This window comes from Oncorhynchus gorbuscha, linkage group LG02, assembly GCF_021184085.1.
Source record: "Oncorhynchus gorbuscha isolate QuinsamMale2020 ecotype Even-year linkage group LG02, OgorEven_v1.0, whole genome shotgun sequence".
Classification (NCBI taxonomy): Eukaryota; Metazoa; Chordata; class Actinopteri; order Salmoniformes; family Salmonidae; genus Oncorhynchus; species Oncorhynchus gorbuscha.
The window spans coordinates 63,811,898-63,883,367 of record NC_060174.1 but is presented as its reverse complement, the minus strand read 5'-3'; the positions used below and the strand labels follow the sequence as shown (position 1 = coordinate 63,883,367).

Sequence of the window (71,470 nt, the reverse complement as noted above, 5' to 3'; positions counted from 1 at the left end):
AGTCCGTCTGATCAGAGGCAGTAGGGATGACCAGGGATGTTCTCTTGAGAAGTGCATGAATTGGACCATTTTCCTGTCCTGCTAAGCATTCGAAAATTATTTTCTTTAGGAATGTAGTGAAATAAAAGTTGTCAGAAATGTAAATAGTAAAGTAAAGTGCTGATACCCCAAAAAACAACATAAGTAGAACTTGAAAGTAGTTTTACAACACTGTTTAAAAAGGCAGTAAATGAGGCTGAATGAACTGTTTCGTTGCCAGACATGGCTCCGCTGATAGCCAGGTGTAGCAGTGCTAAGGTGTTGGGACTGCTGTTGGGACTCTACTGTTGGGACACCTTTATGTGGGCCCTAACAGTTTGTGGGCACCATTATAGTGCAATTAATGTATTGTTTAGTGCTGTGTCGCGGCTTTACTGGCATGCATTGAAAAAACATTTTATGAGTTTGCCCCACCAAGATTTACATGCTAAAGTCGCCATTGCAAATGGGACTGTAGATTTGCTTCATCCGGAGATGTTTCTTAAGGATGCGGGCTATGGTTGATAAACTCACTCTGATGTTATGTAAAATGGCAGGATTTTCAATAATCTGTTGTTGGATTTTCTGCAGTTTAATGGCATTATTTTCAACAACCATTTGCACAAACCTCCTGTTTGTCTGTAAATAGACGTGTTCTACCACCCACATGGTGGTTGTCTTTCAGTTCTACAAAAACAAAATAGCATACAGTACAGTAAACACTACAGTCATACAACATAAACATGTTACAAAGTAGTATAGCTACCAATTTCAAACATACAGTAATACATGAAACATTGACTTTGTTTCCCCTTACGGTATGCATTGGAATCTACAGTCTTCACTGTGCTTTATGTTGTACTGCTGTCAAGTACTAGAGAGGTCCAATGTCTGATTTACAAACCTATTCTCATTTTGGTACTACCGGATGATGGATGCTACGGTGAAGCGGCTCAGATTGGGCTGTACTCTCTGCCCAGCCTCTCTCAAGGTCAAACCATGGTTCAGATTGGGCTGTACTCTCTGCCCAGCCTCTCTCAAGGTCAAACCATGGTTCAGATTGGGCTGTACTCTCTGCCCAGCCTCTCTCAAGGTCAAACCATGGTTCAGATTGGGCTGTACTCTCTGCCCAGCCTCTCTCAAGGTCAAACCATGGTTCAGATTGGGCTGTACTCTCTGCCTAGCCTCTCTCAAGGTCAAACCATGGTTCAGATTGGGTTGTACTCTCTGCCCAGCCTCTCTCAAGGTCAAACCATGGTTCAGATTGGGCTGTACTCTCTGCCCAGCCTCTCTCAAGGTCAAACCATGGTTGACCACATGGTCCACCACAGTTGCCCGAATTTCATCAGAGATCACTGTCTTTGTTCTAGGTCTTCCTCCACCCTCCACCTCTATATGCAAGGTTTGCTTCCATTGTTTTCCAAACACAGGAGTGGCCATTTTATCCATACCAAAGGTCTGACTGCAGAGTGAACATTTACACAATTAGTGTTTGCACATGTGAAGAGTGAAAGGGATACATTGAGTTTAGCTCGTTGAACAGTGTTGCTTTTCATTTGCACAAGAGATTTTAGTTGTGAAGATTGTGCCAAAGGTAGAGAATTGTGTGTTGTGTTTTGCCAAATGTTTGTTATAGAATTGCAATCTGATTGTAAAGCAAAACATGTGCCAGTAGTATTGCAGATTTGGTGTCTGGTTCTGCTAAATGAGATACAGGTGTGGGTCATTGTGCCTCATGGGCCAGTTTGAGTGTGTAAACAATTGGGGGAAGAAGAAAAAATATTAGTTAGGCCTATATTATAATGTTGTAAGTAATAGTTGTTAGTGTTTGTAGCATCAGTTAACTGTTTTCAAGCAGTCGGTTTGGAAGTTGTTTATAACAGGTTGTGGCTCTTGTTCCTGTAGTTTTGAATGTCCTATAGGGGGAACATACAGTGAAATGAAATTAACGCATGCACTGATTAGAGATCTGCGTAATGTAGTGATGTTTTAGACATAGCTATTGGGACGTGCTTTATCAGCGTGGGTCGATTAGGGTTGCGGTTACAGAACCTCCGTCACCCGGCCCCCTATTTCCCTCTCCACCGTTTCCCTCTCCCCCATTTAGCGCGTCTGCGACCACCCAAATCAACCAACCAGATTTGCGCAGTCCGCGGGTTTGGGGCTTCGACTGAGAATGGGGAGGAGCGTCAGAGGAATCAGTCAAGGTAGCAGCAGGCATCGTCTCTGTCCCATTGTCATGCTAATCCGAGGTAGAGGAGTGTTGTCCATCACTGGCGCTCAACAGTTTGAATGAGACAGCACACAAAGGTCAGTTGTCGTCTTCTGAACAAAGAAATCTCAGAAGTTATCAAAAGTTTGGAGAAACCTATCGGTTGCTGCAAGAGGCAGAGTAGATGCGCATCTGTTTCACCCAGCGCCGCGTTCTCTCTTATCTTTCAGGATAATAACCCTTCTTTTTCTTTTCTTTTTTTTTACCAGTCGTTCGGTTCATTTTTCTCCAACTCCGGTTTGTTTCATTGTTCAAATATAGGCATGGTTCCGTTGGGTTACTTGTTTCTATGAAAGAGTTGCCCGCAAAATAGGCTATATTCTTGTTTTATTTTTTTAGAATAAATGTATGGATGTTTTCCAGCTGAATTGCTCGGAAAATCAGATTGCGCTTTCCTTAAGTACTTTTCTTATGGTGGCATCGTTTCCCCGAAGTGGTTTGATAGCCTACTCCTTCGGATTTTTTGTATTTATTGGAGGCTAATAGGCTTACTTAATTAGAAGAACATGCCTATCATTTGATCACTTGTGTTTACCGTTTTCTGATATGATTGGGAGATGCATGCAGAGTTTAAAGAGAAGTCGAGCTGGCTGCGCATTGGACCGCTAATTTTGACACCTCTGCTGCGGAGTAACCATGTCATTATGTGGCTAATCAACTAGACAAAAAGGTGTGCTATTCTCAGAAGGGGCTAAGAATCTGCGAGAGGGTGATTCCATAAGCCTTGGGTGTTTGGTCATATGAGGTACAGTACCATAACACCATCCTCTGTAGTATACATATTTTAATAGAGGACTAAGTAGTTACACAAATGTTTTTTTCTTTTAGAAAAACGTGTTAGAGGTCTTATCAGTTAGTAATATACAGTGGTGTAAAGTACTTAAGTTTTTCAAAAACTTTCAAGTACTACTTAAGTATTTTTGGGGATATCTGTACTTTACTTTACTATTTATATTTTTGACAAGTTGTATTTTTACTTCACTACATTTCAAAAGAAAATAATGCACTTTTTACTCCATACATTTTACTTGACACCAAAAGTACTCGTTACATTGTGAATGCTTAGCGGGACAGGAAAATGGACCAATTCACACACTTATCAAGACAACACATTGTACATTGTCATCCCTTCTGCCTCTAATCTGGTGGACTCACTAAACACACATGCATCTTTTGTAAATGATGTCTGAGTGTTGGAGTGTGCCCATGGCTATCCTTATATTTAAAAACAAGACAATTAAGCCTTCTGCTTTGCTTAAAAGAAGGAATTTGAAATGGTATACTTTTACTTTTGATACTTAAGTATATTTAGAACTGAATACTTTTACTCAAGTAGTATTTTACTTTTACTTGAGTAACTTTCTATGATGGTATCTATATTTTTACTCAAGTATGACAATTGGGTACTTTTCCACAACTGGTAATATACAGCCCACTATATTATTACACAGAGTAACCCTAGTTGCAGTGTAAGGCTAGTCGTATAACACACGCACACACACACACACAAACATTGAGTAGAACCCACATGTGTAGGAGGCATCCTACGTGAAATGAGATTCCCTGAAGAAAGAAATCCTCTCCTGTCTGAAATCCTCTCCTGTCAGTTTTTGCTCTGCTCTGCCTTGCTGCCCTGTTGTCTGGTGTTTGTTTAAAGCTCCCTTCTCCTCGTATGAGGGAAAGATGTTTTAGGTGGCCAGATCAGGGCGAACTCATGATGATGGATTGTGAGTTGTAGCTGATTTGTATAAAAGGATCCACAACTTACTGAAGAACGTCCTCCAGCTAGCCAGCCATCAATCAGCCTGGCGGAGCAGGAAACCTTGGATTATCAGACCCAAAGACTTGTGTGTGCATACAACTGTGTGTGTTTGGGGGAGGGGGGTTGTACATCTCTGTCAGAGCCCCAGTCTCAGAGAGTAAATACAGCTGAAATCATCGTTTGTACCAGACCACTCCGTTCAATGACATTAGATAAAGGGGTCAACAGCATATTGATTCGGGGACAAAGAGCAGCCTTCTCAGCCATCCATTGTTTGCCCACAAAAGTGAGGTGAACTTTGTTTCCATCTCAGATCTCATTAATACTGGAGCCTGAATTCTTTCCCTGGGATCTGTTTTCCTAGCAAGGCTGTCTCGACTCACGTGATCAGAGAGGGAGATCTGACACACTGGTCTGGGCAGGAGGCTGTTGTAAATGCAGTATTCACACAGAGTTTATTTCTGGCTGAGTTTGATTGGTTTTCTCAGATGTTTTATTTTCCCGGGGGGTTGAGACCTCGCGTTGTTTGGATAAGAAAATCCAGCAGTTGTATTGAAAGAGGAGGGGGGTGGCGGCGCTCGCGGGGTGGGCTCTGTGTGGCTGTCCAAGTGGGTGTTTGAGTGAGAAAGACACAGGGAAGAACCAACCAGTAAAAAAGCACAGCCCCCTTTATCAACGCATCGTGCTGACATTATCAAAACAGCTTTTCCAGACTCTGAAGTCTGGAGGACTTTGAATTAGGCGTCAGCCAGACTACTGTCCTACTCTGTAAGGTTTTCTCATTTAGCTGCTCAGCTCCAGACTGTGTCGGAGAGCAGAGGGTATTTTGTAGTGTGCTCTATATACGGACTGGTCTGAGGTGTCGTGACAGTATCTTATACTGCTCTCTGCATTAAACAACGTGTTTTTATTTGGATGTTGATGTAATCAGCAGAAACTCAGTATAGCTCTGCTCCAAGAAGCATTCTCTTGTGTCCATTATGCTGTGTGTGTGTGTGTGTGTATATTCACGGGTAGAGGAGTTGATTTGAGTTTGACAATTATTTTAATGGGAAGCTCTGAGAAGGAGTCCATTTTTACATAACCATGTCGTCATTACTGTGTGTGTGCATGGCAGTGGTCAATATATTCTACAAAGTACTCTCCTGAATCTGTGTGTATTTGTGAGAGAGTGCAGTTCTGTGTTTGTTGTTTTCCCAGGGTACACTCTGTCTAGGTGAATCCTACTTCTTCCACCCAGAGGAGGCCAGTCGATTGAAGAGCATGCTGCCCCAAAAGAGTCCTGTCACCACAATGGTCTACGGCTCAGGTAGGTCTCTCTCTCTCTCTCGAAGACAACACACAACCATTTCTCCTTTCCTTTCCTTATGCTAGCCTCTTACACCCATTTCTCTACTTCCCCCATACCTACTGCAATTCTCCCCTGTTTATCCCCTTTGTCCCCTTGCATGAGGAACCTCCAGATGTGTCTGTGTGATTGATTGTGTGTTTATGGAAGTGGTTCTCAGTCCAGAATGTGCTTGTTCTGTCTTTCTGACGGTCTCTCTGACACTGTAGTTATACTCTTCAGCTCAATGATTATGTACACAGCCAAAGTACTTTGGTCAAACTGCCCATGTAAGGTATAAATAAATGGACGACCACCACATCCTCCGCTATGCAGTGTGAGTTTATCCGCTGAGAAAAACAAATGGCAGCATGTAAGCACAGATAAACAAAGTCTGAGGCCAGCCAGCCCAGTTGACCTTCGATCATGCAGGGCCCGGGTTCTGTGGGAGGAAGGGTTGTGCCGACAGAGGTGCTCAGGGTCCAGGCTGTCCCTCAGTGCCAGAAAGTATAACGTCTTTCTCTGCCAACATTTTTCAATTTTTAGAAGAAGTTTTCTTTAACCACAGACTCTGTTTGTGTTGGGCCCAGAACTGTCTGAGAGGAGTTCTGGTTTTTCCCTCCTTAGTCAGCACATTGCAGGGGCTGATCACTGTTTGGCTATTAGATCCCACTCAGTCAGATTGCCTCAATCTCGCTCAGCTCAGGTGTTAGGCTTGAAGTAGGGTGATTTATAAGGGTGCTCCAAGACCGGATCATATATCCACATTAACGAGAGTTCTATTCATCTGATGTTTCCGCAGACTGTGTGAAGACTGAACACAGCAATGGCGGCTCAGTGGGTGGCACTGTGATGAGAGGCTCCCGTTCGAAGGCGGAGCTGCAGGACTTGATGGAGACTCTGCAGCGCAGGAAGAGTGCTCTGGAGGCTAGCCTCAGGGCCAGCGCAGAATCTACCCGCACCTACCTTAGCCTGCCTCCTCCCAGCCCTGTGTCTCCCACAGCCCACGGGAGCGCCATGCGCCCCCTCTCCTCCAGGGGCCTCCCCTACATGACCAGCAGCAGCATGCCCCCCTCTCCTCGCCAGGGCGAGCGTCCTCTCAGCCCCAACCCGCCATACACACGCTCACGCCACCAATCACAGGACAGCCTGCTTCTCTCTAACTCCTCTGATGGTCGCCGCCCCCCTGTAGCCAGTTCTCTGCTGTCCATGTGGAATGGTTCCTCTTCCTATGGGGAGCCTGCCCCCCGTCCACCTCGGGGCCACAGCGGGGCGGCCAGCATGCCCTCCAGCCCTCGTCTTGGCCGCAGGCTATACGCCCAGGGCCGGAACGTGGACAATGCTATGGACCCTGCACCACGTCAGAGGAAGTACTCTACAGGGTCACTCAATGGCCTGGGCTCTACCCACAGTCGCTCTCTACCCCGCCTCCACCGGTCGGCTGACTCCCCGGCTTTGTCCCTGCCACCACGCCGATCCATGGGCTCCCACCGAGGGGAGAAGGTTTCTGTGTCCTTCTCCTCTAAGTCGAGGCGCAACCTGTTTTCTCTGGAGCGGCCGCCAGACGTGACTGTGCCAGCCACAGCCAGTGTACCGGGTACTCCCCGCCGGGCTAGCCTGGCCTCTCTGGGCTGTGAGCTGGAGGGAGGGGGCCTGCAGGGCTCCTCACCCTGCCTGGACCTGGGCCTGGGGGAGAGGAGGCTGTCCTTTGGGAAGGGAGGACTGGGGCCGGGATCGAGGAGGGGCAGCATCAGCTCTCTGAATGGGAAGGAGGAGCTGAGAGACTACCACATGCACCAGAGAGACGAGAGGCTCAGAGAACAGGAGGTGCAGAGACTGGTGAGAGAAACAATTATTTTACTCCTATTCATTATTATTCTGCCATGATAATATCCTGCTTTTATTATTCACTCTAGAGTTTAATCTAGAAGGTTCTGATTGTGTGGCTGAGACACCTGGTTTCATTCTGCCAGTTCATCTGGTCCCCAGTCTCTTCACTTGGGACTGTTATGAAAACATGAAAGTGTTTATGGGGCTTTGATTTCAGGTTCTGTCACTTGAGAAGACTAATTGGATTTTCTGACTAGTTCTCACCATGTTTCACAAGCTCGCTGTTTAATTGACTGAACACACACTCACTCCTGCTGTAAAGAGATGGAAGCCATTCAGACTGGTACGCCATAAAACCAGTTGGTCAGACTGGTTAAAACTCCTTTGAACGTTGCTTTCCTCTGAAAATCACTGGATACAATTTTGCACGTCCAGAATCCCTTTAAAAATGTGGTTTCTCTGGATTTATTGTGTTTTTATGAGCTGTTTTTATAGGTTGTTTGATCGTGCTTATGGGTGATCACATTGTGTTGACGAAAGACTGTAAATAGACGAAACCACCCATCTACGAAATAATTGGATCCCAGTATCACAATCTGAGTGGTATATTGGCTGTATACGTGACTGTGTTGGCCACTGGTTTCTCCCCGTCTGTGTGTAGGAGCGCCAGCGGCTGGAGACCATCCTAAGCCTGTGTACTGAGCTGGGCCGTGTGGAGCGGGACCAGAGAGGCTTGGCCGTCTCCGACCTGCAGAAGATCAACAAGGAGCTGGAGAAGTTGCAGGTGTCTGATGATGAGTCGGTGTTCTCCGACTCCCCTGGCAGCGTCAGCGGCACTGCCCCGGAGAACGGCTTTAGCACCAGAGCCGAGGGATACCAGTTGGCAGAGGAGCGGCAGGTCCGCGAGCGCCATCACAGCGGGCACAGGGATGCCAGGGCCCAGTCACCTGCTCTCAGCCTGCGCAGCAGTGCCCCCTCACCCTCCCCTCACCATAGAGCCAAGGTAAGGCCTGGTGGACATGCCTTACATTGTCCTGAGACTGGAGGTCTTTCCTTTCTAACCCTTTCAACACTCAAACACGCACTTCAATATAAACATGTGGGGCACACAATATAAAGTGTATAGACAAAGTGTGTGTGTGTGTGGGGTGGGGGGGTATAAAAAGAAACAAGGAATTCTGGGTATGGGAGTGATTTCAAAGCATCTGCAATGACACAGTAGTTCCTGACATAGCTGCATGTGTTCACCTATGACAGAGTGAATGTAAATACACGCGTACGTTTTTAGTTATTTTAAAGTACACTACATCACAAAAAGTACGTGGACTCCTGCTCGTCGAACATCTCATTCCAAAATAATGGGCATTAATATGGAGTTGGTCCCCTTTTGCTGCCAGAACAGCCTCCACTCTTCTGGGAAGATGTTGGAACATTGCTGGGGGTCTTGCTTCCATTCAGCCCTAATAGCATTAGTGAGGTCGGGCACTGACGTTGGGCGATTAGCCCTGGTTCGTAGTTGGCGTTCCAATTCATCCCAAAGGTGTTTGATGGGATTGAGGTCAAGGCTCTGTGCAGGCCAGTCAAGTACTTCCACACCGATCTCGACAAACCATTTACGCATGGACCTTGTTTGTACACTGGGGCATTGACACGCAAACTGTTGCAACAAAGTTAGATTTTTATTTATTGAACCTTTTTCACTAGGCAAGTCAGTAAAGAACAAATTCTTATTTACAATGACTGCTTGCCCCGGGCAAACTTTAACGACACTGGGCCAATTGTGCACCGCCCTATGGGACACCCAATAACAACCTGTTGTGATACAGCCTGGAATCAAACCAGGGTCTGTAGTGACGCCTCTAGCACGGAGATGCAGTGCCTTAGACGACTGTGCCTATCGGGAGCCCAGAATGTTGAAAGCACAGAATCATCTAGATTGTCATTGTATGCTATAGCGTTAAGATTTCCCTTCACTTGAACATAGGGGCTTGCACGAACCCTCAAAAACGGCCCCGGACCATTATTCCTCCTCCACCAAACATTAGTCAGCATTATGCATTAGGGCAGATAGCTTTTCCTGGCATCCGCCAAACTCAGATCCATCTGTCGGACTACCAGATGGTGAAGTGTGATTCATCACTCCAGAGAACGCGTTACCACTGCTCCCGAGTCCGAAGGCGAGCTTTACACCATGCTGCTTGTTTGCGGCTGCTCAGCCATGGAAACCCATTTAATGAGGCTCCCGACGAACAGTTATTGTGCTGACGCTGCTTCCAGAGGCAGTTTGGATCTCGGTAGTGAGTGTTGCTACGCGCTTCAGCACTCAGCAGTCCCGCTCTGTGAGGATTTGTGGCATACCACTTTGCGGCTGAGCCGTTGTTGGTCCTAGACATTTCCACTTTACAATAACAGCACTTACCGTTGAACGGGACAGCTCTAGCAGGGCAGGAATTTGACAAACTGACTTACTGGAGAGCTCAGTGACTTTCCAGCAAGGCTATTCTATTGCCAATGTTTGTCTATGGAGATCACATGGCTATGTGTTCGATTTTATACACCTGTCCGCAACGGGTGTGGCTGAAATAGCTGAATCCACTCATTTGAAGGGGTGTCCACATACTTATATATATATATATATATATGTGTACATTGAGTTCATTGTATGTATATACAGTGGGACAAAAAAGTATTTAGTCAGCCACCAACTGTGCAAGTTCTCCCACTTAAGATAAGAGGTCTGTAATTTTCATCATAGGTACACTTCAATTATAACAGACAAAATGAGAAAGAAAAAAACAGAAAATCACATTGTATAATTTCTAATGAATTTATTTGCAAATTATGGTGGAAAATAAGTATTTGGTCACCTACAAATAAGCAAGATTTCTGGTTCTCACAGACCTGTAACTTCTTCTTTAAGAGGCCCCTCTGTCCTCTACTCGTTACCTGTATTAATGGCACCTGTTTGAACTTGTTATCAGTATAAAAGACACCTGTATACAACCTCAAACAGTCACACTCCAAACTCCACTATGACCAAAACCAAAGAGCTTTCAAAGGACACCAGAAACAAAATTGTAGACCTGCAGTAGGCTGGGAAGACTGAATCTGCAATAGGTAAGCAGCTTGGTTTGAAGAAATCAACTGTGGGAGCAATTATTAGGAAATGGAAGACATACAAGATTATTGATAATCTCCCTCAATCTGGGGCTCCACGCAAGATCTCACCCCGTGGGGTCAAAATGATCACAAGAACGGTGAGCAAAAATCCCAGAACCACACGGGGGGACCTAGTGAATGACCTGCAGAGAGCTGGGACCAAAGTAACAAAGCCTACCATCAGTAACACACTACGCCGCCAGGGACTCAAATCCTGCATTGCCAGGCGTGTCCCTCTGCTTAAGACAGTACATGTCCAGGCCCGTCTGAAGTTTGCAAGAGAGCATTTGGAATGATCCAGAAGAAGATTGGGAGAATGTCATATGGTCAGATGAAACCAAAATATATTTTTTGGTAAAAACTCAACTCGTCGTGTTTGGAGGACAAATGCTGAGTTGCATCCAAAGAACACCATACCTACTGTGAAGCATGGGGGTGGAAACATCATGCTTTGGGGCTGTTTTTCTGCAAAGGGACCAGGATGACTGATCCGTGTAAAGGAAAGAATGAATGGGGCCATGTATCGTGAGATTTTGAGTGAAAACCTCCTTCCATCAGCAAGAGCATTGAAGATGAAACGTGGCTGGGTCTTTCAGCATGACAATGATCCCAAACACACCACCCGGGCAACGAAGGAGTGGCTTCGTAAGTAGCATTTCAAGGTTCTGGAGTGGCCTAGCCAGTCTCCAGATCTCAACCCCATAGAAAATCTTTGAAGGGAGTTGAAAGTCTGTGTTGCCCAGCAACAGCCCCGAAACATCACTGCTCTAAAGGAGATCTGCATGGAGGAATGGGCCAAAATACCAGCAACAGTGTGTGAAAACCTTGTGAAGATTTACAGAAAACGTTTGACCTCTGTCATTGCCAACAAATGGTATATAACAAAGTATTGAGAAACTTTTGTTGTTGACCAAATACCTTTTTCAACCATAATTTGCAAATAAATTCATTCAAAATCCTACAGTGTGATTTTCTGGATTTTTGTTTTCTCATTTTGTCTGTCATAGTTGAAGTATACCTATGATGAAAATTACAGGCCTCATCTTTTTAAGTGGTCATGTGTGCATACATTCTACGTATTGGTGGTCCCGGGGCTCGAACCCACTAATCTGGCGTTACAAGCGCCATGCTCTACCAACTGAGCTACAGAAGGACCAGTCAGCCACCAACTTGCACAATTGGTGGCTGACTAAATACTTTTTTCCCCCACTGTATGTATATTTTTAAAAACATTTGTAATTTTTTTTTTTACTCAAACCACCTGTGGGCCGAACCGGCCTGCAGGCTGTATGTTTGACACCCCAGCATTAGAGGGTATGTGAGCACACAAGGTAGTGGAAACTATGTAGCCCTGCGGGGGTTGAGGTATGCAGCAGTGTTACTGAAGATATAAGGAGTCCTCCTGAAATATTCTATACTTTCCCCGTAGGCCTGTATTTAAACAAAGTACACCTCAAGTGTTTCCTCCGTCTTTCACCAGGAGCTTATTCGGACTCTGCCCCTAACTCCAGTCCCAGTTTGAGTCCCAGTGCAACTATTAGTTATATTATCGCTGTAAAACTGTGGCATTTTTCCACTCTAGAGCAGTAACGACTTAATGCTGTGTTTGGTTTTAATGGATTTCTCTAGGGAATAGTTCAGTTACAGCCCTAAGTCAGTTACAGCCCTATCTGAAAGGAGGGGGAGCAGGAAATGACTTTAACCCCAGTGGAATAACTGTGTATGTGTGTGCGCGCACATATGGTGTGTGAAAAGTATTTGTCCAGATGTTTTCTTCATATCACAGTACTTCCAATACCCAGTACCTGCTTTGTAGCTGATATTAATATTTATACCATTTCAATAGAAAATCAAACTACCTTTTTTTAATTGGGGGAAAAAATATTTTGAGGGCCTACTTTATTCCCTGACTACCAGATTAGCATTATATTTCATTGCATGTAGAGAATACATTTCTGACTATTTGTTATGGCTGAGGCAGAGACCCATTAAAGACACAAGTTATTGAACCTCCCAATCCACTCTTCTTCCGACTCACATTCCTAAGCCCTGGCAGTGGAACAGTGGAACAGTTAGTCAAATACCGTCTCTGAAACAGCCCATAAATCGTAGGACTGCGGTCTGCCTGCCACATGAGGTTCAGACCGCTATAGACCAGCACTACTTTAGGCTCCTATGTGGAGTAGGAATCAGATATTATAGAGGCTGTGATGGGTCAGAAACAGCATGTGGCTGAATGTGTGTGGATTAGACCTGGGGCTGATGAGGAGTGGGTGTTTTGATTCTGTCTGGTGGCAGCAGGCCTCTCTGACTGGTTGAAGAGATGACTAAGGCTTGTACAGTAGAGACCTTCTGATGTAGCAGAGTATGAGTGACCCAGTCCCTGTTCTGCTGAAGGACTTGGGTTTCCTCTGCATTACAGACACGAGGTAGGGTGGATTAATGCTCCTGCCATCACTCACAGCATTCTGCAGCAGCTCCATCTCACCGACGTACTATGGCAACAAATGAGAAGGAATTACAGGATGTGAAGAAAACATAAAAACACATTTCTTTCCCCCATACCCCAGTGTACAACAGTGGATATCTTTAAACAAGAGGCATGACCCTGGCGTGGGCTTTCATAATAATTTAGACATGATATCATCACAGTGTTGACGGTAACACACATTGTGAGTAGATGCAGTAGTTTGTGGACTAATGCTGGTTCCCGTAATATCACCAGCAGCAGGCTGCGGAGGATGTGCATCTGAAACAGGAAGTGAGCCGTATTGAGGAGGAGAGGATCCAGGTGCTGAACAACGTAGAGGAGGTGGAGCAGAAGATCAAAGACCTGGACAACCAGATGGAGGAGTCCATCAGAGAGGTATGCAGCGCACGCCATGGGATTGTGAACGGAGCTGCACGCATGCTGGGTGTTTTGATGTTTGTGTCAGTGGGAGTTAATGTTGATGTGTGTGTGTGTTTATGAGTTGGAATTCTTTGTGGAGTTAGGAAATGAATGTTTACAGTTGTGGCTGGGTAATGATACTAGTGGGGGTTAGCGCTGGTATCTGGCTTTTGGGAGTGAATGATCTAGAGTTATGGATCATTGTAATTTAAAGCTGCGTCGGTCAGTGGGATAATGTTACCTGTGTGTGGTGTGTGCAGATGGAGGTGGAGCAGGCTCTGCTGGAGGGTGAGCAGGTCTCTGAGATGGCCCTGCTACAGAGGGAGAAGGAGGTACTGGACCAACTCAATGAGAAGATTGGCAGCACTGACAAGACTGCCCTCGCAGAGAAGTCCCAGGTAAGTGCAGCAGATGTTGTCCAGCCCCGAGTTGGATGCCATTGCTCTCAGACACAGGGAACGTGAGGGGGAGAGACGGACAGAGAGACAGTGTATGTGGGAGTCTGGATGTCAGTGGTACGACTCTTGACTAGGATGAATCTACAGCCCACAGGTCTGAATACAGTAGAGCAGTCCAACCCACAGGTCTGAATACAGTAGAGCAGTCCTTCCTCTTTTTTTCTCCATCCCTCCACTTTGTTTCCTCTCTCCCTTCACTAACACTCTCTTTCCTCTCTGTTGTCCTGTGTATGCGTGCGCACTTGCGAATATGTTTTAGTGTGTGTGTGTATGAATATGTGCGTGCCTTTGTGTCTGTGCGTATGTGCCTATGCATTTGTGGGTGTGTGTGTCCATGACTATGCAGGAGAAAGCCTTGCTCGATGCTGAGAGGGTAAAAGTAGAGAGGCTGTCAGAGCTTGTCTCTGAGCAGAAGACCCAGCTGGACAACTGTCCCGAGGCGCTCAAGGAGCAGCTTCAGCAGCAGCTCTCCAGGGTCAGTAAGACACAGCAACAAACTCCTACCTGGTCCCTCATCCTCCTCAGTTATTATGACTGCCTTTCTCCCTTTTAACATGTTGCTTTCTGCTTCCCTCGCTCCTCCTCCTCGTAATTCACCCTCCTCTTCCATGTGTTTGCTTTTGCGTTCTATTTCTGTGGCGCACCTAGAATCCTCCTCTTTGGCCATCCGCTCTCTTTTCTAGATGCCCTCGTATCCCACCCTGTCTCATTCGGACAGCTCCTTTTCTAGTTCTTGGTTTCACTTGGTCTCTCCCCTATGATTCAGAACGAGATAGCTAAGTAAGGAAAGTGCAGTGACTTGAATGATGTGCTCGGAGAGTAGACATATGTTGTTATCCAGCTAATGCATTTAACTGGCACTGCAGGATACACGGAGTTCATGACTGTGGTCTAGTTGTCTGTAAAATGGAAATGTACACTGCTCAAAAAAAATAAAGGGAACACTAACATAACACATCCTAGCTCTGAATGAATGAAATATTCTTATTAAATACTTTTTTTCTTTACATAGTTGAATGTGCTGACAACAAAACCACACAAATTATCAATGGAAATCAAATTTATCAACCCATGGAGGTCTGGATTTGGAGTCCCACTCAAAATTAAAGTGGAAAACCACACTACAGGCTGATCCAACTTTGATGTAATTTCCTTAAAACAAGTCAAAATGAGGCTCAGTAGTGTGTGTGGCCTCCATGTGCCTGTATGACCTCCCTACAACGCCTGGGCATGCTCCTGATGAGGTGGCGGATGGTCTCCTGAGGGATCTCCTCCCAGACCTGGACTAAAGCATCCGCCAACTCCTGGACAGTTGATGGATGGAGCGAGACACGATGTCCCAGATGTGCTCAATTGGATTCAGGTCTGGGGAAAGGGCGGGCCAGTCCATAGCATCAATGCCTTCCTCTTGCAGGAACTGCTGACACACTCCAGCCACATGAGGTCTAGCATTGACCGTTTGAGCAGACACGTGCACATTTGTGGCCTGCTGGAGGCCATTTTGCAGGGCTCTGGCAGTGCTCCTCCTGCTCCTCCTTGCACAAAGGCGGAGGTAGCGGTCCTGCTGCTGGGTTGTTGCCCTCCTACGGCCTCCTCCACGTCTACTGATGTACTGGCCTTTACTGGCCTGTCTCCTGGTAGCGCCTCCATGCTCTGGACACTATGCTGACAGACACAGCTTACCTTCTTGCCACAGCTCGCATTGATGTACCATCCTGGATGAGCTGCACTACCTGAGCCACTTGTGTGGGTTGTAGACTCTTTCTCATGCTACCACTAGAGTGAAAGCACCGCCAGCATTCAAAAGTGACCAAAACATCAGCCAGGAAGCATAGGAACTGAGAAGTGGTCTGGTCACCACCTGCAGAACCACTCCTTTATTGGGGGTGTCTTGCTAATTGCCTATAATTTCCACCTGTTGTCTATTCCATTTGCACAACAGCATGTGAAATTGATTGTCAATCATTGTTGCTTCCTAAGTGGACAGTTTGATTTCACAGAAGTGTGATTGACTTAGAGTTACATTGTGGTGTTTAAGTGTTCCCTTTATTTTTTTGAGCAGTGTATTTGTATGTCTGTGTTTAAATCCTCCACACACTGACCCACTTAAAGCCAGTGCATTCTCTATCTTATATTGTGTGTGTGTGTGTGTGTGTGTGTGTGTGTGTGTGTGTGTGTGTGTGTGTGTGTGTGTGTGTGTGTGTGTGTGTGTGTGTGTGTGTGTGTGTGTGTGTGTGTGTGTGTGTGTGTGTGTGTGTGTGTGTGTGTGTGTGTGTGTGTGTGTGTGTGCGCTGTCTGTTAGGATGTGGAGGTACTGGAGGCTGAGAGGAAGTGGTTTGAAGACCTGGAGTTCCAGCAGCTGGAGAGAGAGAGTCGTCAGGACGAGGAGAAGGAGGGTCGGAACCATCATTTACTCCGAGAGGTAGCAGATTACCAGCGTAGTACTGTCACACGCAAGGAGAGACTCCTGACCCTGAAGAAGCAGTCCACACAGATAACCCAGCAGTCTCAGCGAGAGAAGGACAGTTTTCTGAAAGAGAAGAACAACCTGCTCCTCATGCTTCAGAGGGTGAGAAGGTTTTTGGTTACTGGTTTTGTTTTGTATCGGACTGACTGCAGCTGTTTCACTGACAGTCTGTGTGTCTCTAGGAGAGGGAGAACCTGGCCTCGCTGGAGAGGAAATATGCTGAAGTGACTGGAGGGCAGGCCTTCCCTAACAACCCTGTTGCCATGAAAGAGGTATATTGTACAATTCATTCACTACTCAAAGTGCATACCTTATGTCTGACCAGCAGAGGGCAGCTGTGTCTGTACTAGGAGCCCTCCAGTGCATGACTGGATTTCCTAACGACAGAGGAAGTTGCCTTATAAAACCACCACTTTCAATGAATGTAAAGCTTTTATCATTTCCATGTTTCTGTTCTGGTCTACAGCACTTCCGCTCTCTGGAGGAGAGGAGGCGGGGCAGTAAGGAGAACTCCCACCTCAGTGACAATCTCCGTAAGAGGAGCCAGCAGCCCCTCAGTCACTACAGCAGCTCCACACTGGGCCGCAGCCTGTCCTCTAAGGTGAGCATGGGGAACCAACCTCCCTATTGCACGTCATAGAAATATTGATAATGCCATTGAATGCCAGAGTCCCCTCATCTGATTACTGGAGCTTTGGGTTAGAGAGACACTTACCAGGTCATGATCTCTCGCTCTCTCTCTCTCTCTCTCTCTCTCTCTCTCTCTCTGTTGTCCGTCTGTCTACTCTGCAGTCCCACGTGCCCCTGTCCCAGAGCTCCAGCTGTGGTAGTGCCATTCCCCGGGGCCTCTCTGTCTCTCCCCGAGATCTGGAATCTCAACGCCTGCTCAAGGGTGAGACAAAACATTGTTTTGTGAACACGATATCTGTGTCTACTCCAAAGTTGAAACTTAATTTGAGGTTTTCTTAGTAAGTAAATAATTCCTCTAATGAAGTACTGTCTAGAAGGAAACTGTTAGTTGAAGGAAAGGAAACTTGTTTTCATCTCTCAAAGCCATCTCTCTGTCTCTCTCTGCCCTTTTCTCTCATCATCCTTGGATTCCCCGCCTCGCTCCCTAACCCTAACCTCTACTGCCTGTTTCTCTCCACGTGCTAGCTACATGCTGCAGGGTTAGACATTTGTAGCTTTCCCTGTCTTGCGTGACCTGGTCCACATTACAGGTCAGTCTGTTAGTTAACACGGATGGCTACATCCTTTCCTCCAGTTTCCATCTGAATCAGTCTGAGCAGTAAACACATGTTCAGGATCCTCTGCTCTGATAATGTTTCCAGCAGGAAGGAACAAGAGACTTTGGAAACAGTTCCGAGAGGGTAGAAATACCACGCCCATTTCAGTGTTATGAGGGAATATACTATTTGTGTACCAGCAATGCCCTTGGACCAACTGCAATCAAGTTCTGACAGTTAACCAGCAAAAAAACTTTTTACGTCTTCCATCTAATCTGATAAAAGGCTTTAGAAAGTGTGTGTCTGTCCGTGTGTCCGTCTGTCTCTCAGCAGGCCACAGCCACCTGTACGCGAGTGAGGACCGACAGAGACTGGTTGACCTGTGTAGCAGGACCGTCTCAGAGTCCAACGTCTTCCTGGACTCCTTCCACTACGCAGACAACGGCCATGCCTTCGACACGCTCAGCGTGGACAGCTCTGACAGCATGGAGACCAGCATCTCTGCCTGCTCCCCAGACAACATCTCCAGGTGAGAGCGAGAGAGCGAACTGTTCACATAGGACCGTGGTTCGCGCAGGACCATCAATGTGACATTAGTTGAAAATGGCATTTATTTATTTATTTTTGTTCTAGAGGAGAGCTGGGTGACATGGCCGTAAGAGACATTTTATGAATTCGAGAGATGTGACTCGGCATCATTCCATATGTATGGTTATTTCCTAATTCTGTGGGGGGGGGTTGCTGAGGCGGGTGCAGTGAATTGGCCCAATCATCTGTGCTCTCAGTGAATTGGCCCAATCACCTGTTAGAGCATTGTGGGAACCCAAAACATCAGTACTGTGTCACTGGGATAGTGCCAGGATGCTGAATCTAATGTGAGTAAAGGGCTTTCTCAGGTTGTCTGTTGTAGAGAGGAGGCCGTGTTTGTTCAAACCTAAAGTACTGTGTTGCATCCTTTTTGGGCGAAAAATTGTGTTTGCGACTTGTGTGGTATTGTTTAATGGCAGTTCTTGTCGGAAGGGAATGAGTTAGATGAAATCAGTTCAACTCTCTGACAAAAGTTGATTATGCTCATTGGGTTACGCTTGACAACAGACACGTGGTTCTGCAGAGTGTTTGGGATCTTCCATTTGATGTCACGCTCTTCCAAGCGAAACTACGCGACTCATTCTAACTCTTCAGGATATCTTGTTACACTGGTAAATCTATGTTTATCTCTTTCGCTGCAGATGTTGTTTGGGTGTATCGTGATAGTCCTGTACAATCTGTATGTTATACGTTTTTTATCGGTGTGGAGGCTGAACAACGTGACTTCACCCAGACGTTGTCCAGCTGTCTCACAGCCAGTTTAACAGGCAGAAGTGTGCTTTCTGCATGTTACTAATCCTGTACACTACACCACAGCTCTGAGAGTTACCACTGGTTTCGTGTGTGAATGTGGTCTTGGTCAGCCCATACATTATTTACAGGACAGAAAGACGAGAGAGAATGTAGTGTCTATACTTTGTACTTGATGGGATTTTATGACTGATGCAGAGGTGCAGTATTAACTTTATAGTAAAGGCCCTAGCCTGGAATTTCACTCACACTTAAACAGTTCCAGGATGGACAGTGCTTTCCTGGTGAGAGTGTGTCCTCTTCCTTGATGTGCATTTCTGGTTCTCTTTTTCCCCCCCCACAGTGCCAGCACATGCAACGTAGCGAAGATTGAAGAGATGGAACGTTTGTTACGAGAGGCCCAGGCTGATAAGAATCGTCTCCTTGAGCACAGGGTAATGAAGCCTTCATAAGCAACCGTGTGTGTGTGTGTGTGTGTGTGTGTGTGTGTGTGTGTGTGTGTGTGTGTGTGTGTGTGTGTGTGTGTGTGTGTGTGTGTGTGTGTGTGTGTGTGTGTGTGTGTGCTGTAACTATCGTTGTGTGTAGGAGCGTGAGATGGAGGTGCGCAGGCAGGCCCTGGAGGAGGAGCGGCGGAGGAGGGAGGACCTGGAGAAGAGACTGCAGGAGGAGACCAGCAGGAGGCAGAAGATGATCGAGAGGGAGGTGAAGCTACGCGAGAAACAGCGGGCACAGGTGGGAGATATAGAATCAGATGGGCCAAGAATATCAATAACTTCAGATGCATGGTAATATAAGGCGAGGCACCATAGGCTGCAATGCCATTTTTCAATCTACTTATCAATTTAGAGATTTTTTTTTGTATTTTGGTCCCTTAAAGATGCATTCCGGGATCTTAAGCACAACAAATTTGTAGCATATTGCATGAATTGGATTCGTAGCATATCACACAAATTGCGAAATTCATATCATACAAATTGCAAAATTCGTAACATGAAACATGAAAATCGTTGAATTTGAATCATACTCAACTGAACATAAATCCATAATTTCGAAGCTCACTACATTAAATCATACATAATTTAAAAGGCCATTTCATAGAGAATGTTACAGACAGGAATATAAGTCACCTTACTTTGAAGAGATCATGGTTGGGTCTAAATAGGCGATTGGTAGGCATCTGCATTCACCAAACTGTGGGGGAACCCCTAGAAGTACTTTGCATAGCCCTTTCAAATGTGTTATTTAAAGAACCACTTTTAATGGATCCTCCAAGAACCTTTTTGAAGAACCTTTTGGGGTAAAAATGTTTAACCACCTCATTTATTATTAATAATATGCATAACAATAACACCCTATTTTAGTAATGTGTTTTATTATGATTTTAGTGGCAAAGCAGAACCAAAAAAAATCACTGAGGTAAACTCCAAGCAGAACCCCAAGTCCAATGGGTATATCCTCTGGCGTGTTCTCCGTATCCACAGCCAGAATGGTTTTGTATGGCAATCGAACACGTTTCCTGTTATATTCATCAGAGGTGTAGGGAGGGTGAAGTCTGTGAATCCCAAACATAGTAATTATACAGATGATTAACAAAAGGTGCACACAACAGTATTCATACCATGGTTTTTGTGGTGAATGTGAATGAACAAAAACTGTTTTTGATCATGGTTTTCATACACATACCTTGTCCATAATGTAGAGGCCTATAGGATATTCATTGACGAAGAATGGAAGGAGGATGGTAAATGTGATCTGCAATACATACCAATTTACATACCTGTTGTATGCCTCCTTGTCTGTATACCTGCAGACAGAGAAAAGTTCAGTCATCTGCACCCAATACAGCTTACAGCTAGCCTTCAACATATTCGTATAGCCTACTCCAACCTCTTTATTGATTGATGTATCCATTGAATTGCGTCCATTTTCTGTTTTTAGAAATATTTGCACAAATATGAAAAGACAGCTGGTATCATCGTAAAACAATATAAATTGAGATCATACAAGGGACAAGTCTTACCTTAAATTGAAGAGATCTTTACATTGTTCAGGTAAGTGTCTCCACCTGCTGTCCTTTCAAATTCAAATCTAAACGTTTCAGTTGGGCAGTTAGGTTCCTGCAAGAACCCCCCCTTGTGGGGTTCAACAAGGGATCCCCATGTTTTGTTTGTGTAGTTATTGGTTTTGTCTACATTCAACTGGTAAGAGATCATTGTGATATGAATGGGGGGAGTATTACCCTGTTAGGTTGTGGTGCCTGGCCTTAAAATAGAGACGATTCAAGACGACTTGAAATAAAAATGTCTAGCAGATCTTCAACTTGATTGCAGCTTTTAACCGTTGGCTCAACACAGACTAGACACCTGTGACCCTTGTCCCCAGGCCCGGCCGATGACACGCTACCTCCCTCAGAGGAAGGATGACTTTGACCTCCATGGTCACATCGAGGCAGCTGGACACAACCCAGACAACTGCTACCACCTGGCCATCACTGATAAAACCTGCAGAGGGTTCCTGGTCAAGATGGGTGGCAAGATCAAGACCTGGAAGAAACGCTGGTTTGTCTTCGACCGGAACCGCAGGACCCTGGTCTACTACGCAGGTGATTTAGAACTTCTATTCTCTCTCTTTCTCCCTCTTCTCTGTCTGTTGCTGCTGTGATTGGTGGATCAATCAGAGCGCTGAAGGAAAAGCAGCGCCGCTATCGTCAGGCTATGCTGCTCTGCTCTGGAAATCTAGGAAGTGCTTTGATTTAATGTCATGCTTTTTTTTCACCGCCCATAAACATAGTCATTCCAACGCTATGTGCTCTGTTCCAGACAAACACGAGGCCAAGATGAAAGGGGTCATCTACTTCCAAGCCATAGAAGAGGTTTACTATGATCATTTAAAGAATGCACACAAGGTAAGGTACAAATTATTTACATGTATCTAGTATCCTTGTTTTCAAGGTAAGAAGCACCATTTTTTTTAAACTAGACTTGACATTGTTTTATTTCTCCCTCTCTTGCACCCTCACAGAGCCCGAACCCATCGCTGACGTTCAGCGTGAAGACCCATGACAGGGTGTACTACATGGTGTCTCCCTCCCCTGAGGCCATGCGCATCTGGATGGACGTCATCGTCACCGGGGCTGAAGGATACATGCATTTCATGGTCTGACAAATCAACAGGAAATATCCTCTCCTCCAGTTCCATCGCTGCCTCAAAGACAAAGCAATGTGACTGGTCAGGATTGAGAATCTGTGACCTGAGCACAATACCCTCCTGTTTTTTTACTTTACAGCCACTTTCAATTCAGTCTCACTTCAGTGAGCCCACCTCTCTCCTCCTCTGGGACTGATGTGATGGTAATCTGATACTTCAGTTTGGCAATGAATTACTTCCTCTGGAGGATTAGGTGTCCAGTGTTGCTTGTTCATTTGGAAAGGACAATCTAGGAAGATTCGAATACTTATCGTTTTGTGTGTGAGAAGCCTTTTGGCACAATCACATGGTTTACCCTCATGATATTTTGAGACCGTTAATGACCCTGAGTCGCTGTCTAGGGTGTTTTATGCAGTCGGATATGCTAACAGTGTACTAGAGGTTACTGTCTTGTCCTTTCCATCATCCAAGTTGAGCCGGCTGTTGATTGGTCAACCAAAGCTCTCCATCTGTTTTCCTTCCAGCTGGACAGTCCCCCCCCCCCCCCCCCATGTGCCAAACCTTCCGGGGGACTGTCTAGCATCTGCACAGACTGAGAGGACAATAGCACCCTCCATTGGAAAACCCAAGGTGATGCACATAACTGATATGAGTCTTTTGTACCTTACTGTTGAGCAGGAACGTGGGGTCGACAGGGGAAATCCTAAAACGCCGGAGACTTGGAAAGTACCTCTCTCATCACTATGTACCAAAGACATACTTATTTGTATGTAAATCATGTAAATGGAACCTAAAGGCTCTGCAAATGAATACTTTCAGGGTGTGGGAGGCGTTGACGATCTGTGTGCATGTATATACATTTAGTGTGTGCCACACAGCTAAATAAGTTGGCAAAAACATTCCAGGGCACTTAAAATACTAGTTCAAAATAAATGTCTTAATCGAACATTGTATATTGTGCCTTTTTATGTAAGTCCATCTTATGACAGGTTGTGTAATATCAGGCTATCAGTGGGCTGGGTGCAGCTCCCTACCCAATGAATGGGCTCATTAATTTTGGGAAAGCTTTGGAAGGCCTTGCATTGCTCCTATTGTAAAGCACCATGTGATGTTGGATGTCATTGATGTCCTTAGCGTTGGCCTGTTTTTAGTTATTACACAGTCGCTGTAAGACCTGTGTAGCGCTATAATAGTTATTGCTTTTAAAATGACTTTTTTTTTGGGGGGGGGGGTCACAAGTAATGGAACATGTATTTATATTGGTTTAATTGTATCTGCTCTTCTTTTTTGTTTGTTGACAAATGTATAAATATATGTTCAACCAAAGAGCAAAGCAATCTCCAGTGTTCTGGAATGATTTATATTGAAGTCAAAATGGAAAAGAAAAATGTGATTCTACTTATTTGACCCAGTTATCTTAGCTGATGTATTTTGAATTACTGTGATCAAACATGTATTATTCTTTTTAAGACCCAATGACACTGAAATGGCTCCCTCGGTCACGGTGAGCTCATAGGTAGCAAGTAGTTGCATGGTCAATGAGGTTACTGGGAGAGTGCAGACGAGACCGAAGGGTGTTGAGGTGACGGTTGATTAGCTCATAGGGAATTTTTCACCGTTGTTCTGAAGGGGACTGACTAGTTCCTTGTGACCAGTTGACATGTCAAGCAGGAACCATCATGCTCGGCCTGTGTGACTACACAGTATGGGCACACTTCCAAGTATTTTCCATATGTGTACCAAGGAAACGATCACTTTTATGCATTTAAAATATATATACATTTGATATTTTTATATGAACAGTGGTAATTCAGATGTTATTTTTAATCCTGCATGTTTTTTTTTTATACAAATGTAAGAATAAATCATATGTTTACTAATTTGTTTCATGTTACTATTTCTATTCCGGTATATTTTATACTTCAATCCGAAATATATATTGTAACCGGGTAAATATTCCACATGTAAGGGCCATATTAATGTTTTGTTGTGTAATGTAGATTATACAGTGTAGCCGGTTAGTTATTCTGGTGATAATATCAAACGCCACAGTCACAGGTGTACCATTGCTTTTACACTAGTTAACTATGCTGTTCAACTCATGCGAACGGGTGACCTAATTTGCACACTCCTACATGGCCAAGAATATCCATCTGGTGCACACTAATTAACCAATTTCTCTCTGCTTCACCACATACAGATAATACATAAGGAATTAGGGAATGATTGGCTGCTATTTGTAATTATTAGTTTTTTTGGGGGGGGGGTTGGGGTGTGTAGTCTGCAGAATGTACCCAGACAGAGACAACACCCATCAGACAAGACTCACTCAGTTTTTCTTCACTGCACAAACTGGATATCCTTTTTTTTTTAAACAGGCATATTTTGATGTGGTTAATTAAAATGTGCAGGTACAGTTATGCAATTCATGAGTGAATTTGAGCTAACTGACACATTTGAAATGATAAACTAGGTGGACTGAGCCCTGAATGCTGTTTGGCTGAAAGCTGTGGAATATCAGACCTTACTCCACAGGTATGACAAAACATGTATTTTTACTGCTCTTATTGCATTGGTAACCATGTTTATAGTAGCAATAAGGCACCTTGGGTGTTTGGTATATTGCCAATATACCACGGCTAAAGGCTGTATACAGACAGGATGCGTTGTGTCGTGCCACACCCCCTCCGGCTTTATTGCTTAAATATACATCCAAGCATTGTAAGATGCATAATATTACAGAAATCATCCTGTCCACGTGTTCATAAATGGGATGAGTGTGCACTTTGGGGCCCTTATTCACTCTCCGAGTCCTTTCATTGGTTGACCTAGTAGGGTTGGCATGGAGACACTGTAAATTAAGCACGCTGAATTAGGTTCTAAAGGAGCACATCCTTTCTCTTGAGGCAGAGGCAGACAAACACACACGGAGACGTTACTCTGAATTACCCAAGTGCATTGTGGGGGTGGTCATTTGTGTCACATATCTGGGGCAGGAGGCGGTTTGGTTTTGCAGAAGCCCATGGCTGCATTGGCTTCAGCTGGTTGAGAATGAAATGATGACCGACGTTTGGAGAAGGCAGCGAGAGTCAGCTTGATGTTCCTGACGGTACAGCCTGATAGAATCTGCATGTCTTCTACCAGGCTAAAACACATTGCTTATCCTCACAGTGTTCAACATGTCAGCAACGTGAGTGATAATCCGTGTTGAACAATAAGCAATAAAGGGTATCATTTAAGAGCATTGTTTAAATGTGCAGTGTGCGCTTGCATAGACATGTGCCGTATTGTATAAGCATAACATGGAGTAGATTGATCTGTTTCCTGTGTAATTCTCTACAGATAATCTCATCTCCAATGTCAGGCTTTACGTCACATACATAATGCAGCTTATCACTGACATTATAAACCATCCCTCACCTTTGGTAATGTCATCCAATCAAATTGTATTTGTCACGTGCGCCGAATACAACAGGTGTAGACCTTACCGTGAAATGCTTACTTACAAGCCCTCAATCAACAATGCAGTTTTAAGAAAAATAAGAGTTGAGAAAATATTTACTGTACAAACTAAAGTTTAAAAAATAAAGAGCAATGATAAAATAACAATAACAAGGCTATATACAGGGGGTACCGGTTCTGAGACATAGTGTAGGGGTACAGGTTAGTCGAGGTAATATGTACATGTAGGTAGGGGTAAGTGACTATGCAGAGATAATAAACAGTGAGTGGCACCAGCATAAACAGGGGGGGTCAATGCAAATTAGTTCAGGTAGCCATTTGATTAGCTATTCAGCAGTCTTATGGCTTGCGGGTAGAAGTTGTTAAGAAGCATTTTGGACCTAGACGCGGCGCTCCGGTAACGCTTGCCGTGTGGTAGCAGAGAGAACAGTCTATGACTAGGGTGTCTGGAGTGTTTGGCAATTTTTAGGGCCTTTCTCTGACACCGCCTGGTATAGAGGTCCTGGGTGGCAGGAAGCTTGGCCCAAGTGATGTACTGGGCCGAACGCACTACCCTCTGTAACGCTTTGCGGCTGGAGGCCGAGCAGTTGCCATACCAGATGGTGATGCAACCAGTCAGGATGCTCTCGATGGTGCAGCTGTAGAACTTTTTGAGGATCTGAGGACCTATGCCAAATCTTTTCAGTCTCCTGAGGGGGAATAGGTGTGTTCGTGCCCTCTATATGACTGTCTTGGTGTGTTTGGACCATGATAGTTTGTTGGTGATATGGACACCAAGGTTACTTGAAGCTCTCAACCTGCTCTGCTACAGCCCCGTCAATGAGAACGGGGACGTACTCTGCCCTCCTTTTCCTGTAGTCCACGATAATCTCCTTTGTCTTGATCACGTTAAGGGAGAGGTTGTTGTTCTCTGACCTCCTCCTTATAGACCGTCTCATCGTTGTTGGTGATCAGTCCTACCATTGTTGTGTCGTCGGCAAACTTAATGATGGTGTTGAAGTCGTGCTTGGCCACGTAATGTCATCCAGCTGTCCTACTGTCATGTATATATACCTGCTGGAGAAACAGACTGGAGAAACACTACTACAGAGACGCAAAATGTACTGCTCAGTGCTCATTATAATCCTAGATTTTTCATGGCCCATATGATCCACATATTCACACTTCTCTCCCTGCAGTGAAATCCATTATTATACCTCAGTAATGCTTCTATTGTCTCTGTGCCTGGCCTCTAACCACCCTGCTCCACATAGCTCTACCACCATTGACTACTCCTTCCTACCCTACACCATCCCTAGTCTATCGCTACCAGTCTGCCACCGTAGAGGTTCCATGTTCCTATCTATTTTCCTGAACGACTTACAGTTAATCACCCCCTAGCCTCCACCATGTCCTCCTGCGTGCCTCATAAATATATAGAGCCTGGGGATATTGTTCTTTTAGCAGGGAGAAATGTTTTCACAGTCCTGATGTCTAATTCAGCATCTGATGCGGCGAAGTCCTCGTGTTTTTCCTGCGCAACGACGACTGCGCCCCTCTGCTCAGGGCCTCTGGCGTCACTTAGTGAACAGAGCTGTGTTTGTGCAGCTTGCGTCGTGCTTCATCTATAAATGTCGATTACTTGCTAAATGGCCAGCCCCCCCATCACCAGCCCACCCCACTTCCCCGTGACTGAGTTGGATCAAATCAGCCCCCAAACCCTCCCCTGTGACTTAGGTTGGCTCCATCACCCTCACTAAGGTCTGCACAGCCTGGCTCCTCTTTTAATCTCACGCCCATGAAAGAGAAGTGCTTATATTATTTAGTATCACAGAGTAATACGCCAGCTATTCTGCAGTGAATCTATTATACCGTAAATCCAATCCAATCCAGTACGTATTGTGGCCCGTTCAACCGTGACGACGTAAACATCACAGCCGAAGATCGTGGTAAAGAACAGTAAGCCCATCCAGAAGTGGTGCCGCTGAAATGGCAACAGCATTACACCCCTAGAGTGGATTTCACACGGAGTACTATAAACACACAGTATCTAAACCAAAACTATTTTATACAATACATATGGGTATACACTGTACAATGCCTGTGGTAGGCTATAAACCATATTCTTAATATGACTGTGAGTTTCTGCATGCTCCTGTAGTGTGTTCTCTCACAGCTCATTAGCCAGGCTCTACTGACATTTGTGCGGTTTTTTTCATTCGGGTCAGTTGGTTTGGAGCATGGTAGAATGTTGCTCTACTGAGGACCATCCCAGTCCCAGCCCATGGTCACCATCACAATGCCTACAGTATATTTTGAGGCACCGGCCCGGGGGGTTGGTTAAATGATGGGAAGACAGCAAAACGCTTCTTTCTCATGCTGTCCTCTCTTCTTCCCTCCCCTCCTCTGTTCTAATGGTGTCAGGGCTTACGTAATGCCACTGCAGTAGAGACTGTTTTCATGTGGAACAGTTTGTCATCACGCCATTGAGCCCTACCCTGACTGCTCATATCGTCTGTCCCACGCACGCGTGCGTGAACGTGCGCGCACTATCTATCCCCACGACCCACATTGACTTCCCCTTCCCTGCGTCCTGTACATCCAAAGAGATATCAATCAAGTAGGTGAACCCGCACACCAAGTGAAGCTACACCATAAGATAGGGCTAGCAAATCCCTCTGTATGTAATGTGAGAGATAGACACTGTGGGTCGAGGAGTGTGTATGCAAATGCCTTATGCCATCTATAGAGATAAAGCTGACACATGTATGTCCATCAGCTGACACTGTGGTGCTGTAATGAGACACACTGCATCACACCCGTACGTGTGTAAGCAAATCCTTATGCCTTCTGCTCAGATAAAGCTGATGCAGACATTGCTGTTGTTATGCGAACACTGAATCGTCGTCTCACATTACTGAAAAGAGCAGGTGCGACGTGGCTGTGTAGCATCACACTCAAAGAGAACTATATGGTTGTTTTCAGGTGACATACAGTGTACTCACATTATTTTATTGATTAAATAAGAAACAGTACAGCATAGGTCATGTATACACACAGATATTGTCCTCATCTGAGCATGACTATGTATTAGTGGGATTAGCAAAGGGATTGCACCCCTCCGAAAACTGACGCTCTCGGGATCCACTCAAACTTGACAGGGTCTGTTATACAGGCTTACCCACTGTTCCAACCTTCCACAGGGGCCACCCTATCCATAATGAACTCCATCCAGAGCACAAGTCTTTCCCAAAGTCCACAGTGTGATTGACAGTGTTACTTATGAGCAGGCAGGCAGGCGCTGTATGATTCCACACAATGTGTCAAAAGAATGAATGAAGGAAAGTAGAGGAAAGGAGTCCGCTGGCTCATGTTGACATGCATTCTGCTACATACATCCAGGGATGTTATAGGATGTTGGTGTGGGTTGTTGCATTTTCTTCAGAGGTCTGGACCCTCTCTTGGCATGACGAAGGGGGGGGGGGGGGACCACAGTATCACTTCTCAAAAGGAATTGCAGGAAAATAAGACAGGGTATTTTAGACAGTTCTACAAAAAAGAGGGAGTAACAAAAGATAAAAAGTATTGTAGAAAAAAGTCGATTTATTTCACTCTGATAGTCTGTAGGAGGGAAAAAAAAGCACCTTAGAAAGATACTCTCTTCCATATGCGGTTGTTTCTGACCTTGATATGCTACCATACCCGTGCATCCTTTAACAATACATCCCAGAATACCCTTTGTTACGACCGTCCTCCTCAATCACCGTTCTACTCCAGGCTTAGACCTGCACCTTGGTTGAATGCATCTGTCATGTTGGCACAATACAAGGGAGTCACAGTCCTTCCTTTGGTTCCCGGGGGAGATGTGTTGTTGCGCTTGTGTGTTGTTGTGCTTGAGCCTCAGCCTCGATGTCTGTGTTGCTCTGGAGCTGATAGTGGTGTGCTACAGCAGAGAGACGAAAACAATGTGGGATAGAGTGCCATTTGAGAGAATCATGAAGATATTTGACTCTCCTTGTAAATATACAGTACAAAAAAAAGGATGCAAAGGGTGTCCATGTGATCATATTAAAAGAGTGATTTTGGAGGAAAGCAGCCATTTCGGTGTTTGTGTTTGAAGCAGTCTCTTATCTTTATTTTCTATTTTGAGCGCTTGCAGCTGTGGTGGCTGTGGGTTTATTGCCGGTCCTGCGGACAGGAACCTTGGACAAAGGTATCTTGGAGCGTGGGGGCTCCTTAGCTCCTTGGGGGACAGTGGTGTTGGACTGGACTCCCAGCTTGACAGGGATCTTGGAGTCACGCGGTATACTGCTGTAGACTGTAGGTTGGCGGAGCTGACGACTCTCCTCTGGGCTATGTTTTACATGACTGGCCTCAACTTCAGCTTCAGCAGAGGAGTTACTAATTGTGTCTTTGCTGACTCCGTGGCGTATGCTGGGGCATGGACTCCCCTCTTCCTGCCCTGGAGTAGGTGGGTCCCAGCTCCCCTCGTCGTCAGTGGACTGGGACTCACGGAGTGGCAGCTTGCCTGCCCTGCCTCCACCGCAGACAGGGATCTTACTGAGCCCCGCTGCCTTCACTGGGGGTATCTTCTTCTCTGTGGGGGGGCCCTGGGGGTCCATGTGTGCCTCATTCTGTGAAGCGAGGCCTTTCTCTTCTCTCTTGGGTGAATTGTTCCAGGCACCCCGCACATCCATGCCGTTTGGACTCGTCATGTCCTCTCCTGTATCTAGAGAGGCCTTGCGCTCACCACCCTTCGCCTGACCAGAGGCAAGGGGTGTACACTGCACAGGGGCAAGGAAGAGAACAGGAGAGGGCATAGAAGGGAATGAGGCAGGGGTAGAGGGAGTCTTAGGCATAGGGACTGTAGTTGGGGTAGGGACAGGCGTAGGAAACGGGGGAGTCTTTGACATAGGGACTGGAGTTGGGGTAGGGACAGGATTAGGATACGGGGGAGTCTTAGACATAGGGACTGGAGTTGGGGTAGGGACAGGGGTAGGAAACGGGGGAGTCTTAGACATGGGGACTGGAGTTGGAGTAGGGACAGGGGTAGGAAACGGGGGAGTCTTAGACATGGGGACTGGAGTTGGGGTAGGGACAGGGGTAGGAAACGGGGGAGTCTTAGACATAGGGACTGGAGTTGGGGTATGGACAGGGGTAGGAAACGGGGGAGTCTTTGACATAGGGACTGGAGTTAGGGTAGGGACAGGGGTAGGAAACAGGGGAGTCTTAGACATGGGGACTGATTTTGGAGTAGGGGCAGAGGGAGCCTTTGAGTCAGCTAGAATTGGAGACAAGGTTTGGACAGGAGCAGGGCTAGTGACTGAGGCTGGCACTGGAACTGGGATATAGGGGATTTTAAATGCTGAGCTCGGGACAGCCGTAGGATAAAAGGATGTTAGGGTGGGACGTGCGTTAGTGGAATCCAGACATGGGACTGAGATCATTTTGGGGGGTGGGGCAGAGGTGAAAGTGGCTGGTGAAAGTGTGGCAGGGTTGGTTACAGAAGCTGGTTTGGCCACTGGGGCTGGGACAGGAGGTGGGGTAACTACTGGGGAAGGTTTGGATACAGGGGCAGGAGGTGGGGTAACTACTGGGGAAGGTTTGGATACAGGGGCAGCAGGTGGGGTAACTACTGGGGAAGGTTTGGATACAGGGGCAGGAGGTGGGGTAACTACCGGGGAAGGTTTGGATACAGGGGCAGCAGGTGGGGTAACTACTGGGGAAGGTTTGGATACAGGGGCAGGAGGTGGGGTAACTACTGGGGAAGGTTTGGATACAGGGGCAGCAGGTGGGGTAACTACTGGGGAAGGTTTGGATACAGGGGCAGGAGGTGGGGTAACTACTGGGGAAGGTTTGGATACAGGGGCAGGAGGTGGGGTAACTACTGGGGAAGGTTTGGATACAGGGGCAGGAGGTGGGGTAACTACTGGGGAAGGTTTGAATACAGGGGCAGGGCTTGGGGTGGATTTTGTTGTTGGTGGAGGGGGGTTTGTTAAAGGGGAAGGGCTTGATTTAGTGGTAGGGCTAGTTATAGTTGTGGAGATAGTTGAGAATTTGGTTGTCACAATGGGGGAAGTTTCAGGTTTGATCGACCAGCTGGTAGGTTCAGGTTTAGTTGTAGGGGTAAAGGTGGGGGTAGGTTTAGTGGTGGGGGAAGGCGAAAGGGTAGGTTTGGTTGTAGGGGTAAATGTGGGGGTAGGTTTAGTGATGGGGGAAGAGGAAGGGGTAGGTTTGGATTTAGATGTAAGTGTTGGGATAGGGGTTGGACTAGATTTAGTAGTAGCAGTAAGAACAGGGGTTGGTGTAGGTGAAGGGGTAGCTTTAGTAGTAGCGGTAGGTTTGGAAATAGGGGTAGGTTTAGAAATAGGGGTAGGTATAGAAATAGGGGTAGGTTTAGAAATAGGGGTAGGTTTAGAAATAGGGGTAGGTTTTGCTGAAAGAGTAGTTGATGAGGATTTCTCTCCAGGCACAGCTCCCTTGGTCCCAGGTCCAGTCCCGACAGTAGGGCAGGCTTTGCCCCACTCCGCCTCCACTTCTGCAGAAATGTCTCCACATCCTGTCAACGAGTCGAAGCTTATCAGAGAGGAGATGTCTGCAAGCAGCGAGCTCAGACGGTCCACAGCAGGATCCAAGGGTGGTGGTTCAGTGGTGGGCAGAGGCGGCAGTACATCCTCATTAGATTCCGTAACGCTGTCTGTAGTCACTGAGGGAGCCGTCGTCTCTGATGAGCTTGAGGCTGAGCTCTCCTTCACTGTGGGGCTCTTCGATGAAACAGGGGACTCTTGTCCAGGCTCAGGGTCTGGGACATCCTGGCTGCGAGGCGCAGGTCTGGGAGTCAAAGTCATGTCTTCCTTGATGATCTCCACGCTGTTTGTACGGGACGACATGAGGAGGGGGCTCGGGGGGGTCTCGGCCTCGTCCCTGGCCTCCTTCTCTCGCTGGTTCCACGCCAGACTGTTGAAGAGACCCTTCAGGCCCCGACGCTGGCGTACCTTTGGCTGGGACTCTGTACGGAACCTCCGGTCTGGTCCTCCTCGACGGCTACGCCGCAACTTCATCAGGAAGCTGAGGGATTTGGCAGAGGTCAGAGAGGAGATGGAGGGACGGCCAGCAGAAGGGATGGCGGGATCTCCAGCATCACCCAGGGGCTCCTCCAGGGCTTCCTCCTCCTCTCTATGACTCACCTCTGGTTCCTCCTCCTTCTCGGTCTCCTTCTCCAGCTCCTGCTCCGCTGCTGCGGACTCCGTTAATCCTTCCACTGTCTTGCTCCTGGCGATAGGTGACTTGTTGTTCCCCTCGCCTTTGCCGCGCATGGAGAAGATGCTGCCTGGCTTTCGCTTCCCAAACAGCTTGAAGGCCTTTCTGATTTTTCCAGCAGGCTGTGGGTCGCACGGAGAGAGTTCGCTACTCTCTGACTGTATATCCATTTTGAATCTCTATACTCTTCTCTGCTGTACTCCGATTTTGTGCCCTATTTTTCTCACCCAGCTATTGCTAACAGAACACGTACCTTTATTCTCTCTTACAATACACCTTCTCCTTTCTGCAGACTGGCTATTCTTCAATTGCTTGCAATATGTTTCTCGCTCCTCTCGCTCTATCCCTCCCTCTGTCTTTCTCTCCCCACCAGGTCTTTCTCCTCTATTTCTCCCTCACACGCCCCTCCCCTCACCCTCTTTTTCTCTGGCTGCTCCTGCAGGTCTCCATGGCAACTGAGGGGCTAAGCAGCTTTCGTCAGCGATGGAGCGGAGCCAGAAGCTGTCATCATCCCACCCCAGACACAGTTCTCGCCTCTTTTACTCTCTGTTTCTCTTTTGCTGATACCCCCTCCTCTCTCCATATCACAGTCTATTTCTGTTTAGAACTCTCTGTCTCGGCCTCATGTCTCTTGTGTTGTTACATATGCACATTTGCCTGTTTTATGTTGATGTGTTTATATGGGTATGGGTTTTGGTATGTGAATGTGCATGTCTTGTGTATGCATTCCTGTCTTGTTAAGCATGCCCATTTGTTTTAAGAGTGCACATCGCATGTGTTTGCCTGTAAATGCCCTGCGTGTGTTGTGACCATGAGAGTAACTACATTACCATCTCCCTCCAACACGAACCCAACCACTGCCATGACCTCCCCAACAGCTTATCAAAATCAACATCAGAGCGAATGACAAACAAGCCTTTGTATTAATGACAGAAATCCAATTGAATGAAACATGGAGCCATTCCTGTCTCGCATATAGTGTTTGTGTAAATGTAGAGAATTAGGATTTGAGGGGAATTTGAGAAATATGAAAGCTCTAACGTACTTATGTTAAATGTTATTGCTAAATAACACAGAGCTCTGTCTGGGCTGAGCATTGATCCCAGAGGGGATCGCTCCTTCTATATCGCCTGAAAGCAGAGATCCCATTTTCTCTCACTCTCACCCACACAAAAAACACACACACACATCTACAAATGGAATTCATTATGCCCTCCACTCAGAGCTGGTTGCCATCTTGTCCAACCCATTTCGACAGTGTGAATCCACTCTCTTCCATCTTTATTATCTTACCTCACTTTTGGATCATTCCTCAATTTCTATTTTTAGATCTGCCCCTCCACTCCTTTCCATCTTTCCAATCTTCTACTTAAAGTCATACTCAACTGGCGGACCGCCATCCGGATCGGGACCCAGAACGGGTTCAATATGGACCCCGGGTCCCGACACACAGGTTTTTAACTTACTGCTGCTGAGAGTTGTAATAGTACAATGGACAAGGTCCAATTTCTAAATTTTGTAGTGCATTGTCAGTTTTCCTCTTCTTATGTCATTCACTGATAGACGGTAGAGAGATATTCTTTTGTCCAAACAATCTAGTTGATCAACTGCAGTCCATCATTACTGTCACGCCTTGGTCATTGTATTTTGTGTTTTCGTTATATTATTTGGTCAGGCCAGGGTGTGACATGGGTTTATGTTATATTGTATTTTCGTATTGGGGTTTGTAGTATTTGGGATTGCGGCTGATTAGGGGTGTTGTATAGGCTTGGCTGCCTGAGGCGGTTCTCAATCAGTCAGGTGATTCTCGTTGTCTCTGATTGGGAACCGTATTTAGGTAGCCTGAGTTTCGCTTTGTATTTAGTGGGTGATTGTTCCTGTCTCTGTGTAGTTTCACCAGATAGGCTGTAATAAGTTTCACGTTCCATTTGTTGTTTTGTATTTTGTAATAGTTATTTCATGTGTCGCTTTTTTCCCATAAAGTCATAAGTAACTACCACGCTGCATTTCGGTCCGACTCTCTTTCTACAAACGAAGATCGCCGTTACAATTACTTTGAGACATGAAGGTTAGTCAATAAGGAACATTTCAAGAACGTTGAAAGTTTCTTCAAGTGCAGTCGCAAAAACCATCAAGCACTATGATGAAACTGTCTCTCATGAGGACCGCCACGGGAAAGGAAGACACAGAGTTACCTCTGCTGATGAGGATTATTTCATTAGAGTTACCAGCTTCAGAAATTGTAGCCCAAATAAATGCTTCACCAGAGTTCAAGTAACAGACATATCTCATCATCAACTGTTCAGAGGAGACTGCTTGAATCAGGCCTTCATGGTCAAACCACTAATAAAGGACACCAATAAGAAGAAGAGACTTACTTGGGCCAAGAAACACAAGCAATGGACATTAGACCGGTGGAAATCTGTCCTTTGGTCTGATGAGTCCAAATGGGGGATTTTTGGTTGCAACCGCCATGTCTTTGTGAGACGCAGAACAGGTGAACAAATTATCTCTGCATGTGTGGTTCCCACTGTGAAGCATGGAGGAGGTGTGATGGTGTGATGGTGCTTTGCTGGTGACACTGTCAGTGATTTATTTAGAATTCCAGGCACACTTAACCAGCATGGCTACCACAGCATTCTGCAGCGATACGCCATCCCAGCTGGTTTATACTTAGTGGGACAATCATTTGTTTTTCAACATGACAATGATCCAATACACCTCCAGGCTGTGTAAGGGCTATTTGACCAAGGAGAGTGATGGAGTGCTGCATCAGAAGACTTGGCTTCCACAATCACCCGACCTCAACCCAATTGAGATGGTTTGGGATGAGTTGGACTGCAGACTGAAGGAAAAGCAGCCAACAAGTGCTCAGCATATGTGGGAACTCCTTCTAGCCTGTTGGAAAAGCATTCCAGGTGAAGCTGGTTGAAAGAATGCCAAGAGTTTGCAAAGCTGTCATCAAGGCAAAGGGTGGCTACTTTGAAGAATCTCAAATATAACATATATTTAGATTTGTTTAACACTTTTTCGGTTACTACATGATTCCATATGTTATTTCATAGTTTTAATGTTTTTATTTATTATTCTACAATGTAGAAAATAGTAAAAATAAAGAAAAACCCTTGAATGAGTAGGTGTGTCCAAACTTTTGACTAGTACTGTAGTTCTCTATTTGGCAGTGGGCTATACTCGGCCTTGTCTCAGGGTAGTAGGTTGGTGGTTGAAGATATCCCTCTAGTGGTGTGGGGGCTGTGCTTTGGAAAAGTGGGTGGGTTTATATCCTGCCTGGTTGGCCCTGTCTGGGGGTATCGTCAGACGCAGCCACAGTGTCTCCCGACCCCTCATGTCTCAGCCTCCAGTAATTTTACTGCAATAGTTTATGTGGGGGGCTAGGGTCCGTCTGATATATCTGGAGTATTTCTCCTGTCTTATCCGGTGTCCTTGTCCCGGACATGCTGTTTCGACTCTCTCTCTCTACCGCACCTGCTGTCTCTAACTCTAAATGATTGGCTATGAAAAGCCAACTGACATTTACTCCTGAGGTGCTGACCTGTTGCACCCTCTACAACCACTGTGATGATTATTATTATTTGACCCTGCTGGTCATCTATGAACGTTTGAACATCTTGGCCATGTACTGTTATAATATCCACCCGGCACAGCCAGAAGAGGACTGGCCATTCCTCAGTACCTGGTTCCTCTCTAGGTTTCTTCCTAGGTTCCTGCCTTTCTAGGGAGTTTTTCCTAGCCACCGTGCTTCTACATCTGCATTGCTTGCTGTTTGGGGTTTTAGACTGTGTTTCTGTAAAGCACTTTGTGACATCGGCTGATGTAAAAAGAGCTTTATAAATACATTTGATTGATTGATTCTCTCTCCTCTTTTCCGCTTGTAACGATTTTCGTTGGTGGAAGAAGAGGAAGACCAAAGTGCAGCGTGGTACATATGCATAATCCTTTAAATCCAGAATGAATATACGAACAAAACGATAAACAAACAGTTCTGACAGGTGCAACAAACACTAACCAGAACATAACTACCCACAAATCACAGTGGGAAAACAGGCTACCTAAGTATGGTTCTCAATCAGAGACAACGATCGACAGCTGCCTCTGATTGGGAACCATACCAGGCCAAACACAGAAATACAAAACCTAGAACAAAAACCTAGAATGCCCACCCCAACTCACGCCCTGACCAAACTAAAACAGAGACATAAAAAAGGAACTAAGGTCAGGTCGTGACACTGCTAACATTGAAATAAAACAAAGTCTGTATTCAGACTTGAAGTACTACTTTTACCAGAACACTTTAGGGTGAATAGCATGACAAAAAAAGAAGCACACAGTCACAGAGCACCAGCCACACACTGATATACAGAGAGATACATACAGTGGGGCAAAAAGGTATTTAGTCAGCCACCAATTGTGCAAGATCTCCCACTTAAAAATATGAGAGAGGCCTGTAATGTTCACCATAGGTACACTTCAACTATGACAGACAAAATGAGAAAAACAATCCAGAAAATCACATTGTAGGATTTTTTATGAATTTATTTGCAAATTATGGTGGAAAATAAGTATTTGGTCACCTACAAACAAGCAAGATTTCTGGCTCTCACAGACCTGTAACTTTTTCTTTAAGAGGCTCCTCTGTCCTCCACTCGTTACCTGTATTAATGGCACCTGTTTGAACTTGTTATCAGTATAAAAGACACCTGTCCACAACCTCAAACAGTCACACTCCAAACTCCACTATGGCCAAGACCAAAGAGCTGTCAAAGGACACCAGAAACAAAATTATAGACCTGCACCAGGCTGGGAAGACTGAATCTGCAATAGGTAAGCAGCTTGGTTTGAAGAAATCAACAGTGGGAGCAATTATTAGGAAATGGAAGACCTACAAGACCACTGATAATCTCCCTCGATCTGGGGCTCCACGCAAGATCTCACCCCGTGGGGTCAAAATTATCACAAGAACGGTGAGCAAAAATCCCAGAACCACACGGGGGGACCTAGTGAATGACCTGCAGAGAGCTGGGACCAAAGTAACAAAGCCTACCATCAGTAACACCCTACGCCGCCAGGGACTCAAATCCTGCAGTGCCAGACGTGTCCCCGTGCTTAAGCCAGTACATGTCCAGGCCCGTCTGAAGTTTGCTAGAGAGCATTTGGATGATCCAGAAGAAGATTGGGAGAATGTCATATGGTCAGATGAAACCAAAATATAAGACTCGTCGTGTTTGTGAAACAAACTCCCTCACGACGCCAGGTGGGGCCAGGACAGTGGAGTCAATCACCACCTTCCGGAGACACCTGAAACCCCACCTCTTTAAGGAATACCAGATAGGAAATTCCCCCCTTTAAGATTTAGAACTATTGTAGTGACTGTTCCACTGGATGTTAAGGTGAATGCACCAAAAACTCTGGATAAGAGCGTCTGCTAAATGACTTAAATGTAAATGTAAAATGTTTGGAGGACAAAGAATGCTGAGTTGCATCCAAAGAACACCATACCTACTGTGAAGCATGGTGGTGGAAACATCATACTTTGGGGCTGTTTTTCTGCAAAGGGACCAGGACGACTGATCCGTGTAAAGGAAAGAATGAATGGGGCCATGTATCATGAGATTTTGAGTGAAAACCTCCTTCCATCAGCAAGGGCATTGAAGATGAAACATGGCTGGGTCTTTCAGCATGACAATGATCCCAAACACACTGCCCATGCAACGAAGGAGTGGCTTCGTAAGAAGCATTTCAAGGTTCTGGAGTGACCTAGCCAGTCTCCAGATCTCATCCCCATAGAAAATCTTTGAAGGGAGTTGAAAGTCCGTGTTGCCCAGCAACAGCCCCAAAACATCACTGCTCTAGAGGAGATCTGCATGGAGGAATGGGCCAAAATACCAGCAACAGTGTGTGAAAACCTTCTGAAGACTTACAGAAAACGTTTGACCTCTGTCATTGCCAACAAATGGTATATAACAAAGTATTGAAATAAACTTTTGTTATTGACCAAATACTTATTTTCCACCTTAATTTGCAAATCAATAAATTAAAAATCCTACAATGTGATTTTCTGGATTTTATTTTCTCATTTTGTCTGTCATAGTTGAAGTGTACCTATGTTATAAATGACAGGCCTCTCTCATATTTTTAAGTGGGAGAACTTGCACAATTGGTGGCTGACTAAATACTTTTTTGCCCCACTGTACATATGATAACATATATTACCCCCAAAGCAGCAGTTACAGTAAATACTCACAAGCTTGTTTCATTTATACGCCGCCACCCAGAGGGCTAAAGCACATAGTCAGTAATCTGAATACAAGGACCACTTGTGTTTGAAATCGTATTTAGAAAATCTAATTATGGGATGACACTAAGCTCTCTCTGTCTCTGCCTCACCCTTCACCCTTTAGAAACATTATCCCAGAGACAAGGGATGTTGGTTGACACTGGCAGGTCACATTATGGCTCTGGGCAACTTCTGGGAAAGGTGTCAAACACATGTCATGTTGAGGTAATTTATCAGGGCCTAACACAGTGCAAAATCTAAATCATGAGTTCTGTCTCACACACTCTTGTTTGTTTGAGAGCATGTCTGCTTGTCGGGTGTGTGTGTGTATTCCTGGGTAGGGGAGTTGATTTGAGTTTTACAATTAATTTAATGGGAAGCTCTGGGAAGGAGTCAATTTTTACATAACCATGTAGTCATTACTGTTTGTGTGTGTGTGTGTGTGTGTGTGTGTGTGTGTGTGTGTGTGTGTGTGTGTGTGTGTGTGTGTGTGTGTGTGTGTGTGTGTGTGTGTGTGTGTGTGTGTGTGTGTGTGTGTGTGTGTGTGTGTGTGTGTGTGTGTGTGTGTATTTCGAATCAGATCTGAGGGGTTAGCATAAAGTGTCTTTGTATCTGCACTTCTTTTTGTACAGGTAGCCTGTTAATCAATTGTGTTGACTTTGTTAATCTGCTATATTCTCATGGTCGCTGGCTGATTTAAATAAGATTTAATTGAGTCATGGAGGCTACTAACTAGTCTGTGGGTGCCTTTGTGTTTTCAATAGCACTACTGCCCTCTGCTGGAGGTAGGAGCATTTGACTTTGACAAATCAGTCAAGAGGGAGTGAAGAGAAAAAGCGGAGGTGAGGGGAGTCAACAACAGCAGATGATTTACGGTTCAGTTGGGTTGAGATTTAGATATGTCATAAGGACAGAGCCACATTTCACCTTCTAGCACTGTGATACTATCTGAGCAGTTGATGGAGCTGATCTGGACTTGGGGCAACTCATCCAATGAATTCATATATCAATAGCTCATCTTAGTCTGAGCAAGGTTGTAGGGTTTGACCATTTGACATCGGGGCAAACATGTGACAAATTCAAATCTTATATAAATAGACCTCAGAATGAATAAACATGTGCATATTCAAAACAGGAAACAGCCCCTGCAGGCCTATCTTGTGTCTTATCACTTATCTCCACTTAAATATCCAGGCTGTATCACAACCGCCCATGGTTGGGAGTCCCACAGGGCGGTGCACAATAGGCCCAGCTACATCCAGGTGTAGGCCGTCATTGTAAATAAGAATTTGTTCTTAACTGACTTGCCTAGATCAATAAAAATAAATAAATATGGCCTGGTTTGTCAACGAGGTCATAAAGTCTGGTTTTCATGTTAACACATGAAGTGAAGCATAATGGAAAATGCTATTCCTTCTGAAGTAGTCTAAATACAATGGTCAGGAGAAGCTAATTGAATTGGACTGTGGTGAGCTGGAACAAATGTGTAGCTTACATGGCGAGCAGAGATTGCAATACTGAGCTAAATTACTAGAATCACCCATCCCCACAATAATAATAATACAAAATATAGATTTATCTTTAACTCTGCATTGTTAGAAAATGACTTTTAAGTAAGCATTTCATACATTTTTAGTCCGAACCCACCACCTGCGTTACAAGCGCCATGCTTACCAACTGAGCTAAGCATATGACAAATACAATTTAATTTGATTCAGTAATTAAATAAGATTGTCGATTCATGTCGATTCTCCAGTGGTTTACCAGTTCACGGTTCACAGCTGTATATATCTGTGGTGGTTTCATCTGATGGAGAAGAGGCGCTCCTTACCAAACTGAAAAATAGGAGGTCAAATCATGACGTTAGTGATTTTCAGGTCGGAAAGCCGGAGCTGAAGAAAGAGGCCCGAGTTCCCAAATTGAAATTCCGAGTTGGATGACCGTTCAAATGAAATTTTTTCAGTCGAAGTTCGTTTTTTTCCGAGGTCCCAGTTGTTTTAACGCACTGAAGTCGGAGGTATGAGATTTCCGAGTTCTCAGTTATTTGAACGCCGCATTAGTCAATTGAAAAGTCTGAAGTTTTGACGTCACACCAAAATTTTCCCCAGTCGGATTAAAGATGGCGCCGTATCATGTTCTAAGGTGCTGTCAGCGGAGTTTATCTTGGATACCTGTTATTTTCATAAACCTTGTCGTTGGCTGGTCTTATTATGCATACGTCGTTGAACTCTGTATCTGTAAGTATAACATTCTCGTTTTATTTTTATTTTTTAAAGGTTTACCGTGGTTTGTTTCCTCATTGAAACAAAGTTTCCTTACTGCTTGCTTGCCCAGCTGGAGGATGTGTATAGCCGGTAACGTTAGTTTACAGTAACTTGGTCGGATGGAATCAGGTTAATAATGTATGGATCATTGTCACCACCGTACAACTGTGACAATGATCAAATACAATGTAACACTTTCTTCTTGAGTGAATCCATAGAAATAGAATGAGTGAAACACTCGCTACTTTTTGTGGGTAGCCAATCATGCCCATAGATTGAAGCCACTGTTGCTAGAAGGAAATGGACAGACAAATTGACGCAATCGAATTGACTGGAAACTATATCCTCGTCCCATATTGGAATAGAGGGGATGTTGGAATAATTTTGTCCCATCTCATATTTTATTTAATCAGATCTACTGAAAATGCTGGACTGGAAATAGTTGTTCTCTGACCTTATTTCTTATTTTGAAATTGTTTAGCTTCGGTTGCATTTTGGCTATGCAATTCTGCCTTCGATTCTGTGCCAAGCATCTTTCAGAGCCATTTGATATGAGGCTACTTTGGCCTCAAGTTGACTTATTCCAATACAACTGACCAGCTGTCTTCGTGAACCACACTGTTTCCACTCACTGTGTCTAACCTGGTTAGCCTGTTTCTGTGGGCTGTTGCTGATGGTACAATGACATGCTGTAGTCAGGGGCATCCCTTCAGCAGGGCAAACAAAGCGTTCTGTGAAGGGTGGATCTCCTGCTGGTAGTACCAGGCTACTGCTGGGGGTTGAGAGAAAGGGGAAGTAGATGTGAGCCTAGTACTGTAACTCAGCAAAAGCATAAATCTGAGGCCTTCTCTAAACTCCTCTCTGTCTGTCTCTTTACCCCCCTTGTCTCTTTCAGTAACAATTCCAAATAATGCCGAAAAAAGTAAGTAACATTCTGAAACATCTGGTGCATTTAAGACTGACTGTCTTAGGCCCACACATGATTGCACCACCTTGAACCCACACAAACTCTACTCTGTCTACGTGACACTGATGTATGCTGGAACTTGTGATTTAGACGTGGTAAATTAAATACTTGTTTTGCATGGGATGAAAAGTTGTCATTTAGGGTTAAAGGGATATTTTGGGATTTTAGCAATGAGCAATTTAGCTATTTATCTACTTCGCCAGAGTCGGATGAACTTGTGGATACCATTTTTTATGTCTCTGTGTCCAGTATGAAGGAAGTTACCCATTGACCTCCAGTCATTGTGCAAGTTATCAACTTCCTTCAAATTGCAGTAGGAGAAATGGAAATGGAATCCAGGAGTTCATCTGACTCTGGGGAAGTAGATAATGGGCCTCGTTGCCAAAATCCAGATGTATCTCTTGACCTCATGGATATAATTGCATTATATTTGATCTCTGGTATGAGGTATGAATGGTTTCTGTTGCTTCTTTCTCTTCCACAGTATCATACCTAGTTGTCTTTCACCTGTTCTTCATTATGTTCATCTGGTCCTACTGGAAGACTATCTGCAGCAGGCCCGCCAACCCCTCTAAAGAGGTATAGTGTGTGTGTCAGTAGTACTCACCCTACCGCCTGTGATATGCTACATCACAATGCCACGTGGCCAGCGCAGTAGGCATGGCGGTTCCTAAAGCGCTCTGTAATTTCACCGTACAGTATATGTTAACATAGGACAGTGTGTGTGTGTGGTAGGATTGGGCGATACCCTGGTATAAACAGTATATTTTGAAATGCCAATGATATTTTTCAATATCATATTTGGGGCATCCCTGCCTCGTTCTATATATCTATATGTTCTGTATAACTAAAACCATCTAAGTGTATAATAAATTATATCCAGCTCAGGGCTCCAGCTAGGCATTTTGTTTGCTAACTTGATGTCAAGATCCCGCTTTGTGGATACAGCAGAGACATTCAATCCCCTCCTGGATCAACATCCCTGTTGCCTAAATTGTTTAGTGTATAAAAAAATACTACATATACACTACCAGTCAAAAGTTTAGACACACCTACTCATTCAAGGGTTTTACTTTATTTGGACTATTTTCTACATTGTAGAATAATAGTGAGACATCAAAACTATGAAATTACACATATGGGATCATGCAGTAACCAAAACCGTGTTAAACAACTCAAAATATATTTTAGATTCTTAAAAGTAGCCACCCTTGGCCTTGACAGCTTTGCCCACACTTAGCATTCTCTCAACCAGCATCATGAGGAATGTTTTTCCAACTGTCTTGAATGAGTTCCCACATATGCTGAGCACTTGTTGGCTGCTTGTCCTTCAGTTTGCTGTCCAACTCATCCCAAACCATCACAATTGGGTTGAGGTCGGGTGATTTCTGGAGGCTTGCCATCTGATGCAGCACTCCATCACTCTCCTTGGTCAGATAGCCCTTACACAGCCAGGAGGTGTGTTGGGTCATTGTCCTGTTGAAAAACAAATGATAGTTACACTAAGCGCAAACCAGATGGGGATGACTTATCACTGCAGACTGCTGTGGTAGCCATGCTGGTTAAGTGTGCCTTGAATTCTAAATAAATCCGTGTCACCAGCAAAGCACCATCACACTTCCTCCTCCATGCTTGACGGTGGGAACCACAAATGCGGAGATCATCCGTTCACCTACTCTGCGTCTCACAAAGACACGGTGGTTGGAACCAAAAATCTCACATTTGGACTCATCAGACCAAAGGACAGATTTCCACCGGTCTAATGTCCATTGCTCATGTTTCTTATTGGTGTCCTCTAGTAGTGGTTTCTTTCCTGCATGAAGGCCTGATTCACACAGTCTCCTCAACATCAACTGTTCAGAGATGTGTCTGTTACTTGACCTCTGAAGTATTTATTTTTGGCTGCAATTTCTGAGGCTGGTAACTCTAATGAACGTATCCTTTGCAGCAGAGGTAACTCTGGGTCTTCCTGTCCTGTGGCGGTCCTCATGAGAGCCGGTTTCATCATAGTGCTTGATGGTTTTTACGACTGCACTTGAAGAAACTTGACATTTTCCACATTGACTGACCTTCTTGCCTTAAAGTAATGATGGACTTCTATTTGCTTATTTGAGCTGTTCTTGCCATAATATGGACTTAGCCTTATTTGTTAAAAGACTATCTTCTGTATACCCCCCTCCCCAATACCTTGTCACAACACAACTGATTGGCTCAAATGCATTAAGGAAAAAATTCCACATTCAATTAACTAGGCACACCTGTTAATTGAAATGCATTCCAGGTGACTACCTCATGAAGCTGGTTGAGAGAATGCCAAGAGTGTGCCAAGCTGTCAAAGCAAAGGGTGGCTAGTTTGAATAATATACTAATCACAATATATTTTTGATTTTAGAACACTTTTTTTTTTTGGTTACTACATGATTCCATGTGTTATTTCATAGTTGTGATGTCTTCACTGTTATTCTACAATGTAGACAATAGTAACAATTAAGAAAAACATTGGATTGAGTAAATGAGTCCAAGCTTTTTGGTGTTTTTGTGTGTGTGTGTGTGAACTTTAAGAACAGATTTCCAAGAGAGACTGACTACATAATAGCTATGATCCCATATTGATGTCACTTTTTAAATCTACTTCAATCAGTGTAGATAAAGGGGAGGAGAAAGGTTAAAGAAGGATTTTTAAGCCTTGAGACATTTGATACATGGACTGTGTATATGTGCCATTCAGAGGGTGAATGGGCAAGACAAAAGATTAAGTGCTTTTGGAGGTGCCAGGCGGACCAGTATGTGTCAAGAACTGCATTGCTGTTGTGGTTAGACTCTTTACAGTTTCCCTTGTGTATCAAAAATCGTCCTCCACCCAAAGGACATCCAGCCAACTTGGCACAACTGCCTGGGAAGCATAAGTCAACATGGGTCAAGCATAAATCAACAAAGCTTATAACACCTTGTAGAGTCCATGTCCCAATGAATTGATGTTGTTTTGAGGGCAAAATGGGAGGGTGCACCTTAATATTAGGAAGGTGTTCCTAGTGTTTGATATACAGTGGGGCAGAAAAGTATTTAATCAGTCACCAATTGTGCAAGTTCTACCACTTTTAAAAAGATGAGAGGCCTGTAATTTTCATCATAGGTACACTTCAACTATGACAGACAAAATTAGAAGAGAAATCCAGAAAATCACATTGCAAATAAATTCATTAGAAATCCTACAAATTATGGTGGAAAATAAGTATTTGGTCAATAACAAAAGTTTTCTCAATACTTTGTTATATACCATTTGTTGGCAATGACAAAGATCAAATGTTTTCTGTAAGTCTTCACAAGGTTTTCACACACTGTTGCTGGTATTTTGGCCCATTCCTCCATTCAGATCTCCTCTAGAGCAGTGATGTTTTAGGGCTGTTGCTGGGCAAACACACTTTCAACTCCCTTCAAAGATTTTCTATGGGGTTGAGATCTGGAGACTGGCTAGGCCACTCCAGAACCTTGAAATGCTTCTTACGAAGCCACTCCTTCGTTGCATGGGCAGTGTGTTTGGGATCATTGTCATGCTGAAAGACCCAGCCACATTTCAGGTCCCCACCCTGTGATTCTGGGATTATTGCTCACCGTTCTTGTGATCATCTTGACCCCACGGGGTGAGATCTTGCGTGGAGCCCCAGATTGGAGGGAGATTATCAGTGGTCTTGTATGTCTTCCATTTCCTAATAATTGCTCCCACAGTTGATTTCTTCAAACCAAGCTGCTTACCTATTGCAGATTCAGTCTTCCCAGCCTGCTGCAGGTCTACAATTTTGTTTCTGGTGTCCTTTGACAGCTCTTTGGTTTTGGCCATAGTGGAGTTTGGAGTGTGACTGTTTGAGGTTGTGGACAGGTCTTTTATACTGATAACAAGTTCAAACAGGTGCCAGTAATACAGGTAACGAGTGGAGGACAGAGGAGCCTCTTAAAGAAGAAGTTACAGGTCTGTGAGAGCCAGAAATCTTGCTGGTTTGTAGGTGACCAAAACTTATTTTCCACCATAATTTGCAAATAAATTCAGTAAAAATCCTACCAATTGATTTTCTGGATTTTTTTTCACTCATTTTGTCTGTCATAGTTGAAGTGTACCTATGATGATAATTACAGGCCTCATCTTTTTAAGTTGGAGAACTTGCACAAGTGGCTGACTAAATACTTTTTTTGCCCCACTGTATATGTGTGTGTGGACACCCCTTCAAATGAGTGGATTCTGTTATTTCAGCCACACCTGTTGCTGACAAGTGTCCACATACTTTAGGTAACATGCATCTCTAACTCTCAGAGCTTGGGTGGTATACAATGGTATTTGGAAAAAGCAATGGGATGGTTTTTCAATACTGTCAACTATTTCTGTGAAGTTTTTCCAATAAATGTGAATATTTGTAGCTACATTAAGTTAACAGCTGCTGTCAACTTGTGTAATAAGTTAAGAGATGACACGGATTGCATTTTTCATTTCACCTGTCACATTATATTACATTATGAAGTTTACCGTAGTTCCCCAGAACAGTCACGTGTTTCTTAAATGGAGAAAGAGATGGTGAGTTTATAGCATTCATAGCATTCTATCGCTGAGTCTCTGAGGCGCACATGAGGTGATGAAGTTACTTGTAATGCATCTCACATCTTATGGCTTTCTGGCAGAGGTCTGGAAGAGTTTTGTACAGCTCCCATTTTTTTTTCACTGCTTCCCACTTTTTTTTCTTTCTCTGTTCTTCTCTCATCTGCTCCATGTACACATTCTGCTCTTCCTTCAGAAAAGCATGAATCAACTTTTATTTACACCATTTCTCTTGTTCATTTTCACTTGTAAATGTCCACACTCTCACACAATGATATTCGGTAGCTGCTAGCTATGCTTGTATAACTTTGAGCTGGATTTGCAGATCTTTGCAATTAGTTTGTTCTTGCTCGTTAGATAAATGCTAACTGTGCTTTGATTTTGCTCATATTTTGTCAGCATCATGGTAGAGGCCCCATGGACTGCCCCCTTGTGTGCTATGTTGGTAATACATTAAATCCCATAATGAGAAGACAGTGTGACGCTATGAAAATCTGCATACTGCCCAAGCCTTATACTGTATTTTTATTACTGTATTTATATTTTTAAATAGCACCCCTTGTTTGCACACTCGGTAATACTGTATGGTATAGAAACTGTATGAATCTGGATACTGCCTAACCCTAGTGTATGGTTATGAAGGGGATTTGCCCTTAATCTCAAGTAACTTTTTCCCACATTTTAAACTGTTCCCTAATTTCTAGATACATGACTACCGGTAATAACTAGACTATGTTATTGCATACTTTGAGAGACTCCTTTCTGTTCTCCCATCAGTTTTGTCTGCCCAAAGTGGAGAAAGAGCAGTATGAGAAGGAGGAACATCCAGACACTCAGCAGGAGATCCTGAAGAAGGTGGTGGTAGGATTGCCAGTCTATACACGCACTGGGACAGGAGGTGAGAATGTTACTGCCACCCAACTCCCCATGTCTACATCCAACATGGTTGCCAATTAGAATTTGTGCTATTTTATGTATTTGGTATATACAGTAAGGTCCCAAATTATTGGCATCCTTGATAAAGATATGAAAAAAAGACTATAATACAAATACTGAGCTACATTGTATGATCCACAAGGATCATAATTAATAAATCTACTAATACAATTGCTCAGATTTTGTTTACAAGTTATACAAAAACATCTCAAAGCTAGGTGTCAATTATTGGCACCCCTGGTTTCAATACTCAGGCACCCTCTTCGAGCAAAACTGCACTGAGCCTTTTCCTCAAATGTTTTATGAGATTGGAGAACACATTGGGAGGGATCTCAGACCATCACTCCATACAGAATCTGTCCAGATCCTTGATATCCTTCTGTCTGCGCTTATGGACTGCCCTCTTCATATCATACCACAGGTTTGCAATGGGGTTCATGTCCGGAGACAGATGGCCACTGAAAAATGTTGTTTTTGTGGTCAATAAACAATTTCTTTGTGGCTTTTAATTACTTCTTGGGGTTATTGTCTTGCTGAAAGAGCCCAAGTTTCAGCTTCTTGGCAGAGGCAACCAGGTTTTTGGCTAAGATGCTCTCCCGTGTAGCGCAGCAGTCTAAAGCACTGCATCTCAATGCTTGAGGTGTCACAACACAGACCCTGGTTCAAATCCGGGGTGTATCACAACCAGCCATGATTGGAGTCCCATAGGGCGGCGCACAATTGGCCCAGTGTTGTTCGGGTTTGGCCGGTGTAGGCTGTCATTGTAAATAAGAATTTGTCCTTAACTGACTTGTCTAGTTACATGAAATAAATTACTTCACCTCCAGGTGTTACATTTGTTTGCTCTCAATAAATGCTTTTTTTCTGGAAAAACTTCTAAAGAGCCTGTTGGTGTGTAATTGGAGACTTGGTGACCTGAAAATGCAACAAAGTTCTGTAATTGTCCACCTTTGGCCCTTGGTTTTGTCTTTGCCTCCCAAACCATCTTCCTCACTGTGCGTGGGGACAACATACACTTGTGTCCAATACCAGGCAAGTTTACCATTGTTCCAGTGGTTTTAACTTATGGCTGCAGAGGCCGTATTGAGTAGCTTGGATGAAGGGTGCCCAGAGTAAACTGCCTGCTCCTCAGTCCCAGTTGCTAATATATGCATATTAGTAGTATTGGATAGAAAACACTCTGAAGTTTTTAAAAACGGTTTGAATGATGTCTGTGAATATAACAGAACTCATGTGGCAGGCAAAAACCTGAAGAAATCTAAACGGGAAGTGGGAAATCTGAGGGTGGTCGATTTTCAAACCATCCCCTATTGAATACACAGTGGGATAGTGGTTATGTTGTATGTTTGAGGAATTTTAATTGAGATTTCTGTTTGAATTTGGCGCTCTGCACTTTCACTGGCTTTCATATCGATTCCGTTAACGCACATATGTCAGAGTCAAGGCCCGCGGGCCACATCCGGCCCGCGAGAAGGTTTTTTACGGCCCCTGGGATGATCTTGATTTGTTATTAGAACCGGCCCGCAGACCGCAGCAAGCCGGCAGCCCGCAGATCTTTTACACGCACCAATACTACATTTCCCACAATGCAACGGTGACGCACCGAGCAGTAGGCTGCTTCATTTCAATATTTATTGGCACAGCAGTTGTCAGCATCACAGTAAAATTAACTTTCAGATACCCATCAAAAATGGCAAAACGGAAGGTGGACACTGAGAACCGGGGTTTCAAACAAGGTGGGAGTCGGAGTATTTGTTCACGGAAGAGCTGGAAAACCTGTGTGTCTTCTGTGTGGAGAAAGTGTGGCGGTACTAGTATAATCTGAGACGACATTATGAAACGAAACACGCGGACAAAAACAAGAATATGGACATGGAACAAAGGCTACAAAAGGCAGAAGAATTAAAACAAGGCCTCAAATCTCGACAGGCTCTGTTCAAAAAAGCCAAATCACAAGGCCAGGCTGCTGTCAAGGCCAGTTTTATTTTGGCAGAAGAGATCGCTAAATCAGCCCGGCCAATTACGGAGGGGGATTTCATCAAAAACTGCATGATTAAAGTTTGTGGAAGTTTGCCCAGAAAAAAGGCAACTCTTTTTAAATGTGAGTCTGAGCAGAAACACCATTGCCGAGAGAGTTAGACCAGTTGTCCATCAATCTAAAAGAGCAGCTTGTGGACAAAAAGGGAAAAGATTTCATTGCATATTCCTTGGCTGTGGATGAGACAAATTTCTGACATTGCCCAGTTGTCAATTTTCAATGTGGACTCCACTAAGCGTGACAGAGGAGTTTTTGGATTCCTGCATGGCACAACTACGGGGCATGATTTGTATGAGGTGTCAAGATGTGTAAATGAGATGGAGCTGCCTTGGGAAAAACTCGTGGGTTTGACAACCGACGGAGCACCTGCGATGTGAGCGGACTGGTAGCGAAGATACGGGAAAAGATACGCGACAGGTGAGCTGACAGCTTTCATTGTATCATAAGCGTTGTGCGGTAAAGCCTTGAAAATGGAGCATGTTGAGCATCATCACGCGCACAGTTAACTTTATCAGAGCCAAAGGTTTGAATCACCGCCAGTTCAAGGCATTTCTGACGGAGTTAGAAACGGAGCATGGTGATTTGCCTTATCACACAGAGGTTTTGCAGGGAAAGGTGCTTCAAAGATGTTTTTTTCGTGAGGAGATTTGTCTGTTCTTGGACAGCAAAGGGAAAGACACAAACAACTCCGAGACGAAATGTTTCTGTGTGAAATGGCTTTTCTGTGTGACATTACGAGTCATCTGAATGCAATGAACTTGCAGCTGCAAGTCGGGATCGTGTCATTCTGATATGTACAGTACAGTGAAGGCATTTAAAACCAAACTGACTCTGTGGGAGACAGATGCGGAAAGAAAATTTGAGCCACTTTCCCAGCTGCCAGACCCGAGCGCACAGTTGGCTGATAAAATAGGTATGCTTGCCGCTGACTTTAAATTTGCTGACTTTGAAGCACAAAAAGCAGGTTGGAACTGCTCGGTAACCCATTTGCTGTTGACGTGGAAAGCTCACCACCAAACCTCCAAATGGAGTTGATTTCTAATGCAATGATGCACTGAGGGCAAAATATGCAGTGGGTGCTGCGGAGTTCGCCCGTTTCCTCCCCGACACAATGCCCCAGCTGCGCATCCAGGCTGCTCAAACGTTGTCTTGTTTGGCAGCACATACCTGTGTGAACAACTGTTTTCTTTGATGAACTTGAACAAAACATCACACAGAAGATACTTGAACACCTTCAATTCTGAGGATTTCCTCAGCTCAGAGCCTTTGAACATTGATGAACTTTGGAAAAGATGGGACACCACCAAGTATCACCCTCAACCTCAAACAAGTGAACATTACTGTGCAATCACATATTTAGAGTTTTTACTCAGTTCAAGTTTAAAGTTAGTTAAAGTTTAATATTTGTTTTCACTGCATGTTACTTCTCCTTTTAAACAAAGTGTTGTGTTTTTTTGATTAATAGATTTTTGCACTTTATTTTATTGTATTTCAATCCAATTATATTTTAAAAATATTTCAGTTGAGTGGATGATAAATTGCTATTATTGTTATTTTCTTTGAAGTAAAAGCCCCTTTTGCTAAAATAGAAAATATAGGCTACTGATGGTGCCTTGAATAAGGTTTCTTTCATTTAAAATGTTATGGGGATTTTTATATTGAAATTTGTCTTTTGTGTCTGTTGAAAATTAAAGATTTGACAGAGCCATAAGAAAATATTGCTTTATTTATCTGATCATATTGGAATATATTTGTTAGGTTTTCAGTAGGTTCAATTAGGTTCACTAGACTATATGCGTCATTTAAAAAATTTTCAATTAACATTCGAACAGTCCGGCCCTCGGCTTGTAGCTAAATTTTTTATTTGGCCCTCCGTCCATTTGACTTTGACACCCCTGCGTTAACGGGATTGCAGCCCTAAGAAATTTTAAACTTCCTAATAGTGTTATTTAATTATGATTTTTTAAATGTATTTTTTAATTTTATTTTTTATAAACAAGGTCAACAATAATTTTGTCTCTTTGTTTGGGAGCGCTTTGCCTTTTCCCATGGGGATGAATGACAAAAGGATTTTGCATGCATGTACCTCATTTTAAAACAATTATACCCCGGTGGAACAGGAAGACATGGAAGGCCACTAAAGTGATTTAAGCTGATAGAGAAAAAAGTAGAATGTTAATGCAGATCAATTGTTTGTTTTTATAAGAATCTTTAGGAGTGCCAATTTAGACCCCTATAATTGAGACGAATGACTTGTTAAACAATCTATTTCACTGAGCAATTGTATTAGTATAAACTAATATTTCCATATTGACTGTAGTTGAAACACAAGCTTTAGATTTAATGATGATTGATCAGGTGTACGTGTTCTCCACAGCCGTCCGGTACTGTGACCGCTGTCTGGTGATCAAACCCGACCGCTGCCACCACTGCTCCACCTGTGACATGTGAGTTCAGTTCAATTACTGTGGGGTTCAGATGAGATGCACCATGGGGTTGTCGTATCTTTTTGGGTGCTTCAACTCCAAAGTAATATACTCTAGGGTGTTCACCCATAAAAGGACTAATTCATTCAAGGTTTATACAAATGTCCGCTCAGAGAATTCTGTCATAAAAACACGTGTCCAAACCTCATGTCTTTACTATGTGACTGTTTTTCAGGGAAAACTATGGTTGAGAAGTTTGACAATTTACTCTGAGAATGTAGCATGTTTGGAGTGAATGGAATATCATCACAGGCATGATCAAAAAGTGGCCACTGCTCAATAGAACTCTGTGGCGCTAACTAGTGGCTGCAGGTTCTTGACTGAACTTTTATTTATATATATATACAGTGTGGAGAAAAAGTATTTGATACACTGCCGATTTTGCAGGTTTTCCTACTTACAAAGCATGTAGAGGTCTGTAATTTTTATCATAGATACACTTCAACTGTGAGAGACGGCATCTAAAACAAAAATCCATAAAATCACATTTTATGATTTAAGTAATTAATTTGCATTTTCTTGCATGATATAAGTATTTGAAAACCTACCAAGAAGAATCCCTCCTGTTCTCCACTCATTACCTTTATTAACTGCACCTGTCCACACACTCAATCAGACTCCAACCTCTCCACAATGGCCAAGACCAGAGAGCTGTGTAAGGACATCATGGATAAAATTGTAGACCTGCACAAGGCTGAGATGGGCTACAGGACAATAGGCAAGCAGCTTGGTGAGAAGGCAACAACTGTTGGCTCAATTATTAGAAAATGGAAGAAGTTCAAGATGACGGTCAATCATCCTCGGTCTGGGGCTCCATGCAAGATCTCACCTCGTGGGGCATCAATGATCACGAGGAAGGTGAGGGATCAGCCCAGAACTACACGGCAGGACCTGGTCAATGACCTGAAGTGAGCTGGGACCACAGTCTCAAAGAAAACCATTAGTAACCCACTACGCCGTCATGGATTAAAATCCTGCAGCGCACGCAAGGTCCCCCTGCTCAAGCCAGCGGATTTCCAGGCCCGTCGGAAGTTTGCCAATGACCATCCGGATGATCCAGAGGAGGAATGGGAGAAGGTCATGTGGTCTGAGACAAAAAGAGCTTTTTGGTCTAAACTCCACTTGCCATGTTTGGAAGAAGATGAAGGATGAGTACAACCCCAAAAACACCATCCCAACCATGAAGCATGAAGGTGGAAACATTCTTTGGAGATGCTTTTCTGCAAAAGGGACAGGACGACTGCACCGTATTGAGGGGAGGATGGATGGGGCCATGTATCACGAGATCTTGGCCAACCACCTCCTTCCCTTAGTAAGAGCATTGATGATGGGTCGTGGCTGGGTCTTCCAGCATGACAATGACCCGTCACACACAGCCAGGGCACCTAAGGAGTGGCTCCGTAAGAAGCATCTCAAGGTGCTGGAGTGGCCTAGCCAGTCTCCAGACCTGAACCCAATAGAAAATCTTTGGAAGGAGCTGAAAGTCCTATTGCCTAGCGACAGCCCCAAAACCTGAAGGATCTGTAGAAGGTCTGTATGGTGGAATGGGCCAAAATCCCTGCTGCAGTGTGTGCAAACCTGGTCAAGAACTACAGGAAACGTATGATCTCTGTAATTGCAAACACAGGTTTCTGTACCAAATATTAAGTTCTGCTTTTCTGATGTATCAAATACTTATGTCAGACCGCTACATGCTTTGTAAGTAGGAAACACTGCAGAATTTGAAGGTTTTCTTCAAAGGAGTTCACCTAATCTCAGCTTCCATCAATCGGATTCCAAACTCTCCACTATGGCCATGGATGTCAGGAACAAGATTGTAGACCTACACAAGGCTGGAATAGGCTATTAGACCATCGCCAAGCAGCTTGGTGAGAAGGTGATAACAGTTGGTGCGATTACTCTCAAATGGAGCCTGGGGCTCCATGCAAGATCTCACCTCATGGAGTTGCAATGATCATGAGAACGGTGAGGAATCAGCCCAGAACTACACGGGAGGATCTTGTCAATCATCTCAAGGCAGCTGGGACCACAGTCACCAAGAAAACAATTGGTAACACCCTATGCCGTGAAGGACTGAAATCCTGCAGCGCCCACAAGGTCCCCCTTCTCAAGAAAGTCTGTCTGAAGTTTGCCAATGAACATCTGAATGATTCAGAGGACAACTGGGTGAAAGTGTTGTGGTCAGATGAGACCAAAATGGAGCTCTTTGGCATCAACTCAACTCTCCGTGTTTGGAGGAGGAATGCTGCCTATGACCCCAAGAACACCATCCCCACCATCAAAAATGGAGGTGGAAACATTATGCTTTCGGTGTGTTTTCTGCTAAGGGGACAGGACAACTTCACAGCATCAAAGGGACGATGGACGGGGCCATGTACCGTCAAATCTTGCGTGAGAACCTCCTTCCCTAAGCCAGGGCATTGAAAATGGGTCGTGGATGGGTATTCCAGCATGACAATGACCCAAGGCAACAAAGGAGTGGCTCAAGAAGAAGCACATTAAGGTCCTGGAGTGGCCTAGCCAGTCTCCAGACCTTAATCCGATAGAAAATCTGTGGAAGGAGCTGAAGGTTCGAGTTGCCAAACGTCAGCCTCAACCTTAGTGACTTGGAGAAGATCTGTAAAGAGGAGTGGGACAAAATCCCTACTGAGATGTGTGCAAACCTGGTGGCCAACTACAAGAAATGTCTGACCTCTGATTGCCAACAACGGTTTTGCCACCAAGTACTGTCATGTTTTGCATTGGGGTCAAATACTTATTACCCTCATTAAAATGCAAATCAATTTCTAACATTTTTTGATGTGTTTTTGTGTTATTCTGTCTCTCACTGTTCAAATAAAACTACCATTAACATTATAGACGGATCATTTCTTTGTCAGTGGACAAACGTACAAAATCAGCAGGGGATCAAATACTTTTTTCCCTCACTGTACATAAGATGATTATTTGTAATGAAATCCGCTGTATATTAAACTAAATAGAGATGAAATGTATATTTATTTACAAAGTTAAGAGACTGTTTTTCAATATGGATATTGCAAAAACAATCTGTTCCGATTATCTTTTTGTATTTCGGAGTCCTTCCCTTTAAATTGCCATAGAAACGCCCCTCAACATAAATTGATTGCCATTATAGGCTATGAAATCCAAAGATCTGGAGGTGAAAATGACAGTTGGTCTCCGATTGCTTTACTGTTTGCATGACACAGGACAGATGGTAGCGCTAACCTATCAAGTTGATTTCAATTGGTCCAACCAGAAAATGTACCGCCTCACAATGCCAAATATGGAAGACAGTACAACCAAGAGCGGCGCAGTCAACTAGCAACGTCCTATATACTTTGTTTTTCATGCTGTCATACTCCCCCTCTCTTTCAGGTGTGTACTGAAGATGGACCATCACTGTCCATGGTATGTAACAGTCCATTCATGAAGTATAGATGCTTAGCAAAGTACAGTCATGACCATACCACTCAGACATATGCCTGCCCTCATTTGAAGTCTATTGTTAAAACTAACTTGATAGTGATTTGGATCAGTGGAGCGTTTCATCCTGTCCATTCTACTGCATGAGTGTATTATATCTGTCTGGTGTAGTGATGTGGAAAGGATTACTCCGCTCTCAGAAAGAGACCGAGCAGCACAATCCACGTTGACTTTGGTTTTCTCTGTTTCTCTCTCAGGGTGAATAACTGTGTTGGATTTTCAAACTACAAGTTCTTTGTCTTGTTTCTGGCCTACTCCATGCTGTATTGTGCATTCATCGCCGCTACCGTCCTGCAGTATTTCATCAAATTCTGGACAGTAAGTAATACTGTAGCTGCCTTTCTTCGTTAACTAGCTAGAACTTAGTTGAGTGTTAACCAATGAAAGCAGTAACATCCCTGATAGCATGTTCCAATTAGCCAATACCCCAAATCGTCTACATAAACCACCTCAAACTTGAGCAGTCTGCATGTCAGGAGAAATTTGTGTGAATCTGGTTTATATTTAGCTGTGATTCTGCAGTAGTGTATAGTGTGGAAAGGGGGGGTGGAACATGTGCAATTGTGCTAACATTCTGGAGGACATTGTGCTGGTGCCGATAGTTTTGTAATACTGTTCTCTTTTTTTGTCTCTTAAGATTGTGTAACTTTCTTAATTTCTGCACTAATCGTCTGCCTGCCTCTAATACTTTGCCTAAAGCTTTGCCAATGGAGATCTGTTGGGGATTGTCCTCAGGTAAAATGTGAGATTGTCACCGTCTGATCATTGTGGTTAGTCAAAAAGAAAGGTTGCACTTCTTAGAGTAGCCTATTGTCACTAAGGAAAGGTCAAGAAGCTCAACCCATAATGGCATTCACAAGGCTTCTCTCTCAGAAGTACCAATTGCTGTTGAACGATTCTCTTCAGTATGTGTCAAACACTGTCTTGTAACATAAGCCGTTGTCTTGCAACATAAGCTTTTGTCTGTTCCCGTTGTCTGTAAAACTAGGCCTCTGTCCTTGCTTGTGTTCTATGCTGCCTTGCTTGTGACAATGAATGTCCACTGTCATCTTGGCCAAACTGAGGGCGAGTGTGGAGTCAGACAGGGTTGGTTGGTTTAGCATGTCGTATTTTGCCTAACAACCAAAAGGCCTATACTGTATGTAGTACCTTTCTGGAGCCATTCACTTGAACGTTCATGTAGGCTAAGTGTCTGCTACTCCAGAATGAGGTCTTCATAGGTCGTTTTACAACTGACTGATGTGTCATATCCTGTGCGTCTGTGCAGAAGGTGAAAGTTACTACTGTATGTGGTGGATGAAGTGTATGACGTCACTAACAGCTCTTCTCTCTCTCTTCCCTCAAGTATCAGCTGCCTGACACTCACGCCAAATTCCACGTGTTGTTTCTGTTTTTTGTGGCGGCCATGTTCTTCATCAGCATCCTGTCGCTTTTCAGCTACCATCTCTGGCTTGTGGGAAAGAACAGGACCACCATAGGTAGCTGCCATGCCTCACCACACTCGACACAGTAACTCATCCACTATTGTCTTGATTGATTGTTGACACCTTTTATTGTTGGTTATAATTACTGATTCAGAACCTATTCCCTGAATATTTTTGGTCAAATAACTTGAGCATAGATTAGGAACTTTTTTTCTTCTAATTTGGCAAACAGAAACTCGATGGCCTGGGTAACTTGGTCCAAAAGAATGGCACCAATTGGCCTATTTCTGGCGCTGTTATAAGCAGTCTCACTTAAACCCTCATAGCCTTCGCCCTGTTTGACTTCAAACCAATTATATGTAAACTCAGCAAAACTAAACTGCCAACTGTTTATTTTCAGCAAACTTAACATGTGTAAATATTAGTATGAACATAAGATTCAACAACTGAGACATAAACTGAACAAGTTCCACAGACATGTGACTAACAGACATGGAATAATGTGTCCCTGAACAAAGCGGGGTCAAAATCAAAAGTAAGTCTGTATCTGCAGTGCAGCAGCTCCTCGTGGACTGCACCAGATTTGCCAGTTCTTGCTGTGAGATGTTACCCCACTCTTCCACCAAGGCACCTGCAAGTTCCCGGACATTTGTGGGGTGAATGGCCCTAGCCCTCACCCTCCGATCCAACAGGTCCGAGCTCTTTGCTGGCCATGACCCAGAACACTGACATTCCTGCCTTGCAGTAAATCATGCACAGAATGAGCAGTATGGCTGGTGGCATTGTCATGCTGGAGGGTCATGTCAGGATGAGCCTGCAGGAAGGGTACCACATGAGGGAGGAGGATGTCTAGTGTGGACAGTCTGATCACTGATGGAGGGATTGTGCGTTCCTGGTGTAACTCGGGCAGTTGTTGCCATCCTGTACCTGTCCAGCAGGTGTGATGTTCAGATGTACCGATCCTGTGCAGGTGTTACACGTGGTCTGCCACTGTAAAGACTATCAGCTGTCCGTCCTGTCTCCCTGTAGCGCTGTCTTAGGCGTCTCACAGTACGGACATTGCAATTTATTGCCCTCACCACATCTGCAGTCTTCATGCCTAAGGCACGTTCACGCAGATGAGCAGGGACCCTGGGCATCTTTTGGTGTTTTTCAGAGTCTGTAGAAAGGCCTCTTTAGTGTTCTAAGTTTTCCTAACTGTGACCTTAATTGCCTACTGTCTGTTAGCGTCCTAACGACCATTCCACAGGTGCATGTTCATTAATGGTTTATGGTTCATTGCACAAGCATGGGAAACAGTGTTTAAACTCTTTACAATGAAGAGTTGTGAAGTTATTTGGAATTTTACAAATCATCTTTGAAAGACAGGGTCCTGAAAAAGAGAATTATTATTATTTTTTTTTTTTGCTGAGTTTAGGTGTCTTGCCTCACTGCTCAAGGACCCATAAGGTCCATTTTATTTTTTTATTTAACCAGGTAGGCTAGTTGAGAACAAGTTCTCATTTGCAACTGCGACCTGGCCAAGATAAAGCATAGCAGTGTGAACAGACAACAGAGTTACATCAGGATATCATTTGAAAAATTTTGGGGGCAAAACTTCTCATGAACCATAAGTCCACGTGTTATGTACCATGAACCTACATATCTTTTCTCCAACTAAGTTATTAAGAGATGGCTGAGGTTTTTCTGTTGATAAATTAGGACATTGGATTTTACATGTCCATTTAAATCCACTCCATAATGGCCTATCAACTTTTTAGGGTCATAAAAGACATTACCATGGTGAAACAGGTTTGGCATTGATATCTTAAAAATAAGGAAATGATTAACAATTCACTTTTGACTGTAATAATAATCATACACAATCTTCTCATGGACTAAATGTCTGATGCCTTCCAAAGGTGATCTTTGGAGTCAACACTGGTCCATAAAGAGTTTGAGAAAATAGCATTTATGGATTCAAAGATGACCACATTATACCAGTAGATGCATATTAGCACATACGCTAAACATACTTAACAAATCTTATTCTCATGAAACCATAAGACCAAAATACATGACAAAACTTAGTTTGAGAGAAAAAAAACTAAGGGATTGGTCAAACGATGGTTGAGTTATTGAAAAAAAAAACCATCTGATTTACATGTCCATTTAAATCAACTTGAGACTTGTTATCACTATCCTGGATGTCCCTAAGATGAACCACACTGAATTTGGTATTGATATCTATAAAAACAAGGGAACCATTTAACAATACATTCCTTGCATATGTAACACTAATGCTCAAATGAGCATGGCGCTTGTAACGCCAGGGTAGTGGGTTCGATCCCCAGGACCACCCATACGTAGAATGTATGCACGCATGACTGTAAGTCGCTTTGGATAAAAGCATCTGCTAAATGGCATTATTATATTATTATCTTCTCCTCATGAACCATACGTCAGATTCACTCCACATTTTGTATTTAGACTATCTCTCTGTGATAGGCGTCCCATCAGACGGGACACCTGTTGACAACTTCCTGTGAAATTGGAGGGCGGGCAATTAAAATAATCATACAAATGATTAATATTAAACATTTTGGTACATGCAAGTATCTTGTTAATCTAACTGCATTGTCCGATTTACAATAGGCTTTACAGCGAAAGCATAACATGCAATTGTTTGAGGACGGCGCCCCACATCAACACATTTTTCAACCAGCACAGGCTTCATAAAATCACAAATAGCAATTTAAATAATCACTTACTTTTTGATAATCTTCCTCTGTTTGCAATCCAAAGGGTCCCAGCTATAACATGCATGGTTGTTTTGTTAGAAAATCCTTCTTTATATCCCAAGTCTGTTTAGTTGGCGCCATCGATTTTGAGTAATCCACTCGTTCAACATGCAGACAAAGGAATCCAAAAAGCTACCGCTAAACTTTGGTAAAACAAGTCAAACTACTTTTCTAATTATTCCTCAGGTATCCTAAAATGTCATTAAACTATAAATTTAATACGTAAAGAAGTATGTTCAATAGAAAAGTAAAATTAGCAGCCATGCATCATCTCGCACACAGACTGTTTTCCTATGACTCCCAGTGCCAAAACTCAAAATTATTCCTTGTTTGGGGAGAAACAAGCCTAAAATCTCGAACAAAGACTGACATCTAGTGGAAGCCATAGGAATTGCAAATTGGGAGCTGGATTTGACATACATTCTAATGGAAGAGCATGGGATCTCAAACAATCAGATTTTTTTCATTTAATTTTTGTAGATTTTCTCCTACCATATAAATTGTGTTATAGTCTCATGCATTATTTTAACATTTCTACAAACTTCAAAGTGTTTCCTATCCAATGCTACCAATTTATATGCTTATCCTGTCATCTGGGCCTGAGTAACTGGCAGTTTACTTTGGGCATGTCAGTCAAAGGAAGAAGAGAAAAGAGGCCTAGCCTGAAGTTAGACTCATGACATCAGTCTTTCATTTCATGGAGAGATTATTATTTTTTTGCTGCATTAAAATATGGCCACACTGTACCTAATAGATGCACATTAGTGCTAATGCTAAAAAAATATATATATTTATCTTCTCATGAACCATAAGTCAGATTGACAACAGGTTTGGTATATAGACCCAATAAAATAGCCTAATGTATTTGACAATGTCTGGTTGCTGAATTCTTAGATGGCCACATTACACCACTAGATGGCACCATTTACATTTACATTTACATTTAAGTCATTTAGCAGACGCTCTTATCCAGAGCGACTTACAAATTGGTGCATTCACCTTATGACATCCAGTGGAAAAGTCACTTTACAATAGTGCATCTAAATCTTAGGGGGGGTGGGGTGAGAGGGATTACTTATCCTATCCTAGGTATTCCTTAAAGAGGTGGGGTTTCAGGTGTCTCCGGAAGGTGGTGATTGACTCCGCTGTCCTGGCGTCGTGAGGGAGTTTGTTCCACCATTGGGGGGCCAGGGCAGCGAACAGTTTTGACTGGGCTGAGCGGGAGCTGTACTTCCTCAGTGGTAGGGAGGCGAGCAGGCCAGAGGTGGATGAACGCAGTGCCCTTGTTTGGGTGTAGGGCCTGATCAGAGCCTGGAGGTACTGAGGTGCCGTTCCCCTCACAGCTCCGTAGGCAAGCACCATGGTCTTGTAGCGGAAGCTTCAACTGGAAGCCAGTGGAGAGAACGGAGGAGCGGGGTGACGTGAGAGAACTTGGGAAGGTTGAACACCAGACGGGCTGCGGCGTTCTGGATGAGTTGAAGGGGTTTAATGGCACAGGCAGGGAGCCCAGCCAACAGCGAGTTGCAGTAATCCAGACGGGAGATGACAAGTGCCTGGATTAGGACCTGCGCCGCTTCCTGTGTGAGGCAGGGTCGTACTCTGCGGATGTTGTAGAGCATGAACCTACAGGAACGGGCCACCGCCTTGATGTTGGTTGAGAACGACAGGGTGTTGTCCAGGATCACGCCAAGGTTCTTGGCGCTCTGGGAGGAGGACACAATGGAGTTGTCAACCGTGATGGCGAGATCATGGAACGGGCAGTCCTTCCCCGGGAGGAAGAGCAGCTCCGTCTTGCAGAGGTTCAGCTTGAGGTGGTGATCCGTCATCCACACTGATATGTTCGCCACCTGGTCATCAGAAGGGGGAAAGGAGAAGATTAATTGTGTGTCGTCTGCATAGCAATGATAAGAGAGACCATGTGAGGTTATGACAGAGCCAAGTGACTTGGTGTATAGCGAGAATAGGAGAGGGCCAAGAACAGAGCCCTGGGGGACACCAGTGGTGAGAGCGCGTGGTGAGGAGACAGATTCTCGCCACGCCACCTGGTAGGAGCGACCTGTCAGGTAGGACGCAATCCAAGCGTGGGCCGCGCCGGAGATGCCCAACTCGGAGAGGGTGGAGAGGAGGATCTGATGGTTCACAGTATCGAAGGCAGCCGATAGATCTAGAAGGATGAGAGCAGAGGAGAGAGAGTTAGCTTTAGCAGTGCGGAGCGCCTCCGTGATACAGAGGAGAGCAGTCTCAGTTGAATGACTAGTCTTGAAACCTGACTGATTTGGATCAAGAAGGTCATTCAGAGAAAGATAGCGGGAGAGCTGGCCAAGGACGGCACGTTCAAGAGTTTTGGAGAGAAAAGAAAGAAGGGATACTGGTCTGTAATTGTTGACATCGGAGGGATCGAGTGTAGGTTTTTTCAGAAGGGGTGCAACTCTCGCTCTCTTGAAGACGGAAGGGACGTAGCCAGCGGTCAGGGATGAGTTGATGAGCGAGGTGAGGTAAGGGAGAAGGTCTCCGGAAATGGTCTGGAGAAGAGAGGAGGGGATAGGGTCAAGCGGGCAGGTTGTTGGGCGGCCGGCCGTCACAAGACGCGAGATTTCATCTGGAGAGAGAGGGGAGAAAGAGGTCAGAGCACAGGGTAGGGCAGTGTGAGCAGAACCAGCGGTGTCGTTTGACTTAGCAAACGAGGATCGGATGTCGTCGACCTTTTCAAAATGGTTGACGAAGTCATCTGCAGAGAGGGAGGAGGGGGGGGAGGGGGGGGAGGGGGCGGAGGATTCAGGAGGGAGGAGAAGGTGGCAAAGAGCTTCCTAGGGTTAGAGGCAGATGCTTGGAATTTAGCGTGGTAGAAAGTGGCTTTAGCAGCAGAGACAGAGGAGGAAAATGTAGAGAGGGAGTGAAAGGATGCCAGGTCCGCAGGGAGGCGAGTTTTCCTCCATTTCCGCTCGGCTGCCCGGAGCCCTGTTCTGTGAGCTCGCAATGAGTCATCGAGCCACGGAGCGGGAGGGGAGGACCGAGCCGGCCTGGAGGATAGGGGACATAGAGAGTCAAGGGATGCAGAGAGGGAGGAGAGGAGGGTTGAGGAGGCAGAATCAGGAGATGGGTGGGAGAAGGTTTGAGCGGAGGGAAGAGATGATAGGATGGAAGAGGAGAGAGTAGCGGGGGAGAGAGAGCGAAGGTTGGGACGGCGCGATACCATCCGAGTAGGGGCAGTGTGGGAGGTGTTGGATGAGAGCGAGAGGGAAAAGGATACAAGGCAGTGGTCGGAGACTTGGAGGGGAGTTGCAATGAGGTTAGTGGAAGAACAGCATCTAGTAAAGATGAGGTCGAGCGTATTGCCTGCCTTGTGAGTAGGGGGAAGGTGAGAGGGTGAGGTCAAAAGAGGAGAGGAGTGGAAAGGAGGCAGAGAGGAAAGAGTCAAAGGTAGACGTGGGGAGGTTAAAGTCGCCCAGAACTGTGAGAGGTGAGCCGTCCTCAGGAAAGGAGCTTATCAAGGCATCAAGCTCATTGATGAACTCTCCGAGGGAACCTGGAGGGCGATAAATGATAAGGATGTTAAGCTTGAAAGGGCTAGTAACTGTGACAGCATGGAATTCAAAGGAGGCGATAGACAGATGGGTAAGGGGAGAAAGAGAGAATGACCACTTGGGAGAGATGAGGATCCCGGTGCCACCACCCCGCTGACCAGACGCTCTCGTGGTGTGCGAGAACACGTGGGCAGACGAAGAGAGAGCAGTAGGAGTAGCAGTGTTGTCTGTGGTGATCCATGTTTCCGTCAGTGCCAAGAAGTCGAGGGACTGGAGGGAGGCATAGGCTGAGATGAACTCTGCCTTGTTGACCGCAGATTGGCAGTTCCAGAGGCTACCGGAGACCTGGAACTCCACGTGGGTCGTGCGCGCTGGGACCACCAGAGTAGGGTGGCCGCGGCCACGCGGTGAGGAGCGTTTGTATGGTCTGTGCAGAGGAGAGAACAGGGATAAACAGACACATAGTTGACAGGCTACAGAAGAGGCTACGCTAATGCAAAGGAGATTGGAATGACAAGTGGACTACACGTCTCGAATGTTCAGAAAGTTAAGCTACGTAACAAGAATCTTATTGACTAAAATGATTAAAATGATACAGTACTGCTGAAGTAGGCCAGCTGGCAGTGGGTGCGTTGTTGACACTACACTAATCAAGTCGTTCCGTTGAGTGTAATAGTTTCTGCAGTGTTGCTATTCGGGGGCTAGCAGGCTAGCTAGCAGTGTTGTTTACGTTACGTTGCGTTAAAAGAACGACAATAGATGGCTAGCGAACCTAGAAAATCGCTCTAGACTACACAATTATCTTTGATACAAAGACGGCTATGTAGCTAGCTAAGTAGCTAGCTACGATCAAACAAATCAAACCGTTGTACTGTAATGAAATGAAGTGAAAATGTGATGCTACCTGTGAATGCGACCGGGTAGTTGAGTTCTATATTTCTCACCAGGGCTATAAGAAATGAACTGATGGGGCCATGAATTTTGGTATGCTTCTTTACATTTGAGCAGACTCTTATCCACAGCAACTTACAGGAGCAATTAGGGTTAAGTGCCCACCCCCCCCACTAGTCAACTCAGGGATTCGGACCAGCAACCTTTCAGTTACAGGCCAAATCCTCTTAAACGTTAGGCTACCTGCTGTATATAATAACTGTGAATATAAAGTCACTGCAGCCTTAGATGGCTGCACCAGACCTGTTGGTGTCTCTATAGATGTCATTAGCACCATGGGATACTGGAGCAGTAATTATTGATCAGGTGGACTTTGTCTCATGCAAATCAATGTTATATTTTAATTGTGCAGATGAATAATGTGAAATATCATGATTACTTTCTGTGTAATCGCATATTGTTGCCGTATTATGTGGTCTGAACATGGTGGAAAGTGTAATTTATTTGGGGAAGTAGAAGTTCTGCCGCTTGCGCAGTCGGATTATTACAGCTGTGAAAGTATACTGAATTTATTTTAAAAATGTTTAAAGCTAATGTGGAGTGTACCAACTGAGATTGAAGTAATTAAGAAACAGATTATGACCAAAAATAAAGTCCCAGAATTCAAAATTGACCGCAAAATATAGCCTACCAATACACCACTGGAGGTTGGTGACATGTTAGTTGGGGAGGAAGGGCTCATGGTAACTGCTGGGGCAGAATGAAGTGGAATGGTATCAAGTGCATGGTTTCAATGCGTTTGCCATTCCGTTCACTCCGTTCCCATTCCGTTCACTCCGTTCCCAGCCATTATTATAAGTCATCTCAACACGCTAAACGCTGGAAATATTTCAAGTCATCAACCATATGTCAAATTGACCACAGAATTGGTATATAATGTATTGAGTTTAAGTAATGTCTTTAAGAATGATTACCCACTGCATTCAAAGATACAGCACTAGACTTAACTTCACTTATGTCAACCTGGTGGTATTGAGCGATAAACATTCATGTTTTCGCTGATTGTACTTAAATGAAGATGGTTCCTACTGTACATATTGTTATCCAACTTATCTCATCTCCTTTCAGTCTTCCTGCGAACCCTGTTCATTGCTGCTTGCAACTAATATTTTGTATTTATTTCAGAGGCTTTCAGGGCTCCTGTCTTCAGAAATGGCCCAGACAAGAATGGCTTCTCTCTGGGATTCAGTAAGAACATGGCTGAGGTCTTTGGAGACCAGAAGAAGTACTGGATGTTTCCCATCTACACCAGGTGAAAACACGAAGTCACCTATCCATCTATTCTGTTGGAGCTTTAGAATCGTTTTGCATCTTAGTCAGTACTGCCTTTTAGTCAATAAAACCATAGTTTGAGTTTCACTGTAGGTATTTAAATGCCTAATGTCCACCCCCCCCCCCTGTGGTCTTCTTTCGCTCTGTCAGTCACGGTGATGGTAACAGTTTTGTCACCCGGTTGGTGAACTTAGATCCTGAACAGATAGCTGTGGGCCTCCAGATCAACGGCAAAAGGTTATTCATGATTTCTTTCATTCCTGATTCAGTAAATGATCTCGCCTCATTCATGAAGTTTAAACCGGCCTTGTCCTGAAACAGCTCTGTAGATTGTCCTGCAAGCCCCAAGCATGTCCTTGGCGACACCATCAACCACATTGTGGACCATCAGGATGGCAGCTTCGACAAAACTGGTATGTAGATCCCTGTGATGTCATGTGGTCCTGTGAGCTGCCTGAACCTTGACCTCTCACCCTTGTGTTTCAGATGTAGCCGAGACGGTCACAGTCACCATAGAGAACGAGTCATAGACAGGTAAGCCTATGGATGACTCCCGCTGAAGTGTAGGCGTTTCTTACAGAGCTTAGAGAGGAAACTGATGACCACCCATGATCTTTGATTACCGAGTTGGCTCAAATCTGCCAAGAGACAACTGAGCCATCAACTGTGATGCCTTACAACCAGCAGAATCTGTCTAAACAAAAAACACCCCTTATCACCTGCAGCACCCCTACTACCATGGACAAATGTCAAGTAACAGCTCTTGTATGGACATATTTTCTATTGCCATTCTTACATCTGCCAAACGGCATTCCTGGTATGATGGACACAACCTGGACTGTCATGGACGCTACATCTTACATCAGCCGTCTAAGTCCTCACCAAGCACATACACTCTGACACTTCATCTTTGTTTTTAACCAAAGCTTTTTTTTGTAACTATGATTAATCTCTGGGACTACTCTGTTATTCAAGCTAAAAAAGTAGACTCTTTGCACTAGTTTAGATTATTTCAGGAAAAGTGCAGGAAAATAATTGCTTTACACTTATACACCTCAGTCGAATTAGTATTCACTTTCTTTATTGGTAAATGTTTACTGTTTCTTTCCCCAGAAACTCAGTTACTGGCTTTGATTGGGTTAAGCCCAGGGAATGCAATGTTCAGGGCCTCAAGACGCAACGTCTCAGTTGACTGTAGTATGTACTTTACATTTGAACCCTGTGGAGGGCGCTAAGCATATCCATTGATTTCAACAGGCCATACAGTCTTACAGTAGGTTTGCATGAAAAAAGGCTTTGTAGGACCCTATGCCAAATCCTTTCCTGCTCAACATCGTAATTTAAAGCTAGAACACTTAGTTTTTGGGATTATAAATGAATGATCTCATTGATTCTTCAATATAACCTACAGATTTATTTTTTACTATGTTTGTAAACAACAAATGTAAATGCACTATAGCTTCAGAAAATGGTTCAAACTATCCTTTTTATATTTTTGATGATAATTCCTTGCATCCATAGCTCTGTCTATGAATTTTGAGTGGTTACATTTCTCCAGGCCCATCCCTCAGCTTTTTACCGAAACTGAGGCAGTTTGTCATTGTTTCAACTGCTGATTCTAGCTTTTAAATGTGCCTGCAGTTAAGTTGTTCAGATTATGCTTTCTGTTGTATGGAAGGACAAAGGTTAAGTACAGTGCCATAGTAAATGGTTCACCTTAGCATGGTGTAATTACTTTAAAATTTCTGTTTGCAATTTTAAACAGTTGATTTTTGCTAATACACATTTGAAGTGTCACACACATGACCCTAATGATGCAGGGCCAAATCCTAACTCTAGATCCATGTTTTGCAAATTTGTGATCTATAGTACGGGTCGAAAGTTTGGACACACCTACTCATTCCAGGGTTTTTCTTTATTTTTACTATTCTCTACATTGAAGCACAACAGTGAAGACATCAATCAAACCTATAAAATAATACATGGATTCATGTAGTAACCAAAAAAGATTTAAACAAATCAAAATATATTTCAGATTCTTCAAAGTACCCACCCTTTTGCCTTGACAGCTTTGCACACACTTGGCATTCTCTCAACTAGCTTCATGAGGAATGCTTTTCCAAAAGTCTTGAAGGACTTCCCACATATGCTGAGCACTTGTTGGCTGCTTTTCCTTCACTCTGCGGTCCAACTCATCCTAAACCATCTCAATTGGGTTGAGGTCGGGTGATTGTGTAGGCCAAGTCATCTGATGCAGCACTAATCACTCTCCTTGGTCAAATAGCCGTCACACAGCCTGGAGGTGTGTTTTGTGTCACTATAATTTGTTTTTCAACAGGACAGTCACAATAAGCGCAAACCAGATAGTACTGCTGTGGTAGCCATGCTGGTTAAGTGTTCCTTGAATTTGAAAATCACATGACGGTGTCACCAGCAAAGCACCATCACACCACCTATATGCTTCACTGTGTGAACCACACATGCAAAGATCATCCGTTCACCTACCCTGCGTCTCACAAGGACAAAGCGGTTGGAACCAAAAATCTCACATTTGGACTCGTCAGACCAAAGGACAGATTTCCACCGGTCTAAAGTCCATTGCTTGTTATTCTTGGCCCAAGCAAGTCTCCTTAATTGTGTCCTTTTTAGTAGTGGTTTCTTTGCAGCAATTCGAGCAGGAAGACCTGATTTCACGGTCTCTGAACAGTTGATATTGAAATGAGTCTGTTACTTGAACTCTGAAGTGTTTATTTGGGCTGCAATTTCTGAAGCTGGTAACTAATGAACTTATCCTCTGCAGCAGAGGTAACTCTGGGTCTTCCTTTCCTGTGACGGTCTTCATGAGAACCAGTTTCATCATGGCGCTTGATGGTTTTTGCGACTGCACTTATAGAAACTTTCAAAGTTCTTCATTTTCTGCATTGACTGACCTTCACTTCTTAAAGTAATGGACTGTTTCTCTTTGCTTGTTTGAGCTGTTCTTGCCATAATATAGACTGAGCCCTATTTGGTAAAAGATCTTCTGTATACCCCTCTACCTTGTCACAACAACTGATCGGCTCAAACTCATTAAAGAAATTCCATAAATTAGCTTTTAACGAGGCACACCTGTTAATTGAAATGAAGTGGTACCTCACGAAGCTGGTTGAGAGAATTCATGAGTGTGCAAAGCTGTCAATGCAAAGGGTGGCTACTTTGAAGAATCTCAAATATAAAATATTTTGATTTGTTTAAAACGTTGGTTACTACATGATTCCATATGTTATTTCATAGTTGGTTTTCTGCAATGTAGAAAAAATGAGTAGGTGTCCAAACTTGACTGGTACTGTATGTGATTTATGGACATGGTGGTTTATCGCTTTCATCTCAAGAATTTGGTTGGGACTCAACAAGCAGTGCATTTGGAAAGTTTTCAGAACCCTTTTACTTTTTCCACATTTTGTTACGTTATACCCTTTGTTCTAAAATTGATTTTGAGTTGTTTTTCCCCCTCTGTCTACACACTACCCCATATTCACAAAGCAAAACGGGTTTCAAGACATTTCTGCACATGTATAAAAAAAAATATGTAAATGAAATCACATGAACATAAGTATTCAGACCCTTTACTCAGCACTTTGTTGAAACACCTTTGGCAGTGATTACAGCCTCGCGTCTTTGTGGGCATGACGCTATAAGCTTGGCACACCTGTATTTGGGGAGTTTCTCCCATTCTCTTCTGCAGATCCTCTCAGGCTCTGTCAGGTTGGCTTGGGAGCGTCACTGCACAACTATTTACAGGTCTCTCCAGAGATGTTCGATTGTGTTGCAAGTCTGGGCTCTGGCTGGGCCACTCAAGGACATTCAGAGACTTGTCCCGAAGCCACTCCTGCGTTGTCTTGGCTGTGTGCTTAGGGTCATTGTCCTGTTGGAAGGCAAACCTTTTTTTAAATTTCACCTTTTATTTAACCAGGTAGGCCAGTTGAGAACAAGTTCTCATTTACAACTGCAACCTGGCCAAGATCAAGCAAAGCAGTTTGACACATACAACAACAGTTACACATGGAATAAACAGTCAATAAATACAAAGTCTATATACAGTGTGTACAAATGACATAAGATAAGGGGGTGAGGCAATAAATAGGCCATGGTGGCGAAGTAATTACAATATAGCAATTACACACTGGAATGGTAGATGTGCAAGTGGAGATACTGGGGTGCAAAGGAGCAAGATAAATACAGTATGGGGATGAGGTAGTTGGTAGTATATGGGGCTTTGGTGACTAAATGCATGGCACTGATGGATTGTAATCCAATTTGTTGAGTAAAGTGTTGGAGGCTATTTTGTAAATGCCATGGCCAAAGTTGAGGATCGGTAGGATGGTCAGTTTTACGAGGGTGTTTGGCAGCATGAGTGAGGGATGCTTTGTTGTGAAATAGAAAGCCGATTCTAGATTTAACTTTGGCACCCCCATAGACACTGCCTGAGGTCTGAACAACAGGCCCTCCGATTTGACACACTGAACTCAATCTGACAAGTAGTTGGTAAACCAGGCGAGGCAATCATTTGAGAAACCAAGGCCCTTGAGTCTGCCAATAAGAATATGGTGATTGACAGTCGAAAGCCGTGGCCAGGTCGACGAATATGGCTGCACAGTAATGTCTCTTAACGATGGCGGTTATGATATCGTTTAGGACCTTGAGCGTGGCTGAGGTGCACCCATGACCAGATCTGAAACCAAATTGCATTGCGGAGAAGGTACGGTGGGATTCAAAATGGTAGGTAATCTGTTAACTTGGCTTTCAAATACCTTAAAGGCAGGGTAGGATAGATAATGGGTCTAGAATGTCCCACTTTTGAAGAGGGGATGACTGAGGCAGCTTTCCAATCTTTGGGAATCTGACGATACAAGAGGTTGAACAGGCTAGTAATAGGGGTTGCAACAATTTCGGGCAGATAATTTTAGAGGGTCCAGATTGTCTAGCCCGGCTGATTCTATAGGGGTCCAGATTTTGCAGCTCTTTCAGAACATCAGCTATCTAGATTTGGGTGAAGGAAAAATGGGGCGGCTTGGGCGAGTTGCTGTGGGGAGTGCAGGGCTGTTGACTGGGGTAGGGGTAGCCAGGAGGAAAGCATGGCCAGCCGTAGAAAAATGCTTTATTAAATTCTCAATTATAGTGTATTTATCGGTGGTGACAGTGTTTCCTAGCCTCAGTGCAGTGGGCAGCTAGGAGGTGCTCTTATTCTCCTTGGACTTTAGTGTCCCAGAACTTGAGTTTGTGCTACAGGATGAACATTTCTGCTTGAAAAAGCTAGCCGTGGCTTTCCTAACTGCCTGTGTATATTGTTTCCTAACTTCCCTGAAAAGTTTATCACGGGGGCTAGTCGGTGCTAATGCAGGGTGTTTTTGTGCTGGTCAAGGGCAGTCAGGTCTGGAGAAAACCAAACCATCTGTTCCTGGTTCAATTTTTTTTTTTTTTTTTTTTTGAATGGGGCATGTTTTATCTAAGATTTTGAGGAAGGCACTTTTAAAGAATAACCAGGCATCCTCCACTGACGGGATGAGGTCAATATCCTTCCAGAACACCTGGGCCATTTTGATTAGAAAGGCTTGCTTGTTTAAGTGTGTTAGGGAGTGTTTAACAGTGATGAGGGTGGTCGTTTGACCGCAGACTCATTGCGGATGCAGGCAGTGATCGCTGAGGTATTGGTTGAAAACAGCAGAGGTGTATTTGAAGGGCAAGTTGGTTAGGATGATATCTGAGGGTGCCCGTATTTACAGATTTGGTGTTGTACCTGGTGGGTTCATTGATAATTTGTGTGAGATTGAGAGCATCAAGTTTAATTGTAGGATGGCCGGGGTGTTAAGCATGTCCCAGTTTAGGTC

General features: G+C 44.3%; 2 protein-coding genes across 12 annotated transcripts; both read left to right on the top strand.

Moving 5' to 3' along the window:
- Positions 1-2,201: 2,201 nt before the first annotated feature.
- On the top strand, positions 2,202-23,774 carry LOC124006857 (pleckstrin homology-like domain family B member 2). 9 transcript variants are annotated; one of them, XM_046317064.1, is made up of 17 exons: positions 2,202-2,328; positions 5,253-5,361; positions 6,182-7,218; positions 7,871-8,212; positions 13,097-13,234; positions 13,519-13,656; positions 14,063-14,191; positions 16,019-16,285; positions 16,366-16,455; positions 16,650-16,784; positions 16,976-17,075; positions 17,740-17,938; positions 19,091-19,181; positions 19,333-19,479; positions 21,130-21,349; positions 21,567-21,652; positions 21,769-23,774. In XM_046317064.1, the coding sequence occupies exons 1-17, from the start codon at positions 2,311-2,313 to the stop codon at positions 21,907-21,909; spliced, it is 3,387 nt and encodes a 1,128-aa protein (XP_046173020.1). In that variant the 5' UTR covers positions 2,202-2,310; the 3' UTR covers positions 21,910-23,774. The 9 variants fall into 9 exon arrangements, with proteins under 9 accessions (XP_046173020.1, XP_046173013.1, XP_046173008.1 ...); XM_046317057.1 differs by having other exon boundaries at positions 13,094-13,234; positions 17,743-17,938; XM_046317052.1 differs by having other exon boundaries at positions 13,094-13,234.
- Positions 23,775-41,000: 17,226 nt separating this feature from the next.
- On the top strand, positions 41,001-67,594 carry LOC123993661 (palmitoyltransferase ZDHHC20-B-like). 3 transcript variants are annotated; one of them, XM_046296039.1, is made up of 13 exons: positions 41,001-41,127; positions 42,050-42,076; positions 42,606-42,700; positions 47,484-47,604; positions 52,058-52,127; positions 55,545-55,577; positions 55,850-55,970; positions 56,998-57,130; positions 65,457-65,583; positions 65,754-65,840; positions 65,925-66,016; positions 66,090-66,137; positions 66,329-67,594. In XM_046296039.1, exons 1-12 carry the CDS (start codon positions 41,010-41,012, stop codon positions 66,131-66,133), a joined length of 1,068 nt encoding a protein of 355 aa, XP_046151995.1. In that variant the 5' UTR covers positions 41,001-41,009; the 3' UTR covers positions 66,134-66,137; positions 66,329-67,594. The 3 variants fall into 3 exon arrangements, with proteins under 3 accessions (XP_046151995.1, XP_046151985.1, XP_046152004.1); XM_046296029.1 differs by having other exon boundaries at positions 66,090-67,594; XM_046296048.1 differs by lacking the exons at positions 42,050-42,076; positions 42,606-42,700 and having other exon boundaries at positions 41,053-41,127; positions 66,090-67,594.
- Positions 67,595-71,470: the final 3,876 nt, after the last annotated feature.

What these genes read in the sequence shown, in the direction of transcription:
- LOC124006857 (XM_046317052.1), top strand. An exon ending in CACAATGGTCTACGGCTCAG is followed by an intron (nt 5,362 to 6,181) that starts GTAGGTCTCTCT and finishes ATGTTTCCGCAG; the next exon opens with ACTGTGTGAAGACTGAACAC. An exon ending in CCCTCGCAGAGAAGTCCCAG is followed by an intron (nt 13,657 to 14,062) that starts GTAAGTGCAGCA and finishes ATGACTATGCAG; the next exon opens with GAGAAAGCCTTGCTCGATGC.
- LOC123993661 (XM_046296039.1), top strand. Translation starts at nt 41,010, where the DNA reads ATGGCGCCGTATCATGTTCTAAGGTGCTGTCAGCGGAGTTTATCTTGG. An exon ending in CCGCCAACCCCTCTAAAGAG is followed by an intron (nt 42,701 to 47,483) that starts GTATAGTGTGTG and finishes TTCTCCCATCAG; the next exon opens with TTTTGTCTGCCCAAAGTGGA. An exon ending in AAAGAACAGGACCACCATAG is followed by an intron (nt 57,131 to 65,456) that starts GTAGCTGCCATG and finishes TATTTATTTCAG; the next exon opens with AGGCTTTCAGGGCTCCTGTC.